The sequence below is a fragment of the Malaclemys terrapin genome, chromosome 1 (genome assembly GCF_027887155.1).
Source record: "Malaclemys terrapin pileata isolate rMalTer1 chromosome 1, rMalTer1.hap1, whole genome shotgun sequence".
NCBI classification, from domain to species: domain Eukaryota; kingdom Metazoa; phylum Chordata; order Testudines; family Emydidae; genus Malaclemys; species Malaclemys terrapin.
The window spans coordinates 245,384,335-245,454,506 of record NC_071505.1 but is presented as its reverse complement, the minus strand read 5'-3'; the positions used below and the strand labels follow the sequence as shown (position 1 = coordinate 245,454,506).

Genomic DNA, 70,172 nt, shown 5'->3' with positions numbered 1-70,172 from the left:
CAATATTTAGCTCTAACAATTTCAGATTTTTGATTGAGGAAGAAACCTCACCAATGCATGGTTTACTGTTTTGAGTCGTGCTGGGATGAAATCAAAGATACTGTCCAATAACCTGTGTGAACATATGCTTTCTATATTTTTGTGAAGCTTCACAGGCCAATTACTTCAGTTTCCATTGTGAACGATTTTTGTTGTCTGATCTCTTTGATTCCTGTATAATTCCATGCACATCCTGATAGAAGAGTTGTCATTAACTCTGTGATCTTCTTTGTTCTGTACAGCGCAAAACACTTTGGCGGAGTTCAAATGATTAATAAATAACAGTTTATGGCATGTTTTTAACTCATTCCCTAGTTTGGCTAACATGGTTAAAATTGCTGACTGATCAGAAGAATGCATTTAGAACTCCTCTTTTATTTTTTTTCTTCAAATGGTTTCAGAGCCCATCAAACCTGTCCTCCACTTGCTACACGGGCTTCCCAAATAATTTCAAATCATATTCCAGCTATCAGTCCTTATCTTCAAAGCACTCCATGGCCTGGGCCCAGGATATCTAAAAGACCACCTAGAGCTCCAGGATGAAGACAATGGTTGACAACTTCGCTCCTCTGGCACAATGGAGCTCTCTACAATAAGGGTAAAGCTTCTCTGTGTGGGAGACCTTTCTCAGGGCTGGTCTGAGACTGTGGAATGAACTCCCTGAGGAACTCCACTGCACATGCTTCTCACCAAGGGGAGAGGATGAGAGAACAAACACATGACAGATGTTAGTCATGTCATTTAATGCACAATTGGAAGGCTCTAAGATAGTACGGTGATGAGCAAGGTCTAAGATGGTAGGCAACCTATGGCACGCGTGCCAAAGGCGGCACGCAAGCTGATTTTCAGTGGCTCTCACTCTGCCCGGGTCCTGGCCACTGGTCCAGGGGGCTCTGCATTTTAATTTAATTTTAAATGAAGCTTCTTAAACATTTTAAAAACCTTATTTACTTTACATACAACAATAGTTTAGTTATATATTATAGACTTATAGAAGGAGACCTTCTAAAAATGTTAAAATGTATTACTGGCACGCAAAACCCTAAATCAGAGTGAATAAATGAAGACTCAGCACACCACTTCTGAAAGGTTCAAACCCTGGTCTAAGAACCAAAAGAGAGTACAATCAACTAGAGGACTTAGTGCCAGTGGTACTCAGACAGGCACTCAATTCAGAAACCTTCATGTTTTGCAATGAAATGAGATTTGCTAAGTGCACAAAAGGTTATGGTTATTATTAAAGGCACTGAAACAAACAATAAACATTCCATTACACTTTATACTTATTTTATTCCAATAGAATAAATTCAATGAAATAATGGATAGTTTACCGCAAGCGCTAGAAAACTGAGATACTGAAAGGAGAATTAGATTTCAAAGGAAAAGGATGTGTCCTGCAAGCCTAACCCTCCCCACAAGAATAATTGGGTTAACAATCATGAGGTATTGGAACTGTGAATTATGCACCTTAAATCAAGCATACTTCTGGGGATTTCCAAATGCAGGGCCAAATTCGGGCAGTCTGGGGCTCCAGGCACACCATGACACAGATTCTTGGCAAACCCATCCCTTCTCTGTGGCCCCAATCTCCATTCAGAATGGTGGTGCTAGGGGACCACCCTCCTATCCCAGAAGGAAAGGGACAGCAACATGAGTGGCAGCAGGGTCTTCCTCCCCAGTGAAGCAGCAAGGGTCACAACAGGGGTCCTCTCATAGATGACTCATGCCTCCTGATACTAGGGAGGCACAATCTAAAGGGGAGGACATAGAATCATAGAATTTCAGGGTTAGAAGGGACCTCAGGAGGTCATCTAGTCCAACCCCCTGCTCAAAGCAGGACCAATCCCCAGACAGATTTTTGCCCCAGATCCCTAAATAGCCCCCTCAAGGATTGAACTCACAACTCTGGGTTTAGCAGGCCAATGCTCAAACCACTGAGCTATCCCTCCCCCATGTCTCCTCTGCCCAGTGACCTCCCCGCCCAGCCCAGGGCCACCACGTTCTTCTCACCCCACCAGCATTACTTGCAGGGGTCTGTCCTCCTCCCACTGCGCCTCTCCCCAGGCATGTTTGGCCACCATCCGTGGCAGCCGGGCCTGGGCAGGAAGCAGGAGGGAGCTGCTTCTCACGCTAGCTGAAGCTGGCTGCTCTGGTTTGCTGACTCTGTGCTTGAATAATAAGAGTATAGCAGCAGAAACAGATTACTGACCACCTGACAAGGATGGTGATGGTGACTGTGAAATGCTCAGGAAGATTAGAGAGGCTACAAAAACAGAAAACCCCAAAATAATGGGGAATTTAAACTATCCCCATGTTGACTAGGTGCATGTCACCTCAGGAAGAGATGCTGAGATAAAATTTCTAGATGCTATTAAAGACTGCTTTTTGGAGCAGCTAATCCTGGAATCCACAAGGGGAGAGGCAATTCTTGATTTAATGCTAAGTGTAGCACAATATTTCGCCCAAGAGGTGAATACAATTGAACCACTTGGTAATAGTGAGCATAATGCAATTAAATTTAACATCCTTGTAGTGGGGAAAATACAAAAGATACCCATCACAGTAGCATTTAACTTCAGAAAGGGGAACTACACTAAAATGAGGAAGCTAGTTAAATGGAAATTAAAAGGAACAGTCACAAGAATGAAGTGCCTGTAAGCTGTGTGGAAACTATTTAAAAACACCATAACAGAGTCTCAAACTAAGGCCTAGAAAATTAGGTTAGCATAACTTCATTGCTTAGCCTGAAAAATCCACACCACTGGGCGGCGTTGTTAAGCCAACCTAAATCCCCATGTAGACAGTGCTAGGTCGACAGAAGAATTCTTCTATCTACCAAACTACCACCTCTCAGGTAGGCAATAGCATTTTAAGTGCAGACATACCCTAAATATATACCAAATTAATAAAAACAGTAAGAGGACCAAAAAAATCCCAACATGGCTAAACAACAAAGCAGGGCCAGATTAACTTTTTGTGGGCCCCCCTGGGAAATGAAGGGGCCAGGGGCAAGAGCACAGCGGGCACGGTGGATTTGATTTAAATCACTAGTCAGCAAGACTAGATTTAATCATGTTTTTCTACATAAAAGTGCATTCCTGTTGGTTGTTATAACCTCAATACATATTTGTCACAACTCAGAGATAGATGTAGGTTTCATTTTTGAAGGTACACACTATACATTTTTAAACAGTGATTTATTTTGAAAACTTTTCAGATTAGTTTTACAGCTATATCAGAAAATGAATGATTGTTTGGTTATTTCATTTACCAAAGGTAATTGAAGCAGATATTTATGAAGTCACTGGGAGGTGAACTATCTCCAATTCAATAGGTTAATCGTTAATATTTGGAAGATTTTCTTGCCAGCCTGTATTAGGAGGAGAACATCACCAGACAGACATTTAAATTGTTTTATTTAACTAAAACAACAACATTAAGTATTCTGGATTTTTTTCTTCAACAGCAAACATAATACTTTAACAAAAAAGCATATGTCCCTCGCTTCTTATATTTATTTCCAGATTTCTATTCTTGTCCAGATCTATTCCGCCCCCAACAATCTTCTATTCATTGAACTTTTTGAAACTTTTCACTTTTAAAGAGAGGTAAGGGATTGACTCTGTGTACACAATTTTGCAGAGGGACAATAGAGTTGAGATGTGTTATTTCTCACCTCTATATATTATTTATTTATTTTTTTAAAAAAATTGCCATTAACAAGCATGTTACCTCTGGAGACACAAATCCAGTTTGAGAACTGCAAAATTAAGCATCTCTGATGGTATCTTCTAGACTGAGCACTGAGTCCCATTGGGTAGACAGAAAGATTAACCTAATTAATCTATACAGAAGCCCCTGGAACCCTATAAGATTGGGTTCCTAATCCATGAACTATTCAAACTCATTTACAAAAGTTTTCTTAAACATTACATGAATATATTGTCTCATACTATAGCATTAGAATTTATAATCCCTATTCCATGATGAGATATAATGTATTTTAATTAAAACTATCTTTAGATAGGTTTTTTTCCTCAAAAATCCAATTTAAATTAAAAAAATCCGATTTTTTTATTTTTTTTTTAAAAAGTCATTGATTTTTATCCACCCGGACAGTGAGGCATGGTGTGGGGGGAAGGATTGGTCCCAGCTGGAGCGAGGCGGGGGCCAGGGACAAGAGCAAGCAGGACATGGTGGGGAGGAAGGATTGGTCCCCAGCTGGAGCGAGGTTGGGGCCAGGGGCAAGAAGAGCACAGTGAGGCATGGGGGGTGGATTAGTCCCTTCTGACTGGAGCAAGGCAGGGGCCAGGGGCAATAGCACAGCGGGGCAGGAGCTAGGGTTGGTCCCTGGAGCAAGGGAGGGGCCACGGGTAAACTGGAAGCGCAGCAGGGCTGGGGAGGGAGTAAACAGGATTTGCCCCTGCCCCTGCCCACATAGAGTGGGTACCTACCTTCTCTCTGGTTCTAGCCCATTCTCTTCATCTCTCTCTCCACTGAGCTGAGGGTGTGGGTGCACTGAGCACAAGGCTGGGGGTGCAGGGTCTGGGAGGGAGTTAGGGTGCAGGACCAGGCTGGGGGTTGGGGTGCAAGGTCTGGCTAGGAGCTAGGGTGAGGGAGGGGGCTCAGGGTTGGGGCAGGAGGTTGGGGTGTGGAGCGCTTACCTGGGGCAGCTCCCATTTGGTGTGAGGAGTGCAGGTGGGAATGTGTGTGGGGGTGGGGGTGTGCAGGAGCTCCCGTTTGGTGCTCAGGGTGGGGATGGGGATGTGGAGGGGTGCAGGAGTCAGGGCATGGGGTGGAGGGGGGGCTGGATATTGTGGGGGGTGCAGGAGTCAGGACTGGCGGCTGGGTGTGTGTAAGGGGTGCAGGAGTCAGGGCTGGGGTCATGTAGTGTGGGGAGAGTGCAGGCGTCAGGGCAGAGAGCTGGGGTTGTGGGCTGGAGTCGTGGGGGTGTTCCCAGCCCCCTGCCCTGAGCGGCTCATGGCAGGGGGCTGGAGGGGCTATGCTCTGATTTCACCCCCTTCCCCAAGGCCCCACCCAGCCTCTTCTCCGCCTCCTCCCCCGAGTGGCGAGCACACTGCGGCTCTGCTCCTCCCCCTCCCTCGCGCAGGCAAATAGCTGTTCAGCAGCAGGGGAAGCGCTGGGAGGGGGAGGAGAGGGGCGGGAACGTGGGGGAGGAGCTTGGCTGCCGGCGGAGCCTGCCCTGCTGCAGCAGGAGCCAGCAGGACCAAGCTTCTGCCCACTGCCCCCACAGGCGAGAGTGGTGGGCATAGGGTGACCAGATCACCAAAGACAAATATCGGGACGCGGGGGGGGGGAGTGGCGTGGCGGGGGGGGGGGCCAAAAAAAAAAAAAAAAACCTTCCTCCGCAAGCACTGGAGGGAGGCCCGGGAGACTCAGGGGAAGCGCGGGGCCGGGGTGAGTGAGAGCCCGGCCTGGCCCCGAGTGCAGGCAGGACTCAGTCGGGCGGTAGGGCGAGGAGGGGGGCGGCCCGCGGGGCCAGGCGGCGGCTGTTCTCACCCCCGGGCAGCGGGACTCGGGAGCAGCCGCTACTGCAGCTCCCACTGCCGCGGGGGAGGAAGCCGCCATGGCGCTCCGCGGCTGCGGCTCTGGCGCCCCCGAACCTCCCGAGCCGGGGCCTGCTGCAGGGACCCAGCAGCGCGTACGCTGGGCCCAGCCCCTGGCCAGTCGCGTCTGGGCTGCTGCCCAGCTGGTGCTATCCCGCGGCGGCCCCGGAGTGGGGGCAGCAGGCCCCAGCCCCCCCGTCCCGCTCGGGTCCCGCAGGGGAACAAACGGGGCTGGGCTGCCGATGCCTCCACCCCGGGGCCGCCCGCGGGATAGCACCAGCTGGGCAGAGCCCAGACGCGACTGGCCAGGGGCTGGGCCCAGCGTACGCGCTGCTGGGTCCCCGCAGCAGGCCCCGGCTCGGGGGGTTCGGGGGCACCAGAGCCGCAGCCGCGGAGCGCCATGGCCGCTTCCTCCCCCCGCGGCAGTGGGAGCTGCAGCAGCGGCTGCTCCCGAGTCCCGCTGCCCGGGGGTGAGAACAGCCGCCGCCTGGCCCCGCGGGCCGCCCCCCTCCTCGCCCTACCGCCCGACTGCGTCCTGCCTGCTCGGGGCCAGGCCGGACTCTTACTCACCCCGGCCCCGCGCTCCCTCTGAGTCTCCCGGGCCTCCCTCCAGCGCTTGCGGAGGTGGGAGGAATGGTGAGCCCGGGGAAGAGGCGGGGATTCGGGGAGGGAGCCAATCGGGGGAGGAGGAGGTGGAGTCGGGGCGGGGGGGGGGGTGCGAGCACTTCCGGGCTCTAGGCTCCGGGGCATTTCCTTTTTGTCCGGTTGTCCCGACCGCATGTCGGTCGGGACGCGGGACAAACAAGGAAATATCGGGACGGTCCCGATAAAATCGGGACGTCTGGTCACCCTAGGTGGGCAGGAGGCAGAGAAGAGCAGGCTGGGCCGGGGCCCCTTTGGAGCGTGGGCCCGGCGCTATGGTAAATCCGGTACTGCAACAAAGTAAAAAAGACGGTAAGAGGCAAAAAGGCAGCCTTTAAAAATTGGAAGTCAAATCCTAATGAGGAAAATAGAAAGGAGCATAAACTCTGGCAAGTGAAGTATAAAAGTATAATTAGGCAGGCCAAAAAAGAATTTGAAGAGCAAATACCAAAGACACAAAACATGCCAAATATCTTTTTAACTATGTCAGAATCAGGAAGACTGCCAAACATCAGTGTGGCTACTGGACAATCGAGGTGCTAATGGGGCATTCAAGGAAGACAAAGCTGTTGCAGAGAAGCTAAATTAATTATTTGCATAGATCTTCATTGCAGAGGATATTAAGGAGATTCCCACACCTGAGCCATTCTTTTTAGGAGACAAATCTGAGGAACTGTCCCAGATTGGGGTGTCAGTAGAGGAGGTTTTGGAACAAATTGATAAATTAAATAGTAATAAGTCACCAGGACCAGACAGTATTTACCCAAGAGTTCTGAAGGAACTCTAATATGAAATTGCAGAATAACTAACTTTGGTTTGTAACCTCTCTCTTAAATCACTCTCTGTACCAGATGACTGGAGGATAGCTAATATAACACTGATTGTTAAAAAGGCTCCAGGAGAGATCCTGGCAATTACAGGCTGGTGAACCTAACTTCAGTACAGGCAAATTGATTGAAACTACAGGAAAGAACAAAATTATCAGACACACGGATGAACCCAGTATGTTGGGGAAGAATCAACACAGCTTTTGTAAAGGGAAATCATGCCTCATTAATCTTTTAGAATTCTTTGAGGGTGTCAACAAGCACGTGGACAAGGATGATCTGGTTTATATAGTGTATAGGATTTTCAGAAAGCCTTTGACAAGGCCCCACACCAAGGGCTCTTAAGCAAAGTAAGCAGTCATGGGATAAGAGGGAAAGGTCCTTTCATGGATCAGTAACTGGTTAAAAGACAGGAAACAAAGGGTAGGAATAAACGGTCAGTTTTCACACTGGAAAGTAGTAAATAGCAGGGTCCCCAAAGATCTGTACTGGGACCTGTGCTGTTCAACATATTTATAAATGATCTGGAAAAGGGGGTAAACAGTCAGGTGGCAAAGTTTGCAGGCTGAAGATAGTTAAGTCCAAAGCTAACTGCAAAGTGTTACAAAGGAATCTCACTAAACTGGGTGACTAGGCAACAAAATGGCAGATGAAATTCAATGTTGATAATTGCAAAGTAATGCACATTGGAAAACATAATCCCGATGACACATACAAAATGATAGGGTTTAAATTAGGTGGTCCCACTCAAGAAAGAGATCTTGGAGTCATTGTAGATAGTTCTCTGAAAATATCTGCTCAATGTGCAGCAGCGGTCAAAAAAGCTAACATTAGGGAAGGGATGGATAATAAGACAGAAACTATCATAATGTCATTTTATAAATCCATGGTATGCCCATACCTGGAATACTGCATGAAGTTCTGGTCAACCCATCTCAAAAAAGATATATTAGAATTGGAACAGGTACAAAGAAGGGCAACAAAAATAATTAGGAGTATTGAACAACTTCCATGTGAAGAAAGATTAAAAAGACTGGAACTGTTCATCTTAGAAAGTTCATTCCCTCTGAAACATCTGGCACCAGCCACTGTTGGAAGACAGGATACTAGGCTATATGGACCATTGTCTGACTCAGTATGACTGTTCCTATGTTTGGAAGTTTCCTAGCCCATTGCTTTAACCAAGTCACCGCTTTCTTTCATCCCTCCACTGGCTTCTCTTTCTCTGGTGCATTAAACAGGAAGCTACTTGTCTTCACTTTCATCCCCTTCACAGCCTGTCACAATCTTACTGATCATCTCTCATTCACTGTCAAAATATCAACTCACATCTCCAATTGGTCCATGATGCCATCCTCCATCACCCATTTGTTAAATTTTCACACAAGCATCTTTGTGCTTTCTCCCATGTTGCCCCTCACACTTGAGAGGAGCTCCCCATAAACAACTCCCCCATAAAGCCACATCATTGTTCGCCTTCAAATCCCTTCTTAAAACTCTCACTGGCTGTGATGAGTGCAAAAAACATGACAAGGACTAGGCTGCTGGTGTGCTGTGGCTACAGCCTGTCATGGTGACCAATACTGTCTGATTGTTTCCTTGTACTCCACCATCTGTCTGTATCCATCTTTTATCGCTTGTCTTATATATAGATTGTAAAACTTTTGGGGCAGAATCCATCTTTTTTGTTCTGTGTTTGCACAGCGCCTAGTACAATGGGGTCCTGGTCCATGACTAGACATTACTATAATACAAATAAATAATAATAATAATTAGTAATTAATAATATATTTTTGAACCCTTAGTTTGGTGACTAGAGCTTAGATTACAACTGTAATGGATGCTAAACTGTATATACTATTCAGCCACTAGGTGGTACTGTGTGTAACATATAGTAACTCCTAACTTAACGTTGTAGTTATGTTCCTGAAAAATGCGACTTTAAATGAAATGATGTTAAGCGAATCCAATTTCCTCATAAGAATTAGTGTAAATAGGGGGGTTAGGTTCCAGGGCAGCTTCCCCTACTCTGCAAGCACCAGGGGTGGGGGGCTAAACCCTCAGCCCTCCCACTCCACCCCTTCCCCCAAACCCCCACCCTTGACCCGTCTCTTCTCTCCCCTACCTCTCCCTTTATTTCTCACGCTGCGTCCTGGCTCCTCCCCCCTCCCTCCCCTCCCTTCTAAATGCCACAAGCCAGCTGATTGCCGCATTCGGGAGGGAGGGGGAAGGTGCACCGAGTCCTCACTCCTCCCCCCCCCCGCTCCTTTCTGCCTCCAAAACGCCGCAAGCCAGGGGGAGGAGGGGGAAGGCGCTGATCCATGGGGTCTGCCGGTGGGCGGGAGGCACTGGGGGGGGGCGTAGGGAGGCTGCCAGCTGTTGAGAAAGCAGGCAGCCAAACAACGTAAGAGTGGAGCATTGCACAACTTTAAATGAGTATGTTCTCTAATTGATCAGCAATGTAACAATGAAACAATGTTAAGCAGGATGACTTTAAGTGAGGAGTTACTGTACCTTGTTTAAGCTAACCTCAGCCATACCTGGCAGTACATTAAAGGATCTTATACTGAACACATATGGTATGTATCTGTCTGAGATGGAAGCTCTGTAGCCAGTCCTTATCTGCTATAGAAGCCTGACCTGATAGTAACAGCCCTGCAACCTACAGTGACTTCTGACATGACATGGTGTCAGGAACAAACCAGTGCCAGAGGAGAACAGAAACAAAAGGGAAAACAGCAATACAGGTTGCAAACAGAAGGAACAAAGCAACAAAAATTGCCGGATCTCATCAAGATGCCACTCTTCAATGCTCCAGACAGGGCCAGTGCAACCCATTAGGTGACCTAGGCAATCGCCTAGGGCGCTTGCATTTGGGGGGCGGCATTTCAGGTCCTTCGGTGGCGACTGCGGCAGCCGGATCTTCGGCCGCCCCGGTCGTCATTGACATTTAGGCAGAGGGAGCTGGGGCAGGGGGACGCGGGGAGGGCCGCCTACAGCAAGTGGGGGGGGGCGGCACGCAGGGGAACTCTCCGCCCCAGCTCACCTCTGCTCCGCCTCCTGCCCTGAGCACGCCGCCCCGCTCTGCTTCTCTCCCTCCCAGGCTTGCGGCACCTAACAGCTGATTGGCGCCACAAGCCTGGGAGGTGGAAGAAGTGGAGCGGCGACGGTGTGCTCGGGGAGGAGGCAGAGCAGAGGTGAGCTGGGGCGGGGAGCTGCCGCACGGCTCCCCAGGCCGGGGGGAGCTGCCGCGGGGGGGGGGCACCTCAGGGCAGAGGGGAGGTGGGGAGCTGCTGCAGGGGGGCGCCTTAGGGCGGGGGAGTGGAGAACTGCCACAGGGCTCGGGGGGTAGGAGGCACAAGGTGGAAGTTTCGCCTAGGGCGTGAAACATCCTTGCACCCGCCCTGGCCCCAGAGAACATAAAATTTTGACAAACCCTCACAATGGATAGACTGGAAGCAGTATGTTGCAAGATTTCAAATTGCTACAAAACTTCATAAGGAAACTGAAGATATACAGGTATCCTCTTTAATTTATGCTATTGGGAAGCAAGCAGAGCATATCTTTAAATCTTTTACCTTACTGAAGACAGTCACAACGATGCTTATGAAGGAGTTTGGCTATGTTTGATGCACACTTTATACCTCAGAAAAATGTGATTAATGACGGAGCATGTTTTCACCAGTGAATTCAAGAACCAAGAGAAATGCTGAATGTTAAATAAGAACTCTGCATGCATTGGCTGAAAACTGATTTTGGGGCTGCAAAACATGACAATATTAGAGAGAGCCTGGTTAACATGACAATATCAGAGAGAGGCGGGTTAACAGCTAAAAATCTTTCACAGCATCTACAATTAAAACCAGACTTAATCCTAAACACAGCTATACAGCTAGCAAAACAGTTTAAACTAATCAAAGAGCAGAACAAAAGGCAGAAGCAGCTTTAAAAACCTAAAATTAGATTAGCTTCAGGTAAACTAACCCTAAGCCATACACAGACATATGAACCCTAAAAGTCTTTATCTTAAAACCCCTGAGGCTATGAGGAAATTCCAGGCAAACTACAAAGCCTTTCAGAATAAATGTACAAGATGTGGAAAATGTTATCGCTCAAGATGTGTGTCCCGCTAAAGGTGCAATACATAATAAATACACAAAATATGGACATTTTGCAGCTGTTTGCCTCACTAAGGCAGTGAGAGCACTAAATATGAATACAATCAAGAGACATTATTTGTGGTATCTATCACGTGTGATGACACAGAACCTGCCTGGAGAGTGAAACTGAATATTCATAGAAAGATGATTGACTTTAAAACTGACTTAGGAGCTGATGTCACAGTCATCTCAGAAGGGACCTACAAGACCTTTCCACAGTGACAAAACCACTGAATGAACTGTTAAAGTCCAACACATCTCGGTTATGGGGGCCAAATCAAGAAATTGTCTTTGAAAAGCTAACAGAAATTATCTCAACAGCGCCAGTTCTCAACTACTAAGATGTGAACAGACCCACAATGGTCAGTGTGCATGCAAACAGTTATGGCTTAGGTGATGTATTGTTGCAACAACATGGATTTGAGTGGAAGCCAATTGCATTTTGCTCCCACATGCTCACAGAAGCAGCAAAATGATATGCACACATTGAAAAGGAGTGCCTGGCAAGCATATGGGCATGTGAGAACTTTTACAGATATCTGTGTGGATTGGATTAGTTTATACTAACAGACCATACATTTCTTCTAACCCTCATTAACTGAAAAGACCTGGATCAAGCACCGCTGAGATGCCAGTATCTTTTGATAAGATTAATGCAATTTAACCCAAATGCTAAATAGGTTCCTGATAAAATCTTGTTAGTAGCTGGCACTCTGTCATGGAGACCACCATCACACTCAACTATCGTGAGCTCAAAGCTGATACAAAAGGCATACGTGGATGCTGTGGATGCATTCAGAGCAATGTCAGAAAAGAAATAACATCAGTTACAAAGAGCAATATTATCTGACACACAACTTAAAGAAGTTCTAAGTTACATTAGAGTTGGTTGGTCCAAGATCTAAAGGATAATAGGGAAGTGCTAAGAAACTACTTTGCAGTAAATGGACAATTACGTGAGGCAAATGGACTCATGATTACAGGTGATTGCATTGTAATTCCAAACAAAATAAGAGGAGACATCCTAAACTAACTAAATGTTGTGAATGGGTCAACCAGTCAGTCTGGTGGTCAGGCATCAGCAAGGACATAAAGTATTTGCATTTGAACATTGTAGAACTAGTAGAGCGACACAATACAAATAACCTTGAATAACATATCTCTCTACCAAACAGACCTTGGAAGAGATTAGCTGCAGATTTATATGAATATAAAGGATATCATTACCTGGTCATAGTGGACTGTTTTTCCAGATGTATAGAAATAATATACTTGTTACATATTGTAACATGTCACAGTGTTCTCGGGAAACTGAAGTGCACTTTTGCTTACTTTGGTATTCCAAAACAACAAGTGATGGACAATGGATCACAATTCACTGCAGCAGAATTTAATTCATTATGAACAAAATACGATTTTGTAGCAGCTTACATTACCCACAAGCAAATGGAGAGGCTAAGACAGCTGTTCAGATAGCCAAGAAAATCCTGCAGCAGGAAGATCCATTTCTTGCTCTTCTGGAGCTACTGATACCTGCTACTGAATATAGTCCAGCACAACTCCTGATGGGAAGACAACTCAGAACTACCATTCCAACTTTGGAAAAGAATCTCTCTCTAAAGTGGCCAGGCATGAAGAGAGTAGCCAAATCAGATAAAATGGCAAAAAAAGCTTATGGACATGTTTACTAATGGTGAAACTCAATTCGAGAACTGCCAGGTCTATAACCTGGTGACTGTATTCATGTCAAACTGGATGGGGAAAAAGGACGGACAACTTCAGCTGTCATAAAGACAAAGAATTCATCCCCCAGATCATATGTGATTGAGACCGACAGTGGAGACTTCAACAGAAACCGCTGACATTTACAATTTGTTCCTCAGAAAGAACAGTCAACTGAGCAAATTCTACAGATGGCAGCTGCAGAACAAGAAGACTCAAAAATTCCAAACCGACCACAGCCAATTGTTGCAATTAATTAACAGCCAGATGACCAAGTGTCATAACTATAAAGGGAAGGGTAACAGCCCTCCCGTGTACAATACTATAAAATCCCTCCTGGCCAGAGACACCAAAATCCTTTTACCTGTAAAGGGTTAAGAAGCTCAGGTAACCTGGCTGACACCTGACCCAAAGGGCTAATAAGAGGACAAGATACTTTCAAATCTTGGTGGGGGGAAGGCTTTTGTTTGTGCTGTTTGTTTTGGGAGGCTGTTCGCTCTTGGGACTAAGAGGGACCAGACATCAATCCATGCTCTCCAAATCTTTCTGAACAAGTCTCTCATATTTCAAACTTGTAAGTAACATCTAGGCAAGGCGTGTTAGTTTTATCTTTGTTTTCTCAAATTGTAAATGTTCCTTTTGCTAGAGGGTTTACCTCTGTTTGCTGTAACTTTGAACCTAAGGCTAGAGGAGGTTCCTCTGGGCTCTTTGAATCTGATTACCCTGCAAAGTTCTTTTCCATCCTGATTTTACAGAGATGATTTTTACCTTTCTTTCTTTAATTAAAAGCCTTCTTTTTAAGAACCTGATTGATTTTTTCTTATTTTAAGATCCAAGGGGGTTGGATCTGGACTCACCAGGAATTGGTGGGGGGGAAAGGAGGGGGAATGGTTAATTTCTCCTTGTTTTAAGATCAAAGGGTTTGGATCAGTGTTCACCAGGAAATTGGTGGAGAAGTCTCTCAAAGCTACCCAGGAAAGGGTTATAGTTCTTGGGGAGGTAGACAGAGTTTCCCAAATGACTCATAAATAATTTGGGTGGTGGCAGCAAAACCAGATCTAAGCTGGTAGTTAAGCTTAGAGGTTCTCATGGAGGTCCCCACATCTGTACCCTAGAGTTCAGAGTGGGGAAGGAACCTTGACACCAACTTTTGGGTCATGTAATTAAAAAACCAGTATGCTTCAGAGACATTTAACAGACTGATACTTCAAAGACACCGTGATATTGTAAATTTTGTAAATGGTAGGAACATTGAACTTAAAGGGGGAGAGGTAATGGAATGCTAAACTTTATTATAATGGTCAGCCACTAGGTGGCATTGGGTATAACATACCTTATTTAAAAAAACGAGGAGTACGTTTTTGTGGCACCTTAGAGACTAACAAATTTGTTTGAGCATAAGCTTTCGTGGGCTAAAGCCCACTTCATCTGATGCATGCAGTGGAAAATACAGTAGGAAGATATATATATACAGAGAACATGAAAAATGGGTGTTGCCATACCAACTCTAACGAGACTAATCAATTAAGGTGGGCTTTTATCAGCAGGAGAAAAAAAAATTTTGTAGTGATAATCAGGATGGCCCATTTCAACCAGTTTCCAGTAGGGGAAAAAATAGCATGGGGAAATAGTTTTTACCATGTGTAATGACCCATCCACTCCCAGTCTTTATTCAAGCCTAATTTAATGGTGTGCAGTTTGCAAATTAATTCCAGTTCTGCAGTTTCTCATTGGAGTCTGTTTTTTAAGATTTTTTGTTGAAGAATTGTGACTTTTAGGTCTGTAATTGCGTGACCAGGGAGGTTGAAGTGTTCTCTGACTGGTTTTTGAATGTTATAATTCTTGACGTCTGATTTGTGTCCATTTATTTTTTTGCGTAGACTGTCCAGTTTGGCCAATGTACATGGCAGAGGGCATTGCTGGCACATAATGGCATATATCACATTGATAGATGTGCAGGTGAACGAGCCTCTGATGGCATGGCTGATGTGATTAGGTCCTATGATGGTGTCCCTTGAATAGATATGTGGACAGAGTTGGCAACGGGCTTTGTTGCAAGGATAGGTTCCTGGGTTCGTGTTTTTGTTGTGTGGTTGCTGGTGAGTATTTGCTTCAGGTTGGGGGGCTGTCTGTAAGCGAGGACTGGCTTGTCTCCCAAGATTCCCAAGAGTGAGTCTCTAAGGTGCCACAAGTACTCCTTGTTCTTTTTGCTGATACAGACTAACACAGTTACCACTCTGAAACCTGATAGCTTATTTAAGTTACCCTCAGCCATACCTGGAAGCACATTAAAAGATCTTATATTGAACACATCTGGTGTATATCTATCTGAGATATCTGCACAGAAGCTTGACCTGCTAGTAACAGCCCTGCAGCTTACCATGGACAAGGTGTACATGGCAAGAACTAAATTTCCAAAAGATTTTCTTCTATCCCTCAATGAATAAGCAATTATTCTGCGAGGGACCTTTTTTCTTTGGGAGCTCACCCTTTCTCCCCTTGCTGCTTGTAGAAGGAAAGGGAAGGTCAGAGAAGTACAGAAGAAGGGGGGGAGGAGGTGGTTAGATCTTTGCAGTGTGGGATGCACTCGGGCATCAACTCTGCCCCACATCCATACTCCCCTTCCATTTGTCTCCCTTCAAAAACTGCCCCCAGAGTGCTGAGACCAGGATGGGGAACTAAGAACAGTCATGTCACTGTGAAGGGATTAGCATGCAGCTAGTGCATTCTGTGGCCAGGGTTACCATTGCCAAGGAGCGGCAGGAGAGGCAGAGAATTGGGTTGTGGTACACTGGGTTGTGAGATGCTAAGAAATTATTTTAAAAAACCCAGTGAAATTAAATGCCCCAAAACCTCTTTGACACAGAATTAAGATTGCCCACTGATGCCTCCTCCTGCCTTTCCAAAGTTCAGCTACACTAAAATCTCTGAAAACCAGGAAATGAAAAAGTAAAGATACATGCTAGCCCTGCAATGTAACCTTAACTCTGTTCTCTTTGAGCAATGCCCCAAAATGCCAAAAACACACATACTAATACACTAGCCTTACACACGCCAGCTATTGCCAACTCCAGGATATGGAGACAAAATTGGCTTCTTCTCAGGAGCGGAGCCAGGGTTTTTGGCACCCTAGGCAGGGGTCCTTCCGCGCTCCCGGTTGTCATCGGCAATTCTGTGGCAGGGGGGGTCCTTCTGCACTCCCGGTCTTCGGGGCACTTCGGCGGCGGTTCCCGGAGCAAGTGAAGGACCCGCCAAATTGCCGCTGAAGACCCGGAGCGCAGAAGGACCCCCCGCCGCTGAATTGCCGCCAAAGGCGGCAAAATACTGCCCCCCCAAATCATGGCGCCCTAAATGGAAGCTCCTTCTGTCTTTCCTTCTGGAAAGAATTCAGATGTCCATATTGAGTCTTTTATTGTCTTTGCTACCATTGACCATTAAGTGTTGTTAATATGGCACTGGACCCTGGCATGTTTGGAGAGAATTGCTTGAGTGGCTCTGTTCCATTCTGTCGGAGAGATTTCAGAGACTACTGTTAGGCAATTGTTCATCTATCCCAAGGGCTCTCTCATGCACAGTTTCACGCTGTTCTTCTGGCTGGCACCCTTCTGTTCAACATGTACATGAGGTTGTTAAGAGTGTTAATAGGGAGATCTGGGTTGCAATGCCTTCAGTAGCCAACCCTGGCAATACAATTGAACAACATACTCAAGCCGAATATAGTGTGGGCCTGAATGAGGGCTAGCTAACTGAGGCTCAGTCCAGGTACAATTGTGATAATTGACTGAGGTAAACAATGAAAAATAATGGTGGACTCTAGATCAAGATCCTTCAATTAATGTAGGTGCTGAAATTCACATACTGGAAGCCTTGGATGTACAGTTGTTGCTGGATCCCCACATTGCCATGATTGCTACATATGTTTTTATCATTTGCACTTGGTAAAACAGGTTGTGACCATTTATTTGACATGTGGACCTCATCCTGGGTATCCATACCTTTGTCACCTATAAGTTGGATCGCTGCAACATGTTCTGTATGCGTCTTGCAAACCAGTGGGCTAACTCACAAGCCCATGAACCAGAGAACATTCTCCTGCCACAGGACTTCACTTTCTTTCCTGCAGAGCTTCAGTTTTATTTCTTCAAATAAAACTGTTTAACACAATTTAAAATATCATTCATGTCCTTTCCTCCTGATTTGGGGCCTTCCCCAGAACCCCATCTACTCCCTACAGGGTTACACTCCACAGGCCATCTGCCTTGGAGTCACATATGAAGTAGGTTCTCTTGCATGACATAGGAACTCCTGCGGGAGTCTTCCTGCAACTATCACTAGTCACTACTGCTGACTTTTATGAGGACCAGGAGATCTTCAGGCTATCACTTAATGCCTGGGTCACATCATCAGCTGGTCAGTCACAGATGGGGGTAGGCTCAACTATCCTTAAAGGGCTAGCCACCATTCAAAAAATTAAAGTTAGTGCAGAATTAGACTGCCCGTTGTGTATTTCATGCAGAGAGGACATTGAATTTATAATCATAGAAGCATAGGACTGGAAGGGACCTCGAAAGGTCATCTAGTCCAGTCCCCTGCACTCATTAGCTGTCCGTTGATTTCTGAGCGAACCTCAAGTTTATGGGTGGTGATGCATAACATGTTAAAGGGTTTGGGTCCTGACTACCAGAAAGACCTTCTCTCTCCCCTTTTGTCATACTGTGACACTTGTGATCAACCAAGGCACTTGAGTTTACAATCCCCTGATTCAAACAAGGGGCAGGTTGGGACATCTTGTCAGTGGAAGATCCTCAATTCTGGAACTTTCTCCCTCTTGGCACCAATCAGCCCTGATTTATTGACCATAGAATCATAGAATATCAGGATTGGAAGGGTCATCTAGTCCAACCCCCTGCTCAAAGCAGGACCAATCCCCAACTAAATCATCTTCAGGAAACACTGCAAAGCTTATCTATTTCCCCAGCTTTTCCCCAAAGCATTGAATAGGGCTGGAGGGGAGAGAGGAAAGTTCATTTTTTGGTGAGTTAGGAGGTCCTTTTACAGCCATTTGAGTTTATTATTTGTATGTATAATTATTGTTCTGTGCCTAGAGTTTATGTGGGAGCTTTACTACACAGAATAAATACACACATTTAATGGCTCTCTTAGCTGTTCAAGGTTTTACATGAAAAGTAAGACAACTAAGAGACAAAAAGGGGAAACTGAGAAAACAGAGAGGGTAAAGCATAAAACAGAGAAGAAAGCAGAGATTTTATAATAGTTATTTAGTGCTCAGATATTATTGTGATAAGCATAGTATAAATATCTAGATAGATTCAGATTCCTTGGGCAAGGCCTATCTCTTCCTCTCTGTTCTGTACAGTGCTGACCACAGTATTAGTGCTTAACAAACAATAACAGTTTTGCCAACCCTATGCATTCAAAAATAACGAGTCAGGCTGCCAGAAATCATGAAATTGGCTTAAAATAATGAGATTATTAATCTAACAAATGTGGGGTTCTTTTTATTTGCCTTCTGATTTTGGAGCCTTTAAGGATCGTGTTTTCCAGCTTTTCTCTGCAATCATGAGGCTAGAAATTTACTCTTTTTTTTTTTTTTTAATGAAAGCTGAGATTCTCTTGTAATCATATGACTTCTGGATCTGGGGCTTTAAAAGAGGAAATTTTCAGATAAGCACAGATACATTTTCCTAATATTGAGAGACTTGTGATAAAATCACACTTTGCCAATCCAGTTATATTAAGTGAAGGTCTTTATGAGTAAAGTCAAGTCTTCATGAGTCAGTACTCAGTACTCATGAAGACTGCTTAAAGTGGGAGAAGAGAAACATACATATAACCTTTGTAAGGAAGAAGAGGTCTATCCTGCAGTGCCTTCATCACAACACTGTTCTTCCCCCACTCCTTTTATGATTGTTCGCATAGCCATAGACATTGCAGGCTGAGAATGCAGCATCTAGGAAAATTAATTTTTGCAATTTATATTCCCCATATTTTGAATTTATAGCATAAGCAATAAAACAAGCAGGAGAAATCCGGTCCCAACCCCGCCACGAGAGATTCCTCCAGACACCAACCAGGGTTATCCTCTGCTTCCTGCAGTTGAAGTTTCAGTGGTAACAGTCAGGTCAGTGAAAGAAACGCGGGGAAGAAATGCATTAAGAGCTAATAGAGAAACTACAAGCAACCAAAGAGTGATTGGGGAGGAGGGAGAAGAGGAAGGAAGGGCGAGGGGGGGAGAGAAGATGGGGGGAAGAGGAGGAGCTAGGCCTCTCCTGCTAATAATACTGTTGTCTTGACAACTGGGCTTACCAATAAGTATCCATTTTAAATAAAAAATATCCTCCCCCCCATTAAAGCACACAGAGGGAGGGAAGAAACCTGCTGATTTTTAATCACTTTAATTAAAGGCTATTGTTCAAATAATTACACTTTTAGCTCCTCCGAAAGACACCTCCCCTCTGCCATCATGATCTTAGCTCCAACAGCACAGCAGCAAGGCAGATCAGAGAAACGCTGCGTCTCTGCCACCTCTGGAGAAATGAGCTTTCCAGCCAGAGCTTTTTCTACCCGAAATCTCCCTTACTGGAGGGCAGGGAGAGTGTGAAGGAAGGAAACACTATCAATGGGAAAGGAGGATTTTGCTGTGCGTATTGCAGTCTATGTCCCCAGTGAGGTTTGATGATGTGTGTGTGTGCGCGCGCGCGTGCTCATATATGTGTTACACTACCCCTCCCCTCTCAAATTATTGTGGATTGACGGAGAATTTTGCTGCATGTTAGTGTCTCCTGTCTAGGGATGAGACAAGGATTCTGCTGTGTATGTTTTAGTATCTCAGCCTCTGGAAGTGTGTGTGTTCTGAAGGGTTTGGGGTGGGTTAGTTCCCTTCCCACCTACCCACAGTATGGTGCAGAGAGTATTGCACACTGTGTACGTTTTACCATCTCTTTCCCTCTCTGGAATGGAGGATTTACTGCATGTCACAGTCTCTCATTCACTCTTCTGGGGATATCTTCTATTGGGGAGGATTTTGCTGTGTGTTAGGCACTCTCCTTTTCGGAGATTGGGGCATTTTTAGAGGGGGGGATGTGAGGAAGAGAAATTGCTGTGTACACTAGTCTCTTCCTCCTTGGGGATGGGGCATACTGTGTACTACTGTATCTCAGCCTCTGTGGACACGGAGAGGTAGAGTAGCCTCCTAACACATGCAGCAAAATAGATGTGTACCAACTATAGAAAACAAAGATTCCCACTCCTCTGGTTACAATCTAAATTAAAGGTGACCTACACAGGGGAACATAATTGGCTGTGTGTCTTTTTTATTTCTTTATGCTGCATGAAGGCTTGCTGGGTTTATTTTACATATTAATAGCTCAGACATCACTTTTTTCTTTTTCTGTGGGCAACTAGAGAACGAGTAGGGATAGGACATCTCAGCTGCCAAGGAAGTGAAATCAAATTAGTTTAGAGATGTGATTAATTCTTCAGGCAGTTTAAAACTCTCCTGCAGGTTTGTTTGTTTTTCCTTTTTGGTTGGCTTTTAACTCAAACTGCTGGATGAAAAGCTATTTTGTTAAAGCTACAACAAGCTGGCCCCTTCAGGTCCTGACCAGAGGCGCAGCCAGTCCTCATCTCCGGTGAGCCAAGGGAGACCCAGAAGACTTACGGGGCTTCTTGAGCAGTCCAAGTAGAGAAAGGGGCGGCGGGAACAGGGGGGGGGGGGGAGGATGAATTTCATTGTTCTCATCAGATCACCTTTAAGAACACAGGAACCTCCTAGGGCAGGAAGCTGACAGAGGACGGGGCTGCATAAAGCTCCCCCCCCCATCTATTCCACCCACCTTTACACGGGCAACACCCCTTGGGCTCTACCCTCCCCCCCCATTTCCTTCCCTCCCCCGCCACAGGCCATGCCCCCCTTACACCCCTGAGGCACTTCCCTCCCCCTCACACGTGCGCCCCCCGCAGACCCTCCCCAACACACACGCGCTGTCCCCTCCCTCCCCAGTAACCCCTTTGTTTCCTGCATGGGCATGTGCGGACTGCGTGCGAGGGATTTTCCTGCCCGCCCCGCAGTGCACACGTGCACAGCGCATGCTCAGGACGGGACCTAGGGGCTGTTGGGAAATGTAGTTTAATTCCCCCCACCTCCATTTTCTCGTCTTCCCTCGTGAGAGGGCGCATGCGCATTCCTCCCCCTCCCTTGTCGCGGTGTCCCAAGGAGAATTGTCATTGCTTGTTCCGCCCCGATTCCGGTCTCCGATTGGCTCGCAGGGCGGCGGGGCGGGACACGACTGGCTGGCAGGAATGTCAGCAGCAGCCTGCGCTGACCGGGTGATTCTTAAATTGATGCTGTTGCCTGGCGGTGGTTCCGCTAGGGGCCGGGGATCCGGGTACCGAGACTCAAACTGGGCCTGTGGCCGTTCAGCGGGACCCCGGGGGAGCCGTGCCTGTGAGCTGGGCGGTCCATTTTGGGGCTGAAGCAGCAGCAGCGTTGCATGATCCTCCGGTCCTGCGGCGTTATCTCCCGCGGGAGCGGCTGTCCGGGACAGCGCAGCCTTTTCCACCAGCTGCACAAAGTTTGTGCCAGTGACCCCCGTGTAAAAGCACCAACCACTGAGCTCATCATGTGCAAATGTCCCGTGCATCGCCGTCATCTGAGCACCCTGCACAACTTTCCCGGTAGCGTCAGAGCTCTTGCACGTAACCATGCTATTTTCCAGCTGGCCACGTACCTCCTTAGCACCGGGCTCTGGCTCCCCGTACCCTCTCGGCATCACACAAACGCCTGTGGAAAACATTTGTTCCCGCTGTACCTTACCAGCAGCAGCACAACCTCAACCTCTCCCTCTCCCCCTCCCCCCGCTTGTTTCTGCTGTTGCAGCAGCCCCACCTCCTGCTCTTAAACGTGAGTAAGGAGAGGAGGTGCAGAGATAATAAATATGCACATGAGCGTTAGTACTGCTGCTGTGAGGTGGGGGGGGAGGGTCAGTGTGTAGAGGGGAGGGGTGCGCATGCGCGCTGCGTGGCGGGGCTGAATGTTTCCCAAGTGTTTGAAACTGGTATTTGGGTTTTCCACGTTGGATCAAGTGCGGCGTATAGCGAGAAGGGAGGCTGCATTAATATAACCGGGGACGGGAGCAGCGGCGGCGAGAAGAGCGTGGAAGGAGAGAGGATAGGAGCGGCATACGGGCGCCCAGAGGAGCTGCTGTTTCTGTCAGACACTTTGCACAACAGATTTTGTTTCCAGATTGTTACGGAGGATCTGGTTTGAGCCCCCCTCCCTCCCCCTTCGCACACACAAATCCCTCTGATTGTTCCTACCACCTCCTTCGTGAGTTACCCACAACGACAGCCATTCAATCAGCTGCTGCTGGCGGTGGGGACTAGCGGAGGGTGCGTGTGTGTCTCTCTCCCTCGGCGTTCACAAGAGAGGAGTCAGATGTAGCTTCTCTCGGTTTTGGGGAGCTCCAGAGAGAGGTGGGCAAGGAGCGAGCTGTGCAGATTGGGGCTGTCGTCTTTGGAGCGAGCAGCCCTCGCTCTCGCACAGAAAGGGGGGAGGAAGACTGTTTGTCTTGCCGGATGAAAATGTTGAGTCCTGCAAACGGAGAGCAGCTTCACCTCGTGAACTATGTGGAGGATTATCTGGACTCCATCGAGTCTCTGCCCTTCGATCTGCAGAGAAATGTCTCCCTGATGAGGGAAATTGACGCCAAATATCAAGGTAGGTGCTTTCTTGTGTGTGTGTGGTGCTGGGTTAGGTTTGTCTTTTCTTTCCTTGGTAGCTGAGTCCTGGCACCCCTTGCCCGCCCCCCCGCACCCTGCAGGGATGGTAGTTTTATTTTTGGGAGGAGGAGGAAAGCAGGAAAAGAGAGTCTAGAAGAGGAGAGAGGGGCTGATCTGCAGCGTTAGCTCTTGTCATGGGGCGGAACAAAAGGTCTCCGGCTTCTCTTAATAAGCAAGGACTCTGCTTTTCAGTGTAAAATACTGGACAAGAAGACGTGGGGCAGGGAAGCGGGGTTTGTGGGGCTATTTCTGGGTGTGTAGTTGTGGGGGGAGGTTTTGTAGGTACCGGGGAAAGTGCTGGGTGGACAGAGGGAGAGATTACAGCACAACAACATTTAGGAATGTACAGTATTCATTATGGCTGTAGTAAGGGAGAGAGGCTGCTAGGGAAGAAGGGGGAGGAGGTTTAGATGCGAGTGGGGGGCAGGGTTTGCTTTCTTAAGTCTCTCTTTAATGGGGGTGCGTTTCACCCTGTAAAACACCCCCGTGTGTGTGGGGGGGGGAGTTATATAAAAAAAACGCTGGATGGGTTATGGATGAGCTGAATGCTAAGTGCCCCCTCCCCGCGGCATGCTGGCTGCACTCACTCCGGGGCATGCCGTCTCCTTGCCCCACGGCCGGCGGGAGGGGAGGAAAAGGAGGGGTTAGTTTGCGTGGGTTTAGGAGCAGCTTTGTCACTTGCTGTGTGTGGGGAGGGTCTGTTGGAGGCTGCCGGCAAAGAGAGGGTGCTGGAGGGGACCCCTCTGCGCCCCCTCCTGCTGTACGGGGCGGGGGGGGGCTGGTCTCTGCGGCACTTGCCGCTGATCTGCGGGCATCCCCCACGCGGGCAAGAGATGGGTGGAAAGCGCCCCATCGAAGGCAACGGCAGCAGGGGCCTCAGCTGGGTCGGGGCAGCGCTGTCCGGTGCCGGGGAAGGGGGGGAGGTGTAGGGCGCCGCGCCTTCCTGCACGACCAGCCCAGTACAAATAGGCGCTGCGTCCGCGCTATGCCGGAGTCAGTCACCCCGCTCGCTGCGTCATTTATAGCCCTCATTAGCATATCGTGCTTCGCCCCGCCTCCGCCTCGCGCTATTGGCTGGGCTCTGCCCCCACGGCTCAGCCTCTGCCGCTCACTGCCTGGGCTCGCTGTTCCGCCTTCTAGCTCCGCCTCCTCGCGGCGTTTCCGAAGCCACTTTTTTGTGGGGTTGATTTGAATATCTTGAGGTTCCCCCCGCCTTCCCGTTTCTGATTGGCGCCATGGGCTGCGCGAGGTGGGCGCAACTCTGGCCTTCGGGTTGTGATTGACACGTTTTTAGGTGGGGGACCTGGTCCGTCTCCTCCTCCTGGTTCTGATTGGACCCTTGGGATTGGTGGGCGGGCTCTTTGGGTCTTCCCATTCTGGTTGGTCCGTTGCGCCGGAGAACTGAGCTCTGGGCTTTCTGATTCCGATTGGCACGCTGCACCGGAAGGGACGGGTTCCTCCCACTTCTCATGCTGATTGGCGTGTTGGACGGATGAAGGCGGGTTATCCCTGTACTCTTTGATTCTGATTGGTAGCGGGCAGACTGTGCTTCGCCTCCTTCCCTCGCTTCCGAAAAACAGGAGAAACTCGGTTGGGCCCATTTCCTGTTCAAAGAACAATAGCCTGATGTCACGTCCTGGTTGTCCGTTCTGCGTTGGCAACTGACCGGTTGCTAAGGAGGGGCGGAGTCTCCTGAAGGAGACTGAGAGAGCTCCTTCCCGGTTGGCTGAGCGCCCGCCGGTGCCCCTCCCCCGCCTGTAATGGCGGCGGAGCGCAGCCGTGCGGTGCGCGGGGAGGAGCCGGGAACGGCGGATGGGAATCGAGCGCCCCTCCCCCTCCCCCTCCCCCCGCGTTTCTCCGTCTGACCGGCAGGAGGCGCCCTGGCGGGAGCGACGCCACCGGCATCGCGGCCTCCGAGCTGGGGCGGGGCGCTCTGTGCGGGCGGGGCTAGGAGCTGGGGGGCTCCCGCTGCTCAGCCCGGGACGCGGCCCGAGGCGCTTCGGGGCCGAGCTCGCGCTGCGTGGGGGGGTTCGGGTCCCGCTGTCTGCGCCTGGCGCTCCTGCTGCGGGCCCCCGGGCTTAGCTCCAGCTAGACGGAGCGGGGCCGCTCTCTATTGGCCCGACGCCCCCAACCCTTCAGCCCCTCCGCCCCACATCTCCAGCCTGGAGGGGAAAAGAAGCCATCCTGGCCCCCGCCTGGACAGCCCCACTCCAGGCGTGCAACAGCCAACCCCCAGCCTGGTTCCCAGCCCGGAAACAGGCTCCTTGCAAATCTGCACCCCACGCCCGTGTCCAGGGAGCTCTCTTTCATCTCAATAGAGGGATGCCATTTACACCCGTCCCCGTGCCGGGGTAACCTGGCTGGCAAGTCCAGAACACAGCCTATGAATTTCTTCTCAATAACCTTCAAAATGACCCCATCCTACCGTTCATGTATTTTTTTAAAAAGCAAAGTAACCAGCTGTTAGCTTTCCTTCAAACAACAATCTCTTCAGATGTTGATAGGGAGAGGGGGATCCTAGAAATATATATTACCATTGGGCTTATAAATATAGATTACAGCAAGATTTTGGCAGTTATTTTAGATGTGGGATTGTTCCTTAAATAAAACTTAATTGAATTTTGCATAGCATTTTGCTGATTTATGGTGTGTGATAATATACCACAAGTGTTTAAATATACACTTCATTAAACAGTAATCCTTATAAACCACACAAATAGTGGTCTCTCTTGACATACCTTTAAAAAATAATAAAGAGCATAGCATTTTAATAAGGTGCCAGGACTCAGATTTCATTACTTGTACAAAAATATAAAACTTACTAATGTATGGCAAAGTATCACAAAACGGAGTTATGCTTGAGTGAAGGAACAAAGTACATGTAGCACAATATCCTTGGGACCACTATTCATTTACTAAGTTGCTAACTTAATAATTAGTAACTGCTCTCCTAATTATTGAGTTGGTGAGGTTCTACCATATACAATATACATTTCCCCCAAACTACCTCTAACAAAGCTATTTTTAACAAAACCCAATACCTGTGTTTCCATCTGGCTTTGTGAAAAGTCACCTTTTTGAAGGTGGAATTCTGAAAAGTGCTTAGCATTGGCCATGCTTTGCTCCCATTGAAGTGAATGGGAGTTTCAGTATGCCATTTAGACCTACTCTGGGCATGGTTAATTGAGAAAGTGATTAAAATGTTGGCAGCTGCTGGCACTTTGTCTATTGATGGAGCTGTACCAATATTAGCAATGGTGGGAAATGATTATGCTAGCCTCAACCTGAGAGCATGCACACCAGGCCATTGGCAATATAAAAGGATAGGCAGATATATCATAGGGTGTAGCAACTATCTGTTTCCACCAGAGTAATCAAGTGTCCCCTGTTACTTGGCCTCTAGATCTTTGTTAGAGGGGGGGAGGGCTACTCAAAGTCATTTAAGTGACTGTTGAAATAGAGCCTCTTTTTCATTTATGTTCTCTGAAAAAAAAATGACACAAGTAAAGATTTATACCCTTGCAGGCATCAAGCAGTCTGCTGTGCTTAATAACAGCACAGAAGCTGGCTGTTATTCCAGCTCAACACTGAATATTCCAAATTAGTTACCTTTATGGGGGCCTGAGCTTGCTGCCATCAATCAGTGGGAACAGTGAGGTAAATATTTCAAACTCTGAAAATAAATCTGTGACTCTTATTCAACTATGGGTCACAGGGGAGCTGGGCAAATATTAGAAAAAGGTAGATAGATTTATCTCTATAGCTATACATTAAGCCTGTGATCTTATTGGCTTAGAAGCTTTCAGTGCAGAGCAGTGGATAATGTTGAAATAAATGTCGCAAAGAGAGAATTCTTGTGTGTGTTGTGAGAAACTGTTTAGCTCAGCTAGGGCAGTACTTAAGATTGGCTGAAGGGTATTGCTTATGTTTTCATTGTTATGGCTGGTGGTGGGCTTTCTGACGCTATACAGCAAGAAAACCCATAGTTATGTTTGTGTCCTCTGCAGCCTACGGCATTACAAGGTGCACAGAATTCCCAGTGTGTGATTTTTGCATTTGTAACTTTCCCAACATACTTTAAACGTACAGGTGACAGAGCAAAACCAGGGACTCACAGGTAGTTGCATAGGTATTTGACTATCTTGGGAGACATTGAAACAGCTAGGCTCTTGCATGGGGCCTATACAGTATTTACCTGGGAGGGGATTAGTGTTAGCCATTCTGGAGGGGACAAGCAAGTCATGCTACTCAGTCCGCTTCTCTAAGGAATATTACAAATTAGAGCCTGGCACAACTTTCAGCTGAAATAGCTGCTAAGAAACTTCTTTTTTTATCTAGTATCACAGTTAAGTACCACAGTCCCCCAACTCCATCCATCAGAACACCCACTGGTTGCTGAGCAACCCTTTTTATTTGGGCACAGTTGTAAACAGCAGCAAACTGTATCACTCAGTATCTTGTGTTGTGCTGAGCAACTTTGATTAGTACCTCCCAGGAAGTGCTCAGCAACTAGCAGGATCAAGGTTATTATCGTTAAATGAAATATGCCTTCCCAATATGTTAAATAGTAGAGCAATACTAGCAGTGTGATAATGGTATATTTTTCATGTGCATATATGATTATTTAAAATGAAGCTTTGGTAATAGGTGTGGAGAAATGAATTAAACTATTTTGTCGTTAAAAATATTAGTAGCCTATAGCGAAACATTCTTTGGATATCCATAAAGCAAAGTATTTCTCCTAGAAAGATTATCTGTATGTCAAATTTAAGTGGGCTAATCTACTAATGACAGTGGCTAAGTGCCACAAAATTGGAATATAGACTTATGAATTTCAGTTATTGGGAATAATGATGATAAATGTTTAATCTCCCAACATACTTAATCTCTAAGAGTTTGTCTGGATTAGGCTAAAAGGAGAGGGGGAATAGCTCAGTGGTTTGCACATTGGCTTGTTAAATCCAGGGTTGTGAGATCAATCCTTGGGGAGGCCATTTAGGGATCTGGGGCAAAAAAAAAAAAAAAAAAAATCTGTCTGGGGATTGGTCCTGCTTTGAGCAGCAGGTTGGATTAGGTGACCTGAGGTCCCTTCCAACCCTAATATTCTATGAAATCTAAGAAGGTTAGCTAACACATTCACACCAATTCTACCTGCTATAGTACAACTAGCTGTATCTAAACTAGAGTCTTAGAATGTGTTAGTTAACATGTTATCAAAAAACAAACACCTTTTTATACTAATCAAGACAAAGCCTAAATAGCAACAGCTTTGTTGGTATTAATTGTGTAACAATAGCTATTAGCATGTTTTCTTGTCCAAAAGAAAGTCTTATTAGGGAGATAAATGTCCACATTTGTAAAATTCAAAGTCAGAGCTTTGCTATTTCATTTAAATATACGTGGGATTGTAACATTTATTAGGTTAACTGAGTTACTTTTCTGCCAAGTGTTACCTTCTTCTCACACCTTCGTTCTTGGTTAGTAAGCTAAACTGTTCTTCTCAGCAGCCTTTGTGTTCATTTCAAGGTGAATGGAAAGAGAAACACCATGATGCAGTTTAAAAAAAAAAAAAAAGTATCCTCATTCTAGATAATATATGATGAGGAATGAGTAATATATGATGGTGAAAGGGAAAGGATTCTAACATGTCTCATTGGCACTGAATGGAGTTTGGTGAAACGAGCACAAATCAAACACAGCCGTCTATTTTTCAGTTATGAACTCTCGAATCACATATTTGACTCTTTAAAACTTCTCTCTCTCCAAAACTCTCTCAGAGTCTGTTGAAAACATTCTTATAGTAAGTATTACAATAGTGCTACTTCAAGACTATCTGCATTTGGGTTATAAATGCATATATTCACTTTAACTATTTTAAATCAGAGATAACTGCTTCAACTGTTGCCAAATATACTTGAATGTCCTAAATTCTTACTTTCTTTGGTTAAATACATACTGACAATAGATGCATGTATTTACTCAGATTTCAACAATTACAGAATATGTTGGTGCGGGAGGGACATGGCCACGCGCAGGCATGGACCCAAGCCTCCTACACATCTTAAAAGGAAATAAAATACCTGAAATATACCTATAGTTTGTATATTGCAGTCCTGATCTAGCAACCCTTAGGCTCTGGCTCTCACCTGCCAAAGACTTGGAGGAATAGAATGGTAGCCTAAGGCCTTGTCTACACTACGGTTTTGTCAACAAAAGTCAGGTTTCATTGACAAGACAGTGGAGGTGTACACACTGCAATGCTCCTTTTGCTATCAAAACTCTCCTGCTTTGCTACCAAAATAAAACCACCTCAACAAGAGGCATAGAGCTTTTTGCGGCAAAGTTACATTGGCAAAGTGTCTGTGTGGACACTGGCTTGGTTATGTTGCTGTAAGTGGCATCCAGGAGGTGTCCCACAATATCCATCCTGACCGCTCTGGTCAGCAGTTTGTACTCTGCTGCCTTGCACCCAGGCATCTGCCCCTCCCCCTTTAAAGGCCCGGGAATTTTTGAAATTCCACTTCCTGTTTGCTCAGTGTGGACAGCTCACATCACATCTTTCCAGCTGACCATGGCAGCTCCACGCAACAAACGCTGTCCCGCTTGGAGCACACCTGAGTTGTTAGATCTCCTGATGCTGTGGGGTGAGGAGGCTGTGCAGTCCCAGCTCTGCTCCTGCTGTAGGAACTTTGATACTTAGGCCTGGTCTACACTGGGGGAGAGGGGGCGGGAAATCGAACTAAGATATGCAACTTCAGCTATGAGAATAGCATAGCTGAAGTCGACGTATCTTAGATTGACTTACCTCGCGTCCTCACGGCGCGGGGTCAACTGCCGCCTCTCCCCCATCGACTCCGCTTCTGCCTCTCGCTGCAGTGGAGTACAGGGGTTGACGGCAGAGCGATCGGGGATTGATTTATCGCGTCTACACTAGTAAACTAGTCCATCACTACCCGCCAATCCAGCGGGTAGTGTAGACGTACCCTTACAGTCAGATTTCTTCTGGAGTGTTGGATAAGGGCTACAAATGGGACATGCATCAGTGCTGTGTCAAAATAAAGGAGCTGAGGCAGGTGTACCAGAAGGCAAGGGAGTCAAACCATCACTCCTGGTGCTGCGCTGAAGACCTGCTGCTTCTATAAGGAGATGGATGCCATCCTCGGCAGCAACCCCACCTCCAATGCCAAGAGCCCCATGGATACTTTGATGGGGCTGCGGACAGTGGACTCGGCTCTGAGAACAAAGTCGTGGATGAGGAGGTCGAGTTGGAGGATGATGTGGAGCACATGTTAGGGTCATCCAGTGGTGTGATGAGTCAGGAACTTTTCCACTCCGGAGGGGTCTAGCCAGTCCCAGCAGTCTATCTCTGGTGCGCATCATGTGGCAGGGGAGAGCTCTGGTAAGTGATATTTTTGAGTTGATGCTGCTCGGTTATATGAAGTAGAGTTGTCCTTTGCTTTGTATATATTGTAGAAGTGGGTGAAGGGATAGAAATGTACAAGACTATGTTGACATGTGCTTTACATTACCCTGTGCAGCAAAGCAGTGTGGTGGAACAGCATGTTAATGCATACTGAGATTTCATGGGAATCCTCCAGAGAGATCTCTAGGAAACTTTCCTGGAGGTACTCGCCAATCCTCTGCTGATGGTTCCTTCGCAGAGCTGCTTTGTTCCTTCCCCCATTGTAGGAAACTTTCCCGTGCCAATCGGCAATCATTTGTGCAGGGACCAAAGCGGCACACAGGCAAGCAGCATAGGGACCTGGTCTGAAGCTGCAAGCATGCAAAAGATGCATCCTTGCTTACCTTCAGGAGTGAGATAGTGTCTTCAATGACCTCTGCCTGTGGAAAGTGATGGCAGAATTTACAATATTGTCCCTAGTCCCTGCCGTGATCCCCTTAAAAAAACACCGAGACCCTTTGCCCCATCTTGAGCGCACCCCCTCATCTCCCAGGCCTACCTCACCATATTTAGGGTGTTTGCTGAGCTGTGTGCATGCCAAGAAATAGTGAGAAACTGATCCATATTTTTAAAAAGGTGCATTTTACTATAATGAGTCTATGCGGTGCATGCACTAAAATTCATGCTTCTGTTTATTGTTTCTTGTGCTTCTACAGATGTGGCCTTCAGTGGAACGCCCTACACACTGGCAGAGCACCTCTGCCAGATAAGGAAGCAACCATGGAGGAGCAAGGAGGACATGTTCTGAGAGGTGCTCCAATCCTCAGAGGCCGAAAAACAAGAACGCAGATTGCAGAGAGAGATTTTAAAAGAAAATTATAAAATAGGCAGGACAGAAAGGAGAGCCAGGAGTGAATTTAATGGGCCAAGAGCAGATGATAAAAGTGATGGAGGAGAAACAGATGATGAAGTTTCATCTAATCATGCTGCAGGCAGAATTCATGCGTTGTCGACCATCCTGCAGCTGATACAGAACTGCTTTCCATGCCCTCCCCAAACTCCTCCCACACATTCCTTGCAACTTCCCGGCCCATCTTGGTACTCTGGTCACTCCACCTCTTTGGACAGCTTCCAAAATGATAGCTGGACTTACGCACAGCTATGAGAGCCTACACTGCCCTTCATTGTTATCTCCCTTCCCACCAAGCCTTTTGTGTGTATTGTTAATTGGTATTTAATAAAAACAAACTCTTTGTCTTCAAAACATGGTGGTTGATGCTGGAATTAATACACAGTGGCAATTTCATCATTTGCTGACTACACATCCCGGTCAGGAATCAAATTTTTCATACAATGTGGCAAGTTAACAAAGCATGGCAAAGTGCTGTATAGAATGAAACATTACTGGAGCTCATTGTCAAAATGTTGTCTCAAAGACTCCATGATTCAAATTGCTCTCCCTCTCCCCTCGGTGCACCTCAGCCCTGGCATCTGACTGCTCAAAATCAGCCGCCGGGTGATCTGTCTCCACACTCCACCCTCCAGGAAACTTCTCACCTTTAGCCTCACAAATATTATGGAGCACCCAGCAGGCTGCTATGACCATGGGAATATTTTCCTCATTTAGGTCTAACTTGCCATAAAGGCAGCACCAGCCTGCTTTTAATCTGCCAGACATACATTCTACAGTGATTCTGCACCTGCTCAGCCTATTGGTTGAAGCGCTCCTTGCTGCTGTCCAGGTTTCCCCGTGTAAGGCTTCATGAGCCATGACAGTAAGGGATAGGTCCAGTTTCCCAGGATCACTATGGGCATTTCAATATCCCCCATTGGAATCTTCTAGTCTGGAAAGAAAGTCCCTGCTTGCAGCTTTCTGTACAGACCAGTGTTCCTGAAGATGCATGTGTCATGCACCTTTTTGGACCACCCTACGTTGATGTCAGTGAAACGCCCATGGTGATCCACAAGTGCCTGCAACACCATGGAGAAAATACCCCTGTCTATTGATGTACTCAGTTGCAAGGTGTTCTGATGTCAAAATTGGGATATGCGTGCCATCTATTGCCCTGTCTCACTTAGGGAATCCCATTGCTGCAGAGCCATCCACTGTTTCACACACATTGCCAAGAGTAACAGTCCTTTGTAGCAGGATTTGATGAATTGCCTTGCACACTTACATTAACATAGCCCCAGTGGTCGACTTCCAGACTCCAAACTGATTCACGACCAACCGGTAGCAGTCTGGAGTCTGCAGCTTCCACACAGCAATCGCTATGCACATCTCCACTCAGAGGGCAGCTCTCATTGTTGCTGTCTTTGTGCCGCACTGCTGGGGTGAGCGCCGCACACAGTTCCAGGAAGGTGGCTTTCTGCAGCCAAAAGTTTTGCAGCCACGGTTTGTCATCCCAGACTGCATAACAATGCGATCCCACCACTCAGCGCTTGTCTCCTGATCCCAAAAGTGATGGGTCAGCATGTGCAGCTGCTCCATGAATGCCAAAAGCAATCTGGTGTTTCTTTCCATGGCACACAACAGGTCAGGCACCTCTGATTCCTGTTTAAATTGGGTGCTCATGATGTACTGTATGACCAGCCATGATGTGTGATTACACATAACAGTGATTACAACAGTAGAGAGCAGTGCAGGATCCATCCTTTCAGACAGAGATTGCGAGCGCACAGTAAACAGGGGCCATTGAAAAATGCCACAAAACGCAGTTGAAAGCCCATGGAATGATGGTACAGAAAAAACTGCTTCATGAGATATGGAGCCCTCACCCATGATGCACTTCAATCCACTCCGCCTTCCCAGAACTCCTAGCTGCAGAAGATGGCGAGTAGCACAGTGGGATAAATACCCACAGTGCACTGCTCTCTCTGTCAATGCTAGAGCACCAACTGTGGGCGCACGCCGCCAATAGAAGGAGTGTTGTGTTAATATGCACAAGTGATTTAATTATACCAGGTGTTGATTGTCGGCATAACTTGCGTTGACTGTGTAGTGTAGACAAGGCCTCAGAGACACTTTTAAGCCCCATCCCGGCAGTATCGAGTAAAGCTCATTATAGCTCAGGACCTACCTTACAGCATTCAGAATTCTTGTGCATCAGCAGTCAGGTATGATAGCCTTTACTAAATAACTCAGCATCTGTTTTCTGCAGTGATTAACTCACTCGCTCTCCCTCTGCCTGTTTCAAGCATTTCTTGTGACCAAAATGTAAATGGCAGTCCTGTCATCTTTGGTTTGGGGGGGAGTTTCTTTTATTTTTTAAGCAGAGGGTTAATGTTAATACGTGAAAGATGGTCTGAAAAACCATGATGATATTTCTTAGTTCTGATTTGAGAACAAATTTTGCAGTTGCCAATGATGGAAATACAAAATAATCTTCTTTTACTTCATTAATTTGTCTAAAAGGAAAAGACTTGAAGATCTAGGCCACTTACCTGGCAATTTGTAACTTCCCTTCATTGTGACAAGCTGCTTCATAGACATCACATACTGCTGCACCCACAAAACTCGCACAGGGTGTAACGGTCTAAAATGAAATTATTTTTAATAATACGTTTCTACATTTCAACTACATGGCATTTGCATTCTGTTCCAGAGAGACCAACTAATCAGCTGTAGATGTGAGCCACTTGTTGTCAGATTTCAACTTCAGTGTGGCTGCCTTTGATCAGCTTTGTACTTTACAAGAAAGTAGTGCTGCTTTTGGGAGGCAATAGTATGGGGAGGTTTTGTTCAGCCATTCTGTATGTGCAGAATATTTATAGTTTTACTTTTTTTTTTTTCCCCCCTTTGCAGAGATCTTAAAGGAGCTGGATGATTATTATGAAAAGTTCAAACGAGAGACTGATGCCGTGCAGAAGAGAAGACTGTTGCATTGCATACAGAGAGCACTGATCCGGAGTCAGGAACTGGGAGATGAAAAGATCCAAATTGTCAGTCAGATGGTGGAGCTTGTTGAGAATAGAACCAGGCAAGTGGACAGTCATGTGGAACTATTTGAGACCTGTCAAGAGACTAATGAGACCACCGGAAACAGTGGCAAAGCCAGCCAAGATAAGTCAAAGAATGAGACAATCACTCAGGCTGAAAAGCCCAACAATAAGAGGTCTAGGAGGCAAAGAAATAATGAAAATCGAGAAAACGCTTCTAATAATCATGATCATGATGACATCACCTCAGGAACACCAAAGGAGAAGAAAGCAAAAACATCCAAGAAAAAGAAGAGGTCTAAGGCTAAAGCAGAGAGGGAGGCTTCCCCTGCAGATCTTCCTATTGATCCCAATGAACCAACATACTGTTTGTGTAATCAAGTCTCCTATGGAGAAATGATAGGATGTGATAATGATGAGTGCCCAATAGAGTGGTTTCATTTTTCATGTGTGGGACTCAATCATAAACCAAAGGGCAAATGGTACTGCCCTAAATGTAGAGGAGAAAATGAGAAAACGATGGACAAAGCACTGGAGAAATCTAAAAAAGAAAGGGCCTACAACAGGTAGTTTGTAGACTCTTGATTGTGAAGAAAAATAAAAAACCAACCAACCAGTGTATTTATTGTCAGTGTCACCTTTGTTGAGGTGCAAGGATTGTAAAATGTATATTTTTAAAGGAGGTTAGAAACTAAACCATTCCTGTTATAGGGACGGCAATAAGAGCAATTTTGTTTTTTCCATTTGATACAGCTGTAAAAAGAAAGTGGTCTGGTGACCAACATTAATAAACATGTAATAAGAGTTTAAATTTAGTGTTCAGATGGAGCTAAAGACAATATAATATTTCTTTTTTGTGCTGGTAGCACTATACCCATTAACATTTAGATAACAAATATTTCTTAAATGTAATTTCATTTTTCCTTTATAGAGGAATGTTATTTACCTTTCCAGCAAACTGTCAAATATTTAGCCATCCGGTTGTATTTGAATAAAACAGTACATTATAAATTTAATTTCTTTCACTGATGACCAATGCAAGATCAAACAAGAAGGTAAAATATAACTTCTGCTACAGAGTGTGTCAGTATAACAGTTCAATAACAAATGTTTAAATAGCGTTAGAAGATTATTTTTTAAAAAAGTAAATGGTTAAATTTTACATGACAAATATTTTATATACTGGCCGAGTACCACAAGGGCCATTTTAAAATGATTGAGTACATTTTATATTTAACCAGGAAGTGGTTTAGTAATGAAACTTAACATAAATCAAGCTTTATACTGTCACAGATAATAGTGTAGCAATCTTTAATTTGTATAAGGTGTATAAATGTAAATTTTTAAGTGGAGTTGCACTTACTGTATTATAATCGGAAATGCAGCCAAATGCCATTGTGTATCCAATGTGCATTTCCTTCTGTATGTATGAAAATTGTACAGCTGTGATATTAAGAAATAAATGAAAAAAACTTAGTTTGCTCCTCTGGTGATTACATTTTAATATTCATTCATACCATTTAAAAATTAATGGCTAACTTCCGTAGCACCGTCAAGCTGCTGCTGCCTGGAAGCCTAAAGTAGAATCTGTTGTAATGGTAGTCAAATTATGCTTCCAGTGATGAATCTTCAGAGAGCGTATGATTAGCAAGAGAATAATGGTCTCAAAATAGCATTTAACCTTCCATCCAACTCTATACTGTAGTGCTTACAGTTACTCTGGCCATATATCAGAATAATAAAATAATAATAATGATAAACCTATGGATAAACCACATTTACTGGTTTTCATGTGGATATAAATTAGTTCACATTTGTTATCAATAGGAAGTGCTTGTTGAATTACAATATTTTAAAAGAATTATTGCAACTATCCAGTTTAAGCATTTGTAACCCTCCTGGTCTCCTCAAATAAAACTGCTTTAGCTATAATAAAAATCCTAACTTTAGATACCCAGATCCCATTTCACTTTTTTTTTTTTTTATAGCAACATAGGGTCAAACTGTTCCCTTCACCTCAGAGTGGAGAAGATGAAATCCTGGCAGAGTCAAACAGGACACAGATGAGGGAGAAGCATCATTCTGTTTTCTGCCTCCTCCTGTGGCGCGCGCGCGTGTGTGTCGGGGCGGGGGTTATAAGAATAAGTGGGTTGGGGCTGGTAACAGGAGAAAGGTTGGAGAAGGGCAGTGGGAGAGGAATGCAGAGAGGTGATGGGCAGCAGGAGGAAGATTTGGAGCACAGTGCTGGGACTGATCCATTCATATTACCAAATCCAGGGGCTCATACAAGATTCTTATAGATTTATGTCTCCTATGAACACCATGTTCCTCTTCCTAAAATTCCTAAACTGCAGCTGTTCTGCCTCTCACAAATAATGAAATCATGAACTGGTGGGCTGGTCCATCTGCAAGAAGTGGAGTGGAAGATATGGAGTCAGCAGAAGAGGAGTAAGTGCAAGGGCTATGGTGACCTCTGCAATGTGTCACATATTGCACATGTTGTAGCAACCCTATGGGGATTCCCCACCTAAATTATAGTGACTGAGTTAGTTTTAAATTAGATGAGTTACCCATTCATGCTCGGATCCCTCTGCTCCACCACTGGTAAGGATCCAGGGCCAGCAGGGGACCTATGGCAGCAAGTCTCTGCTGAATCTTACTTTGTCTTCTCTCTACCCTACTCCTCCTCTCCCCCATTTTGTTCCTGTTATCCCTCCCACACAGTCCCCTGCTCTCCTTCCTATTCCTCACTCCAGCTGCTGCCCCCTCTGCTAATCCCAACCCTTGTGGAATTGCCCGGCTCCAACATTCTGTCCCCTCTCCAATTAAGCCTTGACTAGTCTAGGAAAACCGATGTTTTCAAAAAATCGTGCTCACTAAAATAATGTGAAACGCCAGTTAGGATATAGTATAAACACAGTTCAACATCTCTGAACCCAGGCTAGCTGGCCAGGGTTGATCCTAAGTTTCCCCCATTAAACTGTGTTCAACATAAGTCCCTAGTGATGTTTCAAATGCAGAGAGCTGGGGTAAAATAATGGCGGTGTGGAGATGCATGATAGAAAAAGTCCTACTTAAAAGGGATCCACTGGTTTGCTGATAGGTCCATCTTGTCATTGTTCTTAAATGAGTAGACTTCCAGCTCTTGCCCTCCCTTATCTTAGCCATGGGTCAAAGGCAGCAGCTTGTTTGCTAGGTCATTTAAAAATTATATTATCAGCTTACTCATTTCTCCGCAAAACTTCTTGCTCTTCTCAACTCCACATACGGGTTGCAATTTTCTTTTGCTGCTTACCTTGGACCTACACCACAGTATTTAATAGGGTCTAATTTCAAGCAGTGAGCCTGTTCACTTCATTTAGCGTGAACTGACTGCTGCTATTAAGCTCTTCATTGTTGGAAGTATGGCCTGCTCATGTTATGCTGGCACACGGTCCTCATACTGTGGAAACTACTCAAGCTTTGCATCTTGTTTAAAATAGTATCTTTACCCATGTCCTTTTTTCCTCTTGCCAGTTTGGTCAATTTAATGGTTCAGAAAATGTACTAGCCCTGGAACGTATCACCTCTATTTCTGCACAGAATAGGTTCGGAGGAGGCAGCAGATATACAAGCTTCCCAACACCACCCGTCAGCACAACTGAATGCTGATTTGGAGAGGCCATCTCTAGAAGTTAGAGAACATTCGAGTCTCCGTGCCCATTCCTTGCTTGGTTTCACTCCTGAGACTGCCAGCAAATGGCACAGTTGAGATAGATAATCGCTCTACTAAGAAATTGGACTATGGTTATTAAATCATGTCCTATAGGTGACTGAACAGCCATCAGCTGTAACCACTATAATTCAGTAGCTTACTACTAGAAAACGGGGGGAAGCATGACTTGTTTGGTTTTCGTCAGAAATGTTCAACGAGCTATAGTCACTGCTGCTCTGGGCTGGATTCGAATGAGACATCTAGAGATAAAAGGATCCCCAGAGCTAGTGATACATTCCCCTGATTAGTAGAAGATGCCATTTCAATGGTAATGCTGCAGCAATTTTTTCACATTACTGGACAGGTCCATGGAGCGGAGGCACTACAGTAGGACACTTAGCAGGTGCAGTTGGTATGGAAAATACAGGTTAGCAGGTAGTGATGAAATAGTTTGTGTTGCATGTAAGGTGTACTGCAAGCTGTAGCTAGAACAGACACACAGAACCAGCATGATACTGAAGCAAAAAGAGTTAAACACCAATTTGAACCATTACGTCACCTAAAAACATCTCAGTTAAACAGAATTACCATCTCCCTAAAGCAGCCATCCCAGCCTTGCATATCATTAGGCTTAAATAAGTTTCCTGCCGATTAAGTGGATTTCCTGATTAACTGTCCCAGTTAAATGGAATGTACCAAATAAATACATCTGAACTGGATTGGTCCATTAGTCCTTTTTTGGTAGAATCTTTTTAGTTAAAGAGGAAAAAAAGTCAGAAACAAGGGTAGAAATCAGAAAGTATGCTTAGAGATGTGCTTCTTTGCATGTAATGTTGTGTTAAATCTTCATTATTACTTACAAGAATAAGTTTCTGTTGTTTTAATTAAAATTAACCAAGTTAGTCAATATATGTGATCCAACCCTAAAAATATGTTTGATCATCTTTGAAGTGCCATTCCCTCAGTGGACCATGTTAGTATGAACTTAACCATGACACACCTAGGTTTTGCACAGATAGGAGCTCTGGATTGGTGGGGGGAGAGAGAATCAAATTTCACACACAGATCACATTTCACCTTTACTGTAAAGTCTGCACTGGAGCTGTTGGTTTTGCTCTATAAAACCCTTTATAGTTTGAAACCTGTGTAGATGTTCAGCTATATAGTGATGGGGGCCATAAAGAACATGGATAATTGACAAGTTATCTTGGAGACAAGGACGGGCCAGATCCTCAATTTGTGCAAATCATTATAGCTCAGTTGAAAGCATCCCTTCCTGGCAGATAATGACCTGACTTCAGCTATACATACCATCATTACCTCCAGGATGAACTACAGCAGTGCAATATACCTGGGTACTAAGGCTTCAGAGCTTACAAAACTCCAACTAGTACAGAATGCTATGGCATTTTTCCTCACCAACATGAGCTACGGTGAGTACATCACATCTGCCCTTCACTCTCTGCATTGGCTTCCCGTAACCATTATCAAACCACGTCACGTCTTGGACCCAGATCCTCATAGGTATGTAGGAACGTCACGTCCATTGAAATCAATGGGAGTTAGGCACCTCAACCTTTTTTAGATCTGGGCCTTTGCCCTTATCTTCAGCTTGCTCAGTGGTCCTCAGTCACCTGGGCCCAGGATATCCAAAAGATTGCCTGAAGCTCTGGGAAAAAGCCTGTGTTCAACAGCTCTGCTCCTCTGGTACAATGCAACTCTCTACAATAAATATATATCTTGTCTGTGCAGGAGACAGAACTTTCCCAGGGGTCAGACCAAGACTGTGACACAAACAACTACAGAAGCTAAGGCCCATTGCAAATCTCCCCACTTTTTGCTCCAAGTGCAACATGCACTTTTTCAACCTGGCCTTCTCCAATGAGTTTACGTAGCAACATGCACATAAGAACCCACCAAGGCAGGCCCACTATATACTGCAAGACAAATAAATAGCTATCCTTGTCTAATATGGCTGCTATTAGAGCTATCATTTCTTTACATGGCTGAACGTTCTTTTTCCGACTTGGCTTGTTTAACATCTGACTAGAAAAATGATTTAAAAAAAACCCCTCAAAATCAATCACATGGGAGGCAAATATTAATAGAATTGTGAGCAATAAAAGTTATTGCTCAACAGGATTTTAATTCATTCGCTTTTAAATTACAAACGATTTTCCCCCACTTGGCCAAGATTTTAAAAAATAGCTAGTCCTGTTGAGTGCCTCAGCTTTTGGGTGCCTAACTTAAGACCCTTTTCATACGCCTGATTTTCAGAAAGTGCCAAGTCTTCACCCTCTGAAAAGGTAGGGCCCCTTTAAGGTGTTTCACATTGGGTACAAAACCCATTAGTCAATTTTTAAAATCTTAGCTACTTGTTTAGACACCTAAATAAAGGGATCTCAATGGGCATTAGGCACCTAAATACCTTTGTGAATCACACTCTGGGAATCTAACTTTAGGCACTCATTATTTTAAATACTTAATACTTATCTCACAGGGGGTATTGTGAGGATCAATATGTTAAAAGATTGTGAGATGCTCAGATACTATGGAAATGGGGTGGGGGGGGAAAAGGGGTGTCACATAAGTACCTAAGAGAGAAGATAGGAGGCCCCAGATCCATAAAGGTATTGAGTCTCCTAACTTCCATTCAAACCAATGGTCAATGTGACTTTGGCTAGGTCTACACTGGGGGGGGAATCGATTTAAGATATGCAAATTCAGCTACGCGAATAGCGTAGCTGAATTCGACGTATCCGATCCGACTTACCCCGCTGTGAGGACGGCGGCAAATCGACCACTGCGGCTCCCCCGTCAACGGCGCTTACTCCTACCTGGGCTGGTGGAGTACGCGCGTCGATTCGGGGATTGATTGTCGCGTCCCAACGAGACGCGATAATTTGATCCCCGAGAGATCGATTTCTACCCGCCGATCCAGGCGGGTAGTGAAGACAAGCGCTTTGGGCAAGTCAAATCCCTCCCTACCTGTAAAACAGGGATAATAGTACCTATTTACCTAATATACTTCACAGGTGGTTGTGAGGATTAATTAGTTAACAAGTCAAATTAATCTCTAGAGTAAATCTATTGCTTTCCATTAAATTATACCATCAATGAATTTGGCCCAGGACTTTGAAGGAGCAAAATATTCCAGTTACCTAGTTCAATATCTAAGTGAAGACAATATGTTACGGAAAACTGATTGAATACCTTGCATTATGTTCTGCTTGTTCAGCAAGAAGTTGTTTATATATTTAGTTTTGGATGGGAAAGATAAATAATTGTTAAAAACACTGCAATCTAACACAGAGAATAGGGCCTTATCTACATTAGAAATTAGCCTTGATTTTGGCCCGCAGTATAGCTTCACCTGTGAAAACCTCTTCTGGAAGATAAGCTACAATTTACACCACTGGAGTTTTGCCCCAGTTTCAAGCAGAGGCAAGCTCTACTGTTGCCAATGGTAGGAAATAAAAAACAAAACAAAAAAACATACTAGGGAGTTGTAGCTACACTGATGGCTGAAACCAGGCTAATTCCCAATGTAGACCACTTCTACGGGCCTAACTATACCCAGTTTTTGACTGACTTAACTACACTGATAGACACACTGATTTAGTTAAATTAGCACAACCCCTCAGTGTAGCACAACCCCCTAGTGTCATTATATATGTTGATGTAAATTACTGAGATACTCTATACCGACACAAAGACCAAAACTAGTGCCCCTAGTTGGCCGGAATGCCACCCCTGAAAATGTGCCACCCCAAGCACGTGCCTAGAGCTGGCCCTGGAAATAGGCCTATAAGCATCAGGGCTTGTATGTAGCTTGCTCAGTATCCTAACTGGTATCACCAATCCTTGTTTCAGTTCTATTGGCAGCAGACCTTTTCCCTATCTCATCGTGTAACTGCAACAGAATCTTTAGACTCCCTTCTGACAAGCGTTGAAGCATTTCATAAATTATCTTTGCCTGGAGCTGTATACTTCCTTTTCCTAGTGGCTGCAATAAGCTTCTGCACACTCAACTTTTTGTTTAACACATCAGTAGTGTCTCTCTAACCCTTTAATAGTTCACATTTATCTTAAATAAACCTTCTATTTCCCCCTACAAAACTCACTGTTTTGATTCATATCACTGCTGGCCTTGGAGTTATTTTGCTAAAATGTCAGTCTTTCTAAGTTAGAGTCCTCTGTTTCATTGTTTATGATAAGACCAGGTATACTTTTATTTTAAATTCCATGCATTCTTTGAATTTACTTATATTTCTGAAAGCTTTGAATCTTTGTTTAATTTCCCACAAAACTTTCTCCATTTTCCTGTTTTTGGTCTTTTTGATAATCCTTTGTATCACCACCTTACTAATCATTAAATTTTTACTATTTGTTATGTTTTGCTTGCTTGTATGCCTTTTTTCTTTCTTTGATTGCTAATTTGAAATCCTTCTTCCACCAGGAAACCAGATTTCCAAGTCAGGAGCAATATGATACTTTGTAGATGGCCAGATCGCTGCTGCAATTCCTTGTATTACGTTGGTCTAGAATTCTCCTAGGTTGTCACTTGTACAGTTACTACATAAATATTCATCACATTTGATCTTGAAATGGCCCCAATCAGCTTCTCAAAAATTCACGCTAGGAACTCTTTTTGACCTTTCCTCAGCCTTGGTTCTCAATAAGCATAAGGAAGTGATCATTCTTCTTCGAGTGCTTGCTCATATAGATTCCAATTAGGTGTGTGTGCGCCATGTGCACAGTTTGCCGGAAGGTTTTTCCCATAGCAGTGTCTTTCGGGTCAGCTCTGGAGCCCCCTGGAGTTGTGCCTTCATAGCACTGTATATAGGGCCCCACCAATCCACCGCCTCTCCAGTTCCTTCTTATTGCCAGTGATGGTCATTGGAGCCTTTCGTCTCTCATGTTCAACGAGCAATCCTCTAGCCTAGTTTTCTGTAAATAGTTAAAGATAGTTTTTAAAAAGTTAGTTAGATATTTGGATTTGGGTAGTGAGGGGGTGTTTCCCTCCCCTGTTTCCCCATCTCTCTTCTGCGTCCGGGGCATGCCTTGGACCCAGGGGTTTAAGCTGTATGGGGTTTGCCAGAAGCCTATGCCCAAGGGTGACCCACACTCGGCTTGTCTACAGTGCTGGGGGAGTCCCATCGAACGGAGGGGTATGAGATCTGTAGGATTTTTCACCCCCGCATGAAGAAAGAGAGGGACCACAGATCAAAGTTACTACTAATGGGAGCAGCTCTCCACCCTCAGTCCGAGTCGAGCCCCGTGGACACAGCATCGGGCTCCTCAGCGTCAGTGCGCAGCGCACCGACTTCGGTCCGGGAGGTGCCAAGGAAGGACTCTAGGGTCTGAGCCCCTCGGCACCAGCATTCCCCGGCACTGAGCACAGAGTGGGATCAATCTCGGCACCACTCACAGTTTTCTGTCCCAAAGAAGCAGCACAGGAAGACTGATAGAGGGTGTTCATTTTCCTGTGCAAGGGAACGGGAACCACCCAAGGGAGGGCGACCGGTGCAAGACCACACTTCCCTTCCAGCTCAAGAGCCAGCACCATCATCTCCAGGCCCATGGGAGGGACTGTTGAGTCCGGTCCCACCGGAAGAAACCCAGGTGGAAGATTTGGACCTCCCTTCCACATTTGAAACTTATGAGGTGGCATGGGACTTGATAACTCTGACAGGTCCACACTTCCCCAACCATGGTGGCACTGCACCGGTTCCGAGGCCCCAAACGACAGAGGCCACTGGTGCAGTGCAGGAGCAAGCCAGCTATGACTCGGCAATGGTCTCCAACACCCCGGCACCGATCCCCAGCACCGCCATGGTCTCCCTGCATGGACTCAGAGTCCGAATTGGACACAGACTCATGTGTGTCCCAGAGAAGCCAGCACCGTAGCCGTCAGCACTCCCAGACAGCGGGGATGACTCAAACTTCCCCCTGGTACCGTGGCCTCCACAGTGGCAAGTACCAAGTCAGATGCCAACTCAGTGGCCCTTCTGGACCCCATGGGCTTACCACCAGTCCCAGGGGTCCGCCTCAGCATGCTCCTTTTCAGTCGCTTCTGAGAGAAGTGCGTCTAGGGCCAGGGAGCTCTCCTGAGCATCAGTCACCGCTACCACCACAATCGGTACTGCATCCGGCACAGACACCAGAACCGGCATGGACAGCAGAGCCATCACCGGCACCCAGCACTGTACGGTGGCACCGTACTCAGTGGCACCGTACCCAGTGGCATGGCTATAATCAGTACCACAGAAGGTACTGCAGCCGGTGCCACAGCCGGTACCGTGGCCAGCACTGAGGTGGACTCCAGGTGGGCAGGTGGGGCCCTCCCATGTTTGGGGCTCCTCATCATTGTCTCCAGAGGAAGCAGTGGCAGGAACATCGCAGGTCCTCAGATTCACAGGGTCCTCCTCAAAATCCGGAGTGATGGAACCTCGGTGATCCTGGTGGCACTGGCCTGGTCATGACAGCATTGGTACACCATGGTACTGGAGCTATCGGTGGATACTCCAATCACTCTACCGCTAGTTCCGGACCTCATCACTGATCACCACGGAAGGCTTCAGCACCCCAATCTCGAGTCTCTCCACCTCACAGCCTGGAAGTTGCATGGTTGAACCCACTAGAGCTCACTTGCTCAGACGTTGTTAGGGAGGTTCTTCTGGGTAGCAGAAAACCTTTGACCAGAGCTACTTACCTGGCCAAGTGGAAAAGATTTGCGATTTGGTGCTCGCAGAGGCATATCCCTCCGACACAATCGTCGGTCCCCTTTATCTTGGGCTACCTCCTAAAGTTGAAACAGCAGGTACCTAGGAAGGTGGTGGAATATTTCCTTAGAGGTTTACGGTCAGGCTTGACAAAGCCCTGGCTGGGATGATTTAGATGGGGATTGGTCCTGCTTTGAGCAGGGGGTTGGACTAGATGACCTCCTGAGGTCCCTTCCAACCCTGATATTCTATGAAGAAAAAGAGGTTACTTACCTTCTCGTAACTGTTGTTCTTCGAGATGTGTTGCTCATATCCATTCCAATTAGGTGTGCGTGCGTTGTGTGCACAGTTCACCAGAAGGTTTTTCCCCTAGCAGCATCCGTCGGGTCAGCTCTGGAGCCCCCTGGAGTCGCGCCTTCATGGCGCTGCACATAGGGCCCCACTGACCCGCCGCCGCCTCCAGTTCCTTCTTGCCGGACACTCTGACAGAGGGGAAGGCAGGTGGGTTTGGAATGGATATGAGCAACACATCTCAAAGAACAACAGTTACGAGAAGGTGAGTAACCGTTTCTTTCCCATTCCATCTTTATGAAAGGATCTATCCACTGATTAAATCTAGTAGCTGCTCCTGTATTCAGTAACATTTACCATTTAGGTCAGTTTTCTTACTTCCCCATAGCTTATTATGACTACTAAAAGCTCCTCAAATCACAAATGAGTTTTTGATATTAGTTATTTTAGCACTAAAAAAATTAGCTAACGTTGCATGGATTATAAACGTAAATCTGTAAGTACATAAGAACGGCTGTACCGGGTCAGACCAAAGGTCCATCTAGCCCAGTATCCTGTCTACTGACAGTGGCCAGGTGCCCCAGAGGGAGTGGACCAACAGGCAATGATCAAGTGATCTCTCTCCTGCCATCCATCTCCATCCTCTGACAAACAGAGGCTAGGGACACCATTCCTTACCCATCCTGGCTAATAGCATTAATGGACTTAACCACCATGAATTTATCCAGTTCTCTTTTAAACGCTGTTATAGTCCTAGCCTTCACAACCTCCTCAGGTAAGGAGTTCCACAAGTTGACTGTGCACTGCATGAAGAAGAACTTTCTTGTATTTGTTTTAAACCTGCTGCCTATTAATTTCATTTCAAAAGTAAATGCTTTTGTTATTCATGGGACTCTCAATAGCATTATATTCAAAACTTAGTTTCTACACATCAATTTCAACATGGTTATGTCCCTCTTTTATAAATATACAGACCTCCTGCCACTCAGGTAGCCTCTCAGTCACTCTGGAGCATCTCATATCCTGGTGAACTAAACGCAAGTTTACTTATTGGCCACGTTTCTTTACACACATTAAATTAGGCCTTTTTCCCCACTTCAAAGATGGCTCTCTTTAGTTCTTGTCCATGCATTACTAAACTATGTACATTACAGTTAAGGATCATGAAGACCATGTTATTTAAATTGTATTATTGCCTTCTTTTAAAATTGTGTAAAAGAGGTCTCACGAGAGGGTGTCTATCTTTAGATCTTTTTCTGCTGCTTTTGCTATGATTTTAATCCTTTCAGTGTTTCTCCTGGTCTGCGAGGTGCCGTTAATAACTTCTATAATGAATTCTATAAACTTCTCTTTACCTACAAGGAATACATCATCTCCCATTTCTCTCATATTCTCCTGCCTGTCCAACTAGACATTCTGCTGCCCCTGTACATCTTTTCTCTTACTTTTGTCAATTTCTGTTTTCTTCAGTGGGTACCTTTTGATAGTCTCTACATATGATACTATTTGAATAATTCTTTTTTATTTCTACGGCTCACTGTGCTAGCACACATTCTTTATATGCTGCACTGTGCTTTCCCCCCCAATTGCTGCATTTAGGTTCTGTTCCTTCTAGACAGTGTTCCCTACAATGGCTGCCATATGTCCAAATCTTTGACAATTATAGCACTTCATGCACGTGTGTATGGTGGGGGAGGGGAGGAAATATATGGTTTAACCCAGAAAGATCGATACCCCATTTGGATCCTATCTGGAAGTAGCCCATGTTTATGTGTTATGCATGAAGCTGTAGATGGCTGGTTTTCTCCCTCTCTCCTACTAAGTAGCTGTTTAACAAACAATACTTTATCTTCACCTATACTCTTTTTGATATCATTCTCAGATAAATCTAGTGGTAATCCAGACATAACTCGTCCTGTTTCCATCAGGAATTTAGGCAATTGACAAGGAACTTTCATTTTCCCTAAGATTACAGTTGTAGGACATTTTCCAGCTTGCTCGTTAGGGGTATAGTCTATCAGTAGATCTCAACCCTGCGTTATTTGTACATCACCAGCGCTTTGCTTCATCCATTCAGTCGTTAACATCTCCTATTTTCACATCTGCTGTCTCTGATTTGACAATGATAAAAGGTTGACTTTTATCCTGTTTTTCTTTTCTATGCATTCCTTCTTCCAATCCCGATATAGCTAGTCTTCTCCCCCCCACCCACCCCCCGATCTGAGACCATTCTTCACCCCCTGCTTATTCTCTTTCATAGTTCAAAGGAACTCTCTCTTCTCCCCTCACCTCTATTGTCAGTTTCAATGTCCAGCCTCATTTCAGCTGGGGGCCAGCCGCAGCCCTCCACCCAGCCTGCTCCTACACCATCTTCAGCCAGACACTAGCACTCAGTCCCAGCCTCCAGACAGCAGCCTGCCAGCCTGCCTCCAGCTGCTTCAATTCCAGTTTCCAGCCAGGCCCCTCAGAGCCTCACCAACTCTGTCAGCCAAACTCCCCACCCACCCCCCAGTCTGCTTCCCCACTCAACTTGACAGAGTTCACTTGGCTTTTGAGCAGATCCTCCATTTGGAGCATTTTCTGTAGGCCCTCTTCGCCCAGTACTGCTTCTTGACTCTATCAGTCTGTGTGTGGGGTCTGAAAGGTTATTCATGGGAGTACAGATGCAGGATAGGAGCTTCATGTTTTGCTTCTCCAGTAAAACTGTAAGGAAGTAGAGCAAAGATGATTAACAAAGAGTTGTTTTCCTGCATGTTAGTTACAAATGTCTTCACTGAAATGACTAATCAGAAAAATTTTGATCAGCTCTAACATACAGTACTCAGTATTTTCCCATTGGAAAATGTCATTTCATCAGATTTAAAAAAAAAAAAAAAAAAAAAAAGCTTTTCCAGGGAACATGTTGATTTTGACAAAATTTTGTTTAGAAAAAAATTGAAAAGTATTTTGAGAAGGTCAAAATGTTAAAATCAAAACGTTCTGTTCCAAATATATCAAAATGAAACAATATAATATTATAAAAATATGTTCTAAAAGAAAAAAAATCTATCAAAATGAAATATTTTGACTGACCAAAAATGAAATTTTCCTGCAAAATAAAATTGTCAACAAATGTCAAAATTCTGTGTACTGATTTTTTTCCAGTTGAGTATGAAAATCCTTTAAAAAAAAAAAACACACACCAGAGAATTTCCTGTGAAATGAAAATTCTAGGTCCTGCACAACTCTACTGCATATGCTCTTAGCCTGTATGTTAGGTCTGTACAAATTATATATAGTTCCAAGGCAATTGCCCCAGATTGCCTATCAGGCACAGTCCTCTAACACTACTAATTGAAACATTCATTTTTAACTTTGACTCATTAGGGTTATTTTCAATAATTTAATTTGAGAATTAAACCTTTCAGAGTGGCCATCACTGAAAACAAGGGCATGAAAGAATCAAGGCAGATAAAGCTCAATATTATGCTGATGACATGTCGATTTTTATCACTGATCCTGACGGAACTGTGCCTAAATTTCTGCATCTGATTCACATCTTTGAGAAATTATCAGGGTATAGAGGAAATTGGATATCTGAGGTCTCATTTTTCCTCACTGAAAACTCAAATAGGTCCCTAAAGGGTCAAAATATCAAGAGCTGCTACAACGTCATCCATAAAAGGTATACCTAAAATAAACTTGGATCTTTTATTGAATCTTATAAGAGCAGATGAAGACAGATGGACCCATCTCTTATACTCCCACTTTGGGGAAGAATTAATACAATTTAAATTACTCTTGTCCCCCAATTACTATACATCTTGTACTCTCTGCTAATCCAGCTCCCTAATATTTTTCTAAAATACATCAGATTTACATAACTTTTTTTTATGATGCTGAGGACAAGACCCAAATTAACGTTGCATAAATGATTTACCCACACACAGAAGGTAACGCTTCACTTTGTTAATTGTATGATATAGCAAAGGGCTCTTATCTTTTGCCAGCGTCTCTCTCTGTTGGTGATCTCCAGGGTCTCAGCTGAAAGAACGTGCCTTATCTGTGTTACTGTTTCTTCAGTCAGTTTCCTTCTATATGATCAATTTATCATTCAACATCTCAGAACAATTTGATAAGAAGCAACCAATGCAATTCTCTTAAATCCATATGTTCATGTGCAGTTATAGGGCTTTGAGAAAAGAATATATTTAGCACCATATCAGTTTAAAACGCGATTGTCAGATACAGGCTCTGCTTAGAGCAGTGGTCTCCAAACTGTGGGGCACAGCCACCTAGGAGGGCACAGAGGAATGTTCGGGGGTGTGTGGGGTGTGGTGGAGCCTGGACCTGCCCCCCCATGAGAAGTGGGGAGGGAGCACCACCCAGCCCTGCTCTTCCCCCGGACCAGCTCCACTCTCTGCTCTGCCTCCAGCAACAGCTTCACTCCACCCTCTGCTCTGCCCCCAGCCCAGCCCTGCCATCATTCCTTCTCTGCTCCCAGGCCAGCTCCACCACCATCGCCCGCCAGTGCTGCACCCAGCTCCACTGTCAGCCCAAGCTCCTCTGCTGAGCCAACTGTGTAGTAATGGAGGAGGTTGTGGATAGATTCCATTACTGGGGAGGGGGGAGCATGACAGGAAAAGTTTGGGCACCACACCATGGACCTAGAGTGGGGTAGGCAACCTATGGCATGTGTGCTGAAGGTGGCACGCAAGCTGATTTTCAGTGGCACTCACACTGCCTGGGTCCTGGCCACCGGTCTGAGGGGCTCTGCATTTTAATTTAATTTTAAATGAAGCTTCTTAAACATTTGAAAAATCTTACTTACTTTACATACAACAATAGTTTAGTTATATATTAGACTTATAGAAAGAGACCTTCTAAAAATGTTAAAATGTATTACTGGCACGCGAAAACTTAAATCAGAGTGAATAAATGAATACTCGGCACACCACTTCTGAAAGGTTGCCGACCCCTGACCTAGAGGCTTAAATTCAGCACTATAGGATCAAAGCCAACATCTTTATTTTGAGTGCCTCAGTTTTCAGGTATCTAACACAAAGTTTAATTGTTGAGTTTAATTTTCAGAAATGCCAAATCATTTTTTCCTCATAAGGGGGAAGAATGTAATTATTTTTAAAAATCAGTTTAATCTAGGGCCACAAACATTAAAATGCCTTAATCATAATCATATGGTTTTTGCATGGTGTCACTACAGGGCAGAGTTGAGATTGTTTTGGTGCCTTAATTGTTACATTTCCATGCCTTAATGTATTTTGATTTCTTTTAAATTTATCCTTAATTCTTTATTTCCTGCATTTATAATGCTTGGTTTTTTACATCAAAGTAATATTTTAATCAAAATTACTGATATGTGCTCTCAATTGTAACTCCCTCTTACTGTTTATTTGTCTGGGAATATAGAAAAAGATGTCACAAGTATTCACTGTGTTGTGCCCATAGAATCAACACAATGAATACATAAAACCTCTACACATTTTGGAATTTTTGTGAAAATCAGATTAAAAGTACAACACCAAGGTAAACAGTGTAATATGGAACTGTTTCTAACAAAGGGGATCATTCCTGATCCATAAATGATTAAAGCACTTTGCTTAAATTAGTGCAAGATAAATATAGCATCCCATCTCCTGGAAATATTATGTTCAGAGTATGCTGAGCCTTTTGATTTAGCAGTGTCCTCACTGCAAAGTGGGCAGATTACCAGCCCAAGCAAAGGCAGAACCTGGACTCTAACCCAGACCTCAGGCCAGGCAGCACATGTTGAAAGCACCACCAAATTTAGGTTTATGTGTGGATTGGAAGGGGAAAATTAGGAACATCTGGATAACAGCAGCGAAGAAACTCCCTTACTGTTTTGGCTTGAGCTGTTGCTGGATTACAGAAATGGGCTCAGAAAATGATAAAACATCAGTAAAACATCTGGGGTGAGCCATCTGAAAAAAAAACACAAAGCATTATGCCATTTGCTATTAAAAGGTGAAAAATATACCACCAGCAAATCTCATCTTTAAAATCTCATTTTTTGGAAGGATTTCCTATTGCTGCAAAAGTAATTACATTGGAGACGGAAAAAAGACTGGGGCTTAATTCTTTGTTCTGGATTCAGGAATAAAAGCAAGGCAAAGATGGCTTTAAGTCACCTTAACATTTTCCCTGTTCTCAAGCCAGTCAGATGTGTGCCTAACTCTTGACATAGGTCAGAGCAGCGCAGGGCTCCTTTAATTTTCATTCAACTGCCTGTTGCTTCAAGCAGCTGCTCCAGTAGCCAAGAATAGCCAGAGCACAGTAACAGTCCAGACATGCCCCCTTACCTCCAGGGATACCTTCTACACTGAAAGCTGAGAGGAATGGCTTGGCGTTGCTTCTTTGCACTTAGAACAGCTCTTTGCACTCTTGAAGCAGCATAAAGGGACTGCAGTGTATCAGTATCTGGCCTCTTCTCTTGCAAAGGATAACATTGTAGAAGGTTGTCCTCAGTGAACAAATTACATCACATACAGTTTAAAAAGAGGAACTGCAAGCAGAGACTCACTGTATATTGTGGACTTTCCATGTGGTGATACCAAAAATCTTCATAATCCAGATGGCAGAATTGTATGAAAGCCACACTAGAAGAATTACAGTGAACAGAAGCTATTTTTGGCAGCCAGGTTTGGACATTTTCAAAACACCCTGTATGGACTTCTAAAAGAAACTGTTGTGTGAGAAAAGTGAAGAGGGGATTCCTCAGTCTGATACCCCTTTTCTCCCCAGCCTGGACTGTGTTTAGCTTCTTGCTCCAACAGACCAATCTGCCTCTACGGATATCAAATTGTATGTACAGTGCAAGATGTGCCAACAGGCCTGTTCCTGCATCCTGTCATCCCTGGAAATGGGTCCAGAGAATTCACAGCAGCTTTGCAGAGAAGAACAAGCAGATGTTCCTTGTAACAGTTACGCATGCTCAAGATGGCCAAAGGTAATAGCTTCGAATACTATGTCTGCTAGCAATACTGGTGAGGTTGTTGAGGCATGGTGTCTACACAGGAGCTTCTATAAGTCATATCAGACATATGCAGTTCACCTCTGAAGAATTTTAAATAAGAAAGTGGTATAAAACATGGGCAAGGATGGATTAAGGATAAAGTTCCAATGGCTCCCAATGGTAAAGCCCAGTATAGAGCATGTGTGGGAAGCTGAAGTAGCATGCAGGAGCTGAGTGGGCAGAGGGAATAGTTGTGGCAGCCGTAGAGGCAGACTGGTCTGTTGGAGCAAGAAGCTAAACACAGTCCAGGCTGGGGAGAAAAGGGGTATCAGACTGAGGAATCCCCTCTTCACTTTTCTCACACAACAGTTTCTTCTAGAAGTCCATACAGGTACTGACTCTTATTTCAGAAATAAACTACAGATCTTCCTGCATAAGCCTGTGGGACATGAGACACGCTTATTGCTTCACTCATCAAGATCAGCTCCACAAAGGGAAGAAAATCAAAGAAATCTAATGTAATATACTCACTAGTTTATGGTGTTGAGTCTGGCAGAGATTTTTTCCCACCCAAAGCTATTCCCTGGTGGTTTCCTTTCTTTCCATTATGTCAGGATGAAAACATGCTGCCTTACCTGTGCTTGTAAAAACAGTCCTCCAGCCACAGTCCTGCAATGCCCCTGTCCCTGCAACAATAACTGCTCCAGTCCTAATTTTGAACTCCATTGCACTGTGGTCAGTCACTGGAAGTGCCTCCACGCCCAGCTTAAAAATCCTCAGGGTGTTTTGAAAATGTCTCTTTTCCTGCCAATTCACATTTGTGAGCAGATATGCCTGGCCAAGCACAAAAGCAGAGGTCCAGCTAAACCAAGTATTCCTGCCTGGACCAGAAAAGAAGTCCTTGATCTCTTCTTCTACACTCAACCACCAACCCCAATGGGACAGTAGACACCTTGTAAGAACAAGAGAAGGGACCATCAGCACTGCCCAACAAGGACAAGCTCATAAAGGATGGGGACACAGAGCAGCATACAGACCCTGCAGAGAGTCAGGAGCTTTTTCATATGCAAGTGGCCCCACCAAGACCCAGAGGAGCCCAGAGAGGAAGGGAAAGGAAGCACAGGTAGGTGCATTGCTGCATGATTTTTTTAAATGTGTTTTTTCTTTGCAATGTCTGAACCACCCTCCTCCTCAATTCCTTCCGTCATTCAAAATGGCACCCTTCTGCATGGTCAGAAAACAAAGGAACTGACTTTTAAAATAATCAGTTGATTTTAAAACCCATGAACTGGCGACAAAATAAGAGAATATTAGAATCATTTAGAGGCCAGCATGTTTTGGCATTGAGATAGTGTTTTATAAAAGCTGAAATTCTAACATTAAAAATCAAATTTGTTACAAACAAACAGAAAGATACCGACACCAATATATCAGCTGAAAAATAAAAGACGTAGGAAATTAAACGTATCCTTCGCAAGCAATCCGGTGTTTGTTCATTGTGTATATGCATTTAATAAAATTACATTTTGGGGGGTAGTGGGGGGTGGAAAAATACAGACACAGTATATTTATTGGGTTTCACCAGACAGAATTATCAGACTAAAGCACCATCCCTTCCCACCAAATTCATAAAAGGTGTTTATAAATAACCTGAGAGCCATAGTCAGGCCAAAGTCAGACGTACACAAAAGCAGCGCACAGCAATACAAGGGCACAATGATAAAATGATCTTTTAAGGCCTTCCTCAGCTGGACAGCTCCTTGATAGGCTGTTGTCGTTGCCCTTGTGTCTGGCTGTTAAAAATTCAGCAGACAGCTTTCCAATTCCCCCTCTCCACCCTGCCGGTAAGGTTTCTCCCTTTGCTTCACAAATATTATTTAATACGTGACATACAGCAACAACAACAGGCATTGTCTCTCTCTCTCTGGTGTTTGGCTGATTCTTGCTCATATGTTCAGGGTTTAACTGATTGCCATATGTGAGGGTGGGATGGAATTCCCCCCCCCCCCCCGCCCCCCGGTCAGATTGGAAGTGACCTTGGGGGCTTTTATTTATTTGCCTTCCTCTGCAGCTTGTGGATCATTTGCCACGAGTAACTAGGTCTCTCTCATGCAATCATTTCCCTGCCACTGCAGTGGCCTCACGCACTAGTGCACCTTGGTCCCTCCTATTCTCTGCCCTTGGCACATAATGGTCTAGTTTCTGATGGGCTGTAATACTTCGGGCTAATTTCAGTTGCTGGGTTTGGAGTTGGGAATGGCTGGGGGGTGGCCTGTGACATACAGGAGGTCAGACCAGATGATCTGGTGGTCCTTTCTGACTTTAAATTCTCTAACCACAGCATTGCAGAGACCCCAGGAGAGGGCAACACTTACAATTCTAATGAGACCTCCCTGCTTTGGCTACCAAGGTTAGTCACAGTTTCATACTCATGTGCATGCTATAACCATTGCAGTTAAATACAAACACATTGTAATAACTTTGCTTCCTTGTAACCCAGCATTGTAAATGTACAGTATATGCTCTTTTTAAAGGGGAATTTAACTATATGGAAAAGCCATAGCAGTACCATCAAGCTGTTCTTAAACTAGAGGAACATTAGACACTAATAAAGGCTTCTAAAAGGACCTGGCTGCAATCTTAATTATGGGACCACGGCTGGTCTGGATCCCAACTCCCCAACCTCCTTGATACAGTATGAAAGATGCAGCCAGTTTTGCTTTTCCACCTCTGTTGTGAGATAGAATTAATCTACCCACCATTTTGAATGAAATGAGCCTTAATTGTTAGAATGGATTCCGAAGGTGTCCTTTCCATAAACGATTACCTATTTAATATTATAATTAATATAATTAATAATATAATACCTAGTTACTCGTGGCAAATGATCCACAAGCTGCAGAGGAAGGCAAATAAATAAAAGCCCCCAAGGTCACTTCCAATCTGACCGGGGGGTGGGGGGATTCCATCCCACCCTCACATATGGCAATCAGTTAAACCCTGAACATATGAGCAAGAATCAGCCAAACACCAGAGAGAGAGAGACAATGCCTGTTGTTGTTGCTGTATGTCACGTATTAAATAATATTTGTGAAGCAAAGGGAGAAACCTTACCGGCAGGGTGGAGAGGGGGAATTGGAAAGCTGTCTGCTGAATTTTTAACAGCCTTTGATATGCTTTGCTGGGTATAAGGCACCGAAAGACACCAGGCCTGCCCCCAAGAACTTACTATTTCAATAGACAGAAAACAAGATGCACCGGAAGACTGTGGAAGTTAGTCACAGAGCAGTTTACAACACCTGTATTTCAATGAAGGGCTGAGATTACTATTTTTTAAACCTTGGGAAAGAACTGAGTTTTAAGGAGGGAATTTGAATTAAGAGAAGCTGGGTGCCTGTTGTTGAGGCATTGGGAAGTCTTTCCCTGTGTAGAGAATAGTACTGAAGAAGGCAGGAGAAAGAGAGTTCTATTTCAGCTCTCAACGTTTTGAGCAGCAAATAAATGAGTAGTTTCAGTTGTCATTATAGTTTTCTCAGAGTCTGTATAAAGAAGTATGGTTGGCACATTTTTCTCTCTAGTGATAGCTTTTAGCAGGGGAAATCAAACACGGAGATTCATGCGTTAAGCAGTCACTCTAGAACCACTCCACAGCTGCTAGGCAACAAATCTCCTGGTTTTCCTTTACAGACTTCCTCACTTTGTTAAGGTTACAGATATTTAAATATAAAGTTTAGGGGGGCGGGATAGCTCAGTGGTTTGAGCATTGGCCTGCTAAACCCAGGGTTGTGAGTTCAATCCTCAAGGGGGCCATTTAGGGATCTGAGGCAAAAATCTGTCTGGGGATTGGTCCTGCTTTGAGCAGGGGGTTGGACTAGATGACCTCCTGAGGTCCCTTCCCACCCTGATATTCTATGATATAATTCACACTTGATACTTTCACACACACACTCCATTATTCTGAGAGTGGTTCTCCATCTTTATTGTGTGACTATAATATGTAGGTGAGTATCACCTGCAAGCTTCAGAGCTTGAGAATGGCAGACTCAGCTCTTTTCCAACCACTTCAGAATTCTGTCAGCAAATAGGCTGGAGTCTGCACAGCTAGCAGCATTCTAGACCTTAGGTTAATAGTTGACCAGTCCTTAGCTGCTGGGGAAACAGAAACCAGTAGCCCATATCCAAATAGGTACAGGGATCAGATCCATTTACTGGTTCTGGTAAATCAGTTACTCTCGGGTCTCCAGGCAGTGCTTAATTTGTAATTAAAAGAGGTGCCAGGGCTCAAGAAATGTTTTTACTTTCATAACGGATGCGGCAAGCCCAGAGGTGCCAGGGCTATGAACTACCCAGCCTAGAGGTGTTGAGGCTCAGCCCTGGCACAACACAAGCATTGTCTACAGGGCTGACCAACTCCTGTATGTCTAGCCTCACACTCTATTTGGCTCAGCTATCAGAGGGTAAATGGGTGTGATCTGCACTACTGCAGATGCCCAACCACTTTTCTTTACAGGAAGTAGGTTTTTGTTTCCAAAAAGATAAATTCTTTGCAAGGTATTCTTCACAGGCACTGCGGCGTGGTTTGCAATCAAACACTTTTTACATTTTTAGCATTTCGAGAGCAATTAAAAAAGAAAAATGTTAAAATAAACTAACCCTCACCCCAATCCTCTGACTATTTCCAGTCATTGCATAATGGAACACAAAGGATTCTTATAAGCCAGCTGCTGTGGTGTCCCAGATTGTGTAGTGCACATATGTGCAATTCAGTCGGAGGCACTCCAAAACAGCGGCAGCAGGACTCAGCATCAGAGCCAGAGCATAGCACCAAAGGACACCTTTTAGAGTATCTCAAAAGAGCATTTCTATTCTGAAAAGCAACTGTATTGAATAAATAGTAGCACCTTCTTACTCAGCTCTGTCTGCTATATATATATTCAGAGTTATTTGTGCTGACTTCAGCGTACTGTTTTTATTCCTGTTAGCTGTGTTGGCTCTGCAAGGCTAAGAATGAAAGAGTCTGGCTGTCAGAAGGAACTGTTAAGCGAAAGCTGAGATTCTTGAGCACAGTTTTGCACCAGAGGCTGAATTCTACAACAGTGAAATCTTGGAGTACACCATGTCTTGACTTGTGACTAAATTAAGTTTTAATTGCATTTTACTCCTGCTAGCCCTGTAGAGCCAACACAGGTAGGAGGGAGGGAGTTGAAGATTTTATTCCCTCTTGTGCATCCTCAATAGTAGTGTTTACAAAGTTCCAATTACAGGACTAATAAATCACATCTATCCAAAACCACCGATGGCAATGGGGATGCACAGGTGCCATTGAAGATCTTATTTACCCTGTAGAATATTTATTACAAGTGATGTGTGAGGCAGAAAGATCCCCGCTCAATTCTTTATTCACAGGCGGAGATTGCAAGGCTGGCAGTTGAAACACAAGCAAACATCTTTTAACCTGTAAACCAAGCACATTTGACCTGGAATCTTTCAGACACTAAGCATGGAACTCCACAATGCCAATTTTACTGTCATTTTCAAGTAGAACCAGAGTTAAGCACCGAACACTGTAATATTATGCAGGGAACAATCTAGACTGAACAGCTGTGTCCTCTCAGTTCTTCAACATGGGCCGCCTTTCACACTGCTTCTCTGTGAGAAGCACCACTCCTGGTCATAGAATCATAGATTATTCGGGTTGGAAGGGACCTCAGGAGGTCATCTAGTCCAACCCCCTGCTCAAAGCAGGACCAATCCCCAACTAAATCCCCAAATGATTGAACTCACAACCCTAGGTTTAGCAGGCCAATGCTCAAACCACTGAGCTATCCCTCCCTCTGGTCACATCAGCTGCTAGCATGCAAAAATCATTCCCATCTGAATTAAATCAACCACTCCTGAATTATATTACAGAGAAACACCTGCAAATTCCCAGTCCCAGACTTGTTCCAGGAATGTGCATCTTGTACTTCCCAGCTCTTGCCTTCTGGACAATATAAGCTCATAGAAAGTCTGTCATTTCATTAATAAAAGGTGATATGCACAAACCCAGTTATTTCAAATGTAGTTTGCCAAAAACTTCAATCCAAACACACCAGCTTAGATAATAAACTTGTTTTAACTACTTAAAAATCCATCTTTCTGTGATTACAAGTAATGAGGCATAAAAGTCAGAATTGATTACAAAGAAATAAAAGGTAAAATACAGACTAATACCTAATTTAACAAGCTAAGTGAATTTAAGGCAAAAGGTTTCTCTTACCACATGCTTACAGTTGTCTGGCTGGGTTCCTTCAACCAGGGCCACAGTTCAATAATGCTTTGTCTTTCAAACTTTGTTGAGGAGAGAGGTGATTTGAGGCCTCTGTTACTCATTTTTATATCTTTTCCTCCTCTTTGAGAAATCATCTCCAGCTTGGGTTCAGGCAACAGCCAGTCTGTTTACATGAAAACCCCCAGCTGTTATATTGCCAAGATCTAAATTTCTCTCTCAGACCCTTCTTCCTGCCAAAGAATGGCTACTTAACCAGGTGATAGTCCATCTGATTTTGTTGATGCCTGCTTTTCTAAACTGGGAGCATATCTCAGCAATATCATACAGTAGGATCTTATAACTTCACATACAATGATCAGCAAATTATGAGTTTTCAAATGAGGCATACTTTTTACAAGAGTTTATCATAGTTTTGTAAAAGTGGTGAATATAAGGATACAGACTGTCAAATGCATTTCTTGAATGGACTCCATAAAAGCCACAGTAGCTGCTGGATTGCATAGTTGGCCACTATGCAGCACTGGGGAAACTTTCAAAAGTACCCTTAATTAGGGACTGACCCTGCTCCCATTGAAGTCAGTAGAACTCCCATACACCATAGTGGTGCAGGATTGGACCCCTGATGAGCATATGTGAACATTTCTGTAAAATGCATTACATAGCAGTAGAAATGCCTACAGGTTTGCACCCCCAACACAACATGGTGGTGCATCATTGAGGATGCAAGATGCACCTCAGAATCCTTGTGCACAGTTGTGCAGTCCAGACCATATTTGCATTTCCTGCACTGGACAGAGACTGTTCTCCTTATGTATTCCTTGGGAATGAAGATGAGGTAGGGGAGTCCCCCACAAACCCTAGCCATGCACCAGCAAGTGGAGCTGGCTGGTCATGCACGGAAGAATAACCTGCACCCCTTGAGACACGTACTGGCCAGCCCTGGGAGAAGTTCTGCTTTTCTGAGTTACCTCAGGGATGGTGCAACTCCAGCTCTACCCCCAAGCAGGACTGTAACTTAAAGGTACATCTGAGCCCTGAATAAGCACATATAAAGCAGAAGCAAGTTTAGCACCCCACCTAAAAAATTTAGATCTAAAGCAGGCAGTGGTTATATCGTGGACAAACTAATACAGGGCATTGACCAAGAACTGGGGAATTTTGACTAGGCAAGTCCCACTCAGCCTACAGTATGTTAGTGTCCTATTCTAAATCCATAATGCCTGACTCCCTAGAGCAAAGATTACACTTTCAAGTTAATTGGTTATGTTTTCAAAGTTTAGTACTACAAATCAATCAGGAAATTCATTTCAGTAGAGTGCTCCTCTCTTTCTCTCTCTCTCACTCAAGTCAATTTCAAATGCTCCGCTCTACAAGTTTCTCTTCTTTTCAATTACTGTATCCCATGGTAGTAAATAAATTTATTTCAAGTGCACACATCTCATTTTTTTCAATTACAGTTCCCTCTCAAGTAATCTAATTTCTTTCAAGTCTTCAATTTACTTCCAACTTTCTCTCCAACAAGTTTACACATCAGGTATTAGAAACACATCTTAGACTCCTCTGAGGTTTAGAACGTAGTTTTTGTCTTCATTACCTTTAAATTGGTTAAACACTGGGTATAGTTTCTGTAAGCTGTAAAATACAGTAGATGATATATGTGAATGCCATGAAGCTTTGGGGTTTCTTTCCTTGCATCCTACTTAGTGCCAATAGTTGTTCCTCTCAGTTGTAGGAATGATTGTAAATATCATGAATGTGACCCAAGTTTGATTTAAAGAGTATTTATTCTAAATTGCAGCAATAGCAAACATGATAATTAAATAATACTGGAAAGCTGTATTGTCATGTGTGACAGACTGATCCTTATCTCTGACTCTGCATAGAGATTGGTGGAAGCATTAAAACAAGTACATAAGAGTATATAGTTATGAATCTATATATGGGAAAGATAGATGACTGAATGAATTAGAGCTGTTAGACTGAATGGGCCTGGAGGCTGAGCTACCTACTCACCCCTAGAAGATGGTTCCTCCAGGGCACGCTGGCAGCACATGGGGAGAGACTGTGGGGCAACTTGTACTGCTGCTGCCTATGCTCTTTTCTTCTGTGGATAAGGAGAGGATTTCAGACTCTGGAGCTGCCATTCTGGCACCTTTCATAAGTGCTTAATTAAAATTTCAAAATCTTAAAGCTGGAAAAAAAATAAACATACTTGTTAATTACAATATAAGACTCACCTAAGCCAGCTGCACATTCATAAGGGGTTTAGAATGAGGGCAGAGGTACACAGCCCTTCATAAGCAGTAGGGAACTACAGCAAGATTGTAACAGGGGTCTTGGAGGGCTGGCCAGACTAGTGGTTGGCACACCTGGTCTCCAGCCCCTTGTTTCCCTTGTTGAGGTGCCTCCATCTTTTAGGCTGTGGAGGTAGGGGAGACCCAGGCCCTCCCACTCCATCAGGTCCCAGCCCAGGGCCCTGTGTGAGTCAACCTATCCCCTACTCCTCCTACCCCCCCGGGCTACTTCCTACCATTGTCTCTTCAGTTTGGGGCATGACCCCTATTATCCAGTTCACTGGGGTGGCTTACCTTCCTTAGTGCCCTTCCATGGATCCTGGGCAGCTCCCTGCTGCAGTCACAGGCTCCTTCAGTAAGGTTGCCAGGTGTCTGGTTTTTGACTGAAACACTTGGTCGAAAAGGGACCCTGGCGGCTCCAGTCAGCAGCCGCTAAAAGTCCGATTGGTGGCGCAGTGGGGTGAAGGCAAGCTCCCTGCCTGCCGTGGCTCCATGCAGGTCTCGGAAGCAGTGGCATGTCCCCCCCAGCTCCTACATGTGGAGGCAGCTGGGGGCTCTGCATGCTCCCCTGCCCCAGCCACTGCCCCCGCAGCTCCCATTGGCCAGGAACCGAGACTAACGGGAGCGGCGCCTACTGACAGGGAATCACGCAGGGCCACTTGTCCACGACTCCGCATAGGAGCTAGAGGGGGGACATGCCACTGCTTCTGAGAGCAGCCTGAAGTAAGCGCTGCCTGCAGCCTGCAACCCTGCCCCCTCCCGATCCCCGGTGACCCAACTCCCTGACCCAGCCCTGATCCCCCTCCTGCCCGCCGAACCCCTTGGTCCCAGCCTGCAGCAACCTCCTGAACCCCAAACCCCTCATCCCCCCCAGAGCCTGCACCCCAGCCAGAGCCCTCATCCCCCCGCCCCAGCGCTGATCCCCCTCCCACTCTCTGAACCCCTCAGTCCCAGCCCAGAGCACCCTCCTGTACTCCAAACCCCTCATCCCCCCGCCCCAGCACTGATCCCCCTCCCACCCTCTGAACCCCTCAGTCCCAGCCCAGAGCACCCTCCTGTACTCCAAACCCCTCATCCCCAGCCCCACCCCAGGAACCCTCACCCCCTTGCACCCCAACCCACTGCTCCAGCCCAGAGCCGCCTCCCACACCCTGAACTCCTCATTTCTGGCCCCACCCCAGAACCCACAGCCCCAGCCCAGAGCCCGTACCCCCTCACACACCTCAACCCCCTGCCTCAGCCCAGGGCCCCCTCCCATACTCCAAACGCCTTGGCTCCACCCCCCATCCCAGAGCCCCCTCCTGCATCCCAAACTCCTCATCCTTGGCCCTAACACACCCCAAATCAGGCTACAGGTTAGCTGGGCCCAAAGGCTCTCTTTAACCCTTGCCGTGCTGGTGGGCAATTTCTCTGCTTCATCACAACGATAAATAAATATGTTTCTGGGACTTATGCATTTGCTTAGGTAGCTTGCTGAACTGGGGCCTAAATCAAGGCTTCATTGTAGCACTTTCCAGATGTTTCTGGTATTTTGATCCAGCCACACTACAAAGGAGAGAATAGCAATAAACACATTTTTATTTGGATTCTAAATCAATTTTCTTTTTAGTTTCTGACAAAGGTAGGTGTGATCCAATGTGGATACACTCTGTGTTAGGGGGCTTATCCCCTATGTCCATTTGCCATTACGGCCCAGTCCCAAGCCAGTAGCAGGTAACTGAGCAGTCTGATGCCATCTCTGCCAACTCTCTCCTTTCTCACAGAGTGAGTCCTTAGCTCTTTTTGTTGAGATGTCTTTTCTGATTCCTGATGCCTTTAGGAAATACTCCCTCTAATTTTGGACATTAGAACAGAAAGCAACCCTCTGTCTCCATCACTCCTCCGTTATGTTAATTGCAAAAAGAAGAACAGGAGTACTTGTGGCACCTTAGAGACTAACAAATTTATTAGAGCATGCTCTAATAAATTTGTTAGGCAGAAGTGGGCTGTAGTCCACGAAAGCTTATGCTCTAATAAATTTGTTAGTCTCTAAGGTGCCACAAGTACTCCTGTTCTTCTTTTTGCGGATACAGACTAACACGGCTGTTACTCTGAAACCTATGTTAATTGCATAATCACGCCTCTCTGGGTTTTGACTGTAAGTTGTGCCTCCCAATTTCCACCTCGAGTTTGTAGTCTCTGACTCTACATTTGGTGAGAAACTGCCTACTTTACTACATTTTTCTATAATGAGGTAGTTTGCTAATGTGATAGCTTGGTGCAGGGATCTAACATATCTTATTTAGTTCATCTCCCTGTCAATACAAACTTATTTCCTTTTTTTACAGGAAGTTGTTACGCTCAAATCCAGATTGTGCATATAGGGCCATATGTTCCCATAGTCTGCGTGCTGGAAAGCACAGCAAATTACTATGAAAACTGCTTCACAATCATCATCATAAGTCAAAACTACCTCCTTGGCAGGATGCCATTCCAACTTACCACACCTAACAATCTCATGGAGAAATTTCCCGAGAGAGCACAGTGGGGGGGGAGAGAAAGGTAAGAGGAATCAGAGAACAGTCAAAATACCGTATTCTATATGAAAAAATACCATTGTAACTTCTCACACTAGAGACATAAGGAACAGCAATAAAGAAAGGTTACCTTGTACAGTAACTGGAGTTCTTCAAGACGTGGGGTCCCTATTAGTATTCCACTCTGAGTGCCCATGCGTTCCATGCACCTCAGACCAGAAGATTTTTGCTAGCAGTCTCTGTTAGTCTTTGCCTGTGTCCCTCATCTGTTCATGCTATGAACCATTGGCATAAGGGGCAATGGGGACTGACCCTTTCTCCAGTTCCTTTCTACCAGGAATGACTGAAGGATAAGGATAAGGGGAAGGAGAAGAAGGCTAGAAGAAGAAGGCCACCTAATGCTGCAGACACTGAAGATGTTCTGTCTGGACCACGGGCACTATAAAGGAACTGGAGAGGCAGGCAGTCCACCCCACCCATTATACTCTCAGTTCAGAGGTCAAGGAGGTGCAGGGCTCAAGCATGGAAAAATCGACTGCTAGCAAAAATCTTCTGGTCTCAGGCATATGGAGCACATGCACACTCAGAGCAGAATCCATGTAAGGAACCATCATTCAAAGAAAAACTGATTGTCAGATGACATCCTAACCTTGATGTGGAATGTTTTAAACACTTCAGTGGATTGCTAAACCTGCCGGAGTCTGCCTGCAAACAGTTGAGAATGCATAGATCCGGCTTCCCCAGCGGTGGGTATTGAACCCATATTGATAACCTTTCCCACTCCTATTCTGCCTTTATCTGGCCTTATTTTTCTTGTGTCAAACCTCCTTTTCCATTTGTTGTTCTTATCAAGTTGCAGGAGGGTGGCATTATGATATTTTCTGTTTTCATTATCAGAGGGGTAGCCGTGTTAGTCTTTATCTGTAAAAAGCGACAAAGAGTCCTGTGGCACCTTATAGACTAACAGAAGTATTGGAGCATAAGCTTTCGTGGGTGAATACGCATGTGTCTGACGAAGTGGGTATTCACCCATGAAAGCTTATGCTCCAATACTTCTGTTAGTCTAGAAGGTGCCACAGGGCTCTTTGTCTGTTTTCATTGTACTACAGCACAATGCCATGAGCATCTTTGAAGTGGAGATTATGGGCCAGATTGTTGCTAGCTTCTGAGAGCTAAAGTAAGGCCCTCCCCCACCCCTTGTCTGTGCTCCCTGGGCAGACAATGGCCACAATCATTGTCCCTGTGTTCTCCAGAGCAGAGGGGACTGCTCCTTGCTAGCACCCCACGGGCGGGAAGAACTGGGACAAAGAGGGCCGTGTCTCCCACATAGGGTTGCCAGGCATCCGGTTTTCAACCAGAACGCCTGGTCAAAAAGGGACCCTGGCTGCTCCGGTCAGCACAGCTGACTGGGCTGCTAAAAGTCCGGTTGGCTGCAGCTCTCATTGGCTGGGAACCATGGACAATGGGAGCTGTGGGGGCAACGGCTGCGGGTGGGGGCAGCGCACGGAGCCCTCTGGCCACCCCTCTCCCTAGGAGCCAGAGGGACATGTTGCTGCTTCCTGGGAGCCGTGCAGACTTCTTCTGTCTCTGGGAAATGCCGGGGCCACCAGAGATCAGCACCGCCCAAAGCCTGTACCTCGAACCCACTCCTGAAACCTCAATCCTCTGCCCCAGCTTGGAACCCCCTCCCACTCCCAAACTCCCTCCCAGAGCCCACACCCCCTCCCACAACCCAACCCTCTTCCCCAGCCTGGAGCCTGCTTCCACACTCCGAACCTCTCAGCCCCACCTCCCAGCCCAGAGCCACCTCTTGCACTCCAACCCCTTGCCCCACCCCGGTGAAAATAAGTGAGGGTGGGGGGAGAGCGAGTGACGGAGGGAAGGGGGATGTAGTGAGTGGGGGCGGGACCTCTGAAAAGGGGTGGGACCTCGGGGCAGGGGCGGGGCAAGGGTGTTTGGTTTTCTGCAATTAGAAAGTTGACAATGCTACTCTAGCAACACTGGCTGAGTGTGGAAGAGAAAGCATGCTGCATCCCTTTGGGAGGAATAGCAGGAGGTCTGCTCCCCTGTGCAACTTTCTAGAAGCCTTAGGAAACATTGTGCCTTACTGAAGCACAATGCCTCCAGCACTCCCATTGGGATGGGATAGCTGTTCCTCACCCACTATACAGAGCTATGACTAAAAGTCACAACAGAGTCCCATGAAGATAAACTTAATATCCTCATCCTAACTCTCCCCTGCAGTGTAATTGCATGGATTATGCCAGTGGCATATTCTGCAGACAAGGAAGCCACCTCTTGTGACAGAATCTCGCTCCAGAATTTCCCAGTTTTCGCTTAAAAAATTATTTCCTGCCCTTGCAAAGAAAAGCTTGTGATTGCTATTCTGTGGTTGCAGAATTTGGCATTTTTCCAAAGTGGCAGAGACTTCAGCACCTTTGCCATTTTGCTGCACTATGCACCCAACTTTTTTTTGTGTGTGTGTGTGTCTCCCTGCCTGCTGGGTGATATCTGCAACTGTCTCTTCCTCAACAGATTCCTTCACAGCGATGGTGTCAAGTGGATTACAGGGCGGCTCCCTGCACTGCTCCATTGGGCCAAGGAAGCAGTGGGGAATCAAGGAGCCTCTCCCATGTGGGGTTTTGTGCTTCTGCACTGAGTGCACAGAGCCCTCTTCAAAGCCATGTCTGTTGGGGAATGCTCGAGTACCCTTCCATGGTGTCGAAGGTTCAGTGCCCAAGGCTTTATGAGAGTGCATCTGCCGGGCCGCCACCACCTCACTTTGTTCTCCTGAACCACAGACTCCTGTTTACATAGAAAACTCAGGGTAGAGGGGAAGGTAGGCAGGAAGTGTGAATTTTAGTGCAGGGTTAAGGAGTTTGTTGTTGATCCAGATGGACAATCTCTTCTGAGGTTACCACTTTAGAGAGGAGTGCAACAGAATAGTCTGAATGCACAGAGGAAACAAACAGGTTACTGGCTACTGATAAGTAACCTCTCTTTTAAAATCAATTACATGCTGAATGTCTCCTTTCCCCATGCACTTTAGGGTACTGAGCATATAATTCTAAAATAAATGCAGCAGAGATAGAGTGACATGTGAAAATGGATAAGAAAAATTGATCTGTAACGAAGTGCTCAGAGCCAATTTACTGCAGCTTGGAAAATGTAACTCAAAACAGATTAGGCTGTCTACCCTGAGCTGGCCCCAAGGCAATGCATGTTAAAAGCTAGGACCTGAACAGGTTTGAAAACTGCTTGGATTAAGTTAATCTGCCTTTTCTTTTCCACTAGATGAAGCTATAGAGCAAGGAGTGGCTTACTTTTCATATCTCGATGCAGTGAACTGATACTAAAATTACCTTTGGGATGTAGTTTAATTCTTATTTTCCTAACTCAACTTTTGTTTTCCATCAGTTCACAGCATTTAGGCTTGGATCGTCAGGAGTGATTATTCTGGGCAAAGTGCTCTCAGCACCTTCTTGGTAGGATGTTTAGTGTAAGTTTCATGATAATGATTTGGGCTTTATTTAGTTGCCTTTGTTGCTTTCTTACTGTGTGGTCAGCTTATTAATCTATTGTGATGTCAAAAATGAGAATTATATTTTCTGCTAACACTAAACCTGTATTACGTTTTTAAAAATAAACTAGAATTCTGAGTTTGTTATTATCATTGTTTTATTTTGTAGTGCCTGGAGGCCCCAACTCAGATCAGGGCCCCATTGTGTTAGGCTCTGTCCAAACATGTAATGAGTGACAGTCCCTGGTCCAAAAAGCTTACCGTTTAAACAGACAAGACAAAGAAAGGGTGGGAGCAGGAAGTCTTTTTGGAATGACTGAGAATATCTATAAATACACACTTTTTTCCAACACTGGCACATGGCTAGCTATCAAATGACAAACATTTCATATGTGGAGAAAGAATAAACAAAAAGAGGAACATGTATGATTCCTAGAAAAATGGCAATGTTACAGAACAGTTATAAATGTACATGGAAAGAGTAAACTAAATACAGATTGTCTCCCTAGGCACTTGGAGCAGGGAAGTAGAACCACCAAAGTTAAAGTTAATAACATTACATTTGAGAGCCTTGAAAGGAGACTTGGGGCAGCAGGATGGGAAGAAAATCAGTGTCTTGCTTAACTCTCCCTGAGTTTAACTCCACTGTGCTGAAAGTTGGTTGTTTTGGTTCATTCCATTACAAACTGGCAAAATGAGCATTCATGAGCATCTATCTCAGAACATCTATAGTGATACAAAACGTGTCATTTCAAATCCTAGACCACTGGTGAGGATGGTCAAAGAGCAACACTGGACAATCAGAAGGGAAAGTGGGCACATAGCAGCCAACATTTAAAAAAAAAAATTTCTAGGGCCATATCTCCAAATCAGTTTGGGAGTCTGGATGCCTTGTGGACATCAGCCATCTAAGGTTGTGTGCGCCTCTTGTACACTCAGTTTGCCTCAATATTTTTGATATTCTGGTGTCTGGCCATCCTGACAGAATGAGAGATGTGAGCACTTGTGAATCTTTGTCTTGTATAGTTTGTTCACTGATTCTCTTCAGTCCCTGCCTTGAAACTGGAACATAGCTGGCTTGGTTGATGCTTTCTGTGCTTTCTGTATTTCTCTCAGGTTGAGGAACATGTGGACAAGGGGGATCCAGTGGACATAGTGTACTTAGATTTCCAGAAAGCCTTTGACAAGGTCCCTCACCAAAGGCTCTTACGTAAATTAAGTTGTCATGGGATAAGAGGGAAGATCCTTTCATGGATTGAGAACTGGTTAAAAGACAGTGAACAAAGGGTAGAAATAAATGGTAAATTTTCAGAATGGAGAGGGGTAACTAGTGGTGTTCCCCAAGGGTCAGGACCAATTCTATTCAACTTATTCATAAATGATCTGGGGAAAGGGTTAAACAGTGAAGTGGCAAAGTTTGCAGATGATACTAAACTGCTCAAGATGGTTAAGACCAAAGCAGACTGTGAAGAACTTCAAAAAGATGTCACAAAACTAAGTGACTGGGCAACAAAATGGCAAATGAAATTTAATGTGGATAAATGTAAAGTAATGCACATTGGGAAAAATAACCCCAACTATACATACAATACGATGGGGGCTAAGTTAGCTACAGCTAATCAGGAAAAAGATCTTGGAGTCATCGTGGATAGTTCTCTGAAGCCATCCACGCAGTGTGCAGCGGCAGTCAAAAAAGCAAACAGGATGTTAGGAATCATTAAAAAGGGGATAGAGAATAAGACAGAGAATATCTTATTGCCCTCATATAAATCCATGGTACGCCCACATCTTGAATATTGCATACAGATGTGGTCTCCTCATCTCAAAAAAGATATATTGGCATTAGAAAAGGTTCAGAGAAGGGCAACTAAAATGATTGGGGTTTGGAACGGGTCCCATATGAGGAGAGATTAAAGAGGCTAGGACTTTTCAGCTTGGAAAAGAGGAGACTAAGGAGGGATATGATAGAGGTATATAAAATCATGAGTGATGTGGAGAAAGTGAATAAGGAAAAGTTATTTACTTGTTTCTGTAATATAAGTACTAGGGGCCACCAAATAAAATTAATGGTCAGCAGGTTTAAAACAAATAAAAGGAAGTTCTTCTTCACACAGTGCACAGTCAACCTGTGGAACTCCTTGCCTGAGGAGGTTGTGAAGGCTAGGACTATAACAGCGTTTAAAAGAGAACTGGATACATTCATGGAGGTTAAGTCCATCAATGGCTATTAGCCAGGATGGGTAAGGAACGGTGTCCGTAGACTCTGTTTGTCAGAGGGTGGAGATAGATGGCAGGAGAGAGATCACTTGATCATTACCTGTTAGATTCACTCCCTCTGGGGCACCTGGCATTGGCCACTGTCAGTAGACAGGATACTGGGCTGGATGGACCGTTGGTCTGACCCAGTATGGTCTTTCTTATGTTCTTATGTTCATATTCTTGTGCAGCTGTCATACTTCATGCTTCAAGGCTGCACCAGCTAAGAAGTCAGCTATGTACATCTCAGTCCTTTTTCTGTAGTGTACATCTAACTTGTAGTATTGCTGTTTCAGTAACATTCACTAAAGCAGGGAACCTTTTTTCTATCAGGGTCCATTGAGCCACAGAAAAAATCAATCATGGGCCACACACAGTCCCATGTGAGAGTGTGGAGGCTCGGGTCTTCCCCCCTCACTCACTGTCACTGGGCTGGGGCAGGGAGTTGGGGTGTGGGAGGGGCTGAGGACCCCAGCTAGGGGTAGGGCTCCAGGGTGGGGCCAGAAATGAGGGGTTTGGAGTGTGGGAGGGGCTCCAGGTTGGAGCAGGGGGTTGGGAGGAGGTTCAGGGTGTGGGTTCCAGGAGGGAGTTTGGGTGTGGGAGAGGACTCAGGACTGGTGCAGGGGGTTGGGGTGCGGGTGGGGGTGCAGGGGCTGGGAGGGAGTTAGAGTATGGGAAGGGGTTCCGACCTGGGGCAGGGGGCTCAGGGTGCGGGCTCTGATCGGGAGGCTCCCGGGCGGCAGCATAGTAGGCTCCCTACCTGCCCTGTCTCTGTGCTGCTCCCAGAAGCGGCCGGCATGTCCAGCCCGTAGGCAGAGGCATGGCCAATGGGAGCTGTGGAGCCGGCACTGGAGACGGGGGCAGCACGCGGAGCTTCCCTGATCGCCCCTGCTTCCTGGAGCTGTGCGGAGCCGACTGGACTTTTAATGGCCCGGCAACACTAGCTTCCCCCTGCAGTGGGGTGAACCAGTGCTTGTGGCTCCAGCTGGGCTTCTGGCCCATGGTGTGGAGACTTGACGTGGGCTGGCTTAAATTAAGCTGCGGGTCAGATCTGGCCCCCGGGCCATAGGTTCCCCATCCCTGCGCTAAAGGCATTTGGAAACTGCTAGCAATGGCTTTTAAAGAATGCTTTCTAGTGGTTTCTGGTCACTTTCTACGTGAATGATTTCCTGGTCTTGAGCATATTGATTGAACTTTTCACACCCAAACACTATTGCAAGACATTCCTTTTCACCTGGGGCGTATCTCTAGTCCATTGTCCCTTTTTATAGGAGTGATGGCTCAAGCCCTGTCTCACTGGCATGACATTGCATGGTTGCATTTCATCAACTATGTGACACTGATCCTAGCAAGCCCTGTTGGTACATCTCGCTGATGGTGTTGATAGTCTTCTGCCATAGGTTTGATCCCAGATGACACTCAACCATCTGTCCCTACCTGCTAGTGTCTAAAATGTGGTGGGATAGCTGCTTTCTGTATCTAGGTTTCAGGATAGCAGCCGTGTTAGTCTGTATCCTCAAAAAGAACAGGAGTACT

The 70,172-nt window shown here is 45.3% G+C and overlaps 2 protein-coding genes and 1 long non-coding RNA gene across 4 annotated transcripts; 1 reads left to right on the top strand and 2 right to left on the bottom strand.

Moving 5' to 3' along the window:
• Positions 1-18,662: 18,662 nt before the first annotated feature.
• LOC128830679 (uncharacterized) lies at positions 18,663-21,872 on the bottom strand. The gene is made up of 2 exons (XM_054016550.1): positions 21,121-21,872; positions 18,663-18,928 (listed from the first exon to the last, which is right to left on the bottom strand). Exons 1-2 carry the CDS (start codon positions 21,771-21,773, stop codon positions 18,880-18,882), a joined length of 702 nt encoding a protein of 233 aa, XP_053872525.1. The 5' UTR covers positions 21,774-21,872; the 3' UTR covers positions 18,663-18,879.
• Positions 21,873-22,011: 139 nt separating this feature from the next.
• ING1 (inhibitor of growth family member 1) lies at positions 22,012-35,575 on the top strand. The gene is made up of 2 exons (XM_054011338.1): positions 22,012-22,696; positions 33,966-35,575. Exons 1-2 carry the CDS (start codon positions 22,555-22,557, stop codon positions 34,667-34,669), a joined length of 846 nt encoding a protein of 281 aa, XP_053867313.1. The 5' UTR covers positions 22,012-22,554; the 3' UTR covers positions 34,670-35,575.
• Positions 35,576-40,753: 5,178 nt separating this feature from the next.
• On the bottom strand, positions 40,754-58,071 carry LOC128827469 (uncharacterized). 2 transcript variants are annotated; one of them, XR_008442961.1, is made up of 4 exons: positions 58,039-58,071; positions 50,666-50,748; positions 47,340-47,512; positions 40,754-42,743 (listed from the first exon to the last, which is right to left on the bottom strand). It is a non-coding gene; the product is annotated as an uncharacterized LOC128827469 (long non-coding RNA). The 2 variants fall into 2 exon arrangements; XR_008442963.1 differs by lacking the exon at positions 58,039-58,071 and adding an exon at positions 51,348-51,415.
• Between the last annotated feature and the right edge of the window lie 12,101 nt (positions 58,072-70,172).

Bases quoted from the DNA above. Each gene is read 5' to 3' on its own strand.
- LOC128830679 (XM_054016550.1), bottom strand. From the start codon at position 21,773: ATGTTTTCCACAGGCGTTTGTGTGATGCCGAGAGGGTACGGGGAGCCA. The intron at 18,929-21,120 runs GTGGGGGGAATT...TAATTTTCCTAG, and splicing joins GGGAAGACGAGAAAATGGAG to ATGCTGCATTCTCAGCCTGC.
- ING1 (XM_054011338.1), top strand. From the start codon at position 22,555: ATGAAAATGTTGAGTCCTGCAAACGGAGAGCAGCTTCACCTCGTGAAC. The intron at 22,697-33,965 runs GTAGGTGCTTTC...CCCCCTTTGCAG, and splicing joins AATTGACGCCAAATATCAAG to AGATCTTAAAGGAGCTGGAT.